At 35.3% G+C, this 72,089-nt stretch overlaps 3 protein-coding genes across 3 annotated transcripts; all 3 read left to right on the forward strand.

Moving 5' to 3' along the window:
* Window positions 1–31,575: 31,575 nt before the first annotated feature.
* Window positions 31,576–42,591, forward strand: LOC136219256 (NAD-dependent protein deacetylase SRT1). The gene is made up of 14 exons (XM_066006581.1): window positions 31,576–31,838; window positions 32,993–33,022; window positions 33,107–33,199; window positions 34,811–34,930; window positions 35,376–35,476; window positions 35,554–35,662; window positions 36,438–36,517; window positions 37,238–37,316; window positions 39,673–39,726; window positions 40,028–40,124; window positions 40,630–40,712; window positions 40,799–40,866; window positions 41,198–41,300; window positions 42,059–42,591. Exons 1-14 carry the CDS (start codon window positions 31,740–31,742, stop codon window positions 42,338–42,340), a joined length of 1,398 nt encoding a protein of 465 aa, XP_065862653.1. The 5' UTR covers window positions 31,576–31,739; the 3' UTR covers window positions 42,341–42,591.
* Window positions 42,592–45,473: 2,882 nt separating this feature from the next.
* Window positions 45,474–46,723, forward strand: LOC136220868 (acyl-CoA--sterol O-acyltransferase 1-like). Its single transcript, XM_066008696.1, has one exon. The coding sequence runs from the start codon at window positions 45,618–45,620 to the stop codon at window positions 46,419–46,421; it is 804 nt and encodes a 267-aa protein (XP_065864768.1). The 5' UTR covers window positions 45,474–45,617; the 3' UTR covers window positions 46,422–46,723.
* Window positions 46,724–53,467: 6,744 nt separating this feature from the next.
* LOC136220871 (nuclear transcription factor Y subunit B-4-like) lies at window positions 53,468–54,616 on the forward strand. The gene is made up of 2 exons (XM_066008699.1): window positions 53,468–53,720; window positions 53,808–54,616. The coding sequence occupies exons 1-2, from the start codon at window positions 53,642–53,644 to the stop codon at window positions 54,410–54,412; spliced, it is 684 nt and encodes a 227-aa protein (XP_065864771.1). The 5' UTR covers window positions 53,468–53,641; the 3' UTR covers window positions 54,413–54,616.
* Window positions 54,617–72,089: the final 17,473 nt, after the last annotated feature.

The raw sequence follows: 72,089 nt of genomic DNA on the forward strand, positions 1-72,089 counted from the left end.
TAGACTGGAATGTTTATAATAAAAGCTGTGAGAAAGGAAAATATAAATAGATGCATTCAGTATTCTAAAAATAGTATAAAAATAGTTAAATCTATCAAAAGTGTGACAATTGAAAATATTAAATACATGTAGTGCAATATAAAAAATAGCACTCATCTAATAGTTGAATGTATTTTTTTTTTTTTTGCATGATACATGAAAACTAACTTAAAGGGAAAGTATCCAGTAATAAGATGGAAAGAAAAAGAATTAAAATTAATATGGGTAGGTAAAGTTGTAGAAAAAAGAAATACCAAATAGTATGAGAGGAGCATCAATGTGAGCAATAAATTAAGTTGGATAGTGTATTTATAGTGTGTATATATATTATATAATATTTTTCTAACTATTGGGTCCCTTGAGTTGCAAAGTATAATATAATTTTCTAACTATTAGATCCATTGAGTTACAAAGTTATTGTATTTGACAGAGAAAGAAATAAAGGGTAATTTTCAACTTAATTTTGACAACCCCTAAAAAAATACAATTTCATCTTAACCTTAATAAAGTAGAAATTGAATGTTTCACTATAGTGGGAAGGAATGTTGACAATTGTTTTTTAAATTCATTAATAAAAAAATGTTTCATTACAAACACTATTATTAATTAATAACATTTTTAAGAAAATCAATTGTTATGTTGTTAAGTTAAATTATAAAATTATAAAAAAAAAACCTTACAATGATGAAATGTCATGACATATTAAGTTTGTTAAGTTAAATTATAAAATCAATTGTGGTTTGGGCCATTTTCAAACATATACTATGTGGTTTAAAAGTTTGTAAACTAGTACATTGTGGTTCATTCCGTTAGCAAAAACAGTCAAAATTGACTAACGGTGTTAAAAAAGCTGAGGTGGCAGTCAAAGTCAAAAAGTCATAAGGATATTTTTATCTTTTTATTATATATTTATTTTATAATTAAAATTTATCATTTTTACATCCAATGTCTATGTTCCACCTTACTTCTCTCTCCTCAATATCTCTTTCCCTCACTCACGTGGATAAGTTTTCTGCAACCCATTTTCTTCATCAATCTCTTCATCTTCTTCTCCACTCCATTCTCCATTTTTTTCATAATACCCTGCAATAACTCACCTTCTTAATCCTTTATCTTTTCCTCGTAAAAACGTTTTCCGGCATCCATTCTCATAATGGTGGGATTGTAATTGAGATGTTTTCCGGTAAAATAGAATAGAACCAGATGAACAACAAGAGCAGCCGCAGCCGCAGCGCAGGCATATTTTCTTCTCTCAGATGAAGATTATGTAAGTAAAAAAGAGAGAGAATAAAAGAAAACAATGAACAAAAGCTTATCAGAATGTGAGGGCTAAATGAGGTTGCTGGCGAAAGGGATGAAGTGGAGGAGAGGAACTTGGCGATTTGAAGTTGGCGAATCTCGTCCTCTTTAATGCGACAGATACTCTTTCATTCAACAGCTAATAAAGTCTGGTCCCGACCGGAGCTTCAAAAACCGTTGGCGAATTGCGCCGAATTGTATATTCCGGTTGTTTGGTACAATCTTCCTCAGGCCATCGGAGCTTTCACTAGAGGTAAATTTGGATTCACTAGCTATTTACTTTCCGATGCTCGGAAACAATCGCAGGATTGTGAGAAGTTTTTCATATTGGTCGTTGTTGAGAGAGGAACTTGACGATTTGCAGAAGAATTCAATTAAGTAAATTGAATTTGTACCTCTAGCCACAAAGAGAAGACTATCAGCATCAAATGGGTAGGAGCTATGAAAGTCTGAGATTAGCTTCTGGAATTGGCGCACGATAATCCTCTGTTTTTTTCACCATTGTTGAAGTAAAGCTTGAGAGAGAGACGTGCGGGAGGGAGGACACATGAGGTGTTAGTTAGGAATTGGGTAAGAGTTAGGTTTTAAAATTATAATAAATTTTAAAATATAAAATAAATTAATAGACAAAAATGTCCCTATGACTTTTTGACTTTGACTGCCACCTCAGATTTTTTAACACCGTTAGTCAATTTTGACTGTCTTTGCTAACGGAATGAACCACAATGTACTAGTTTGCAAACTTTTAAACCACATAGTATAGGTTTAAAAATGGCCCAAACCACAAGGTTTATTTTTGTACTTTTCCCGAGTATTAATTCTCTTTAGGGTAAATTACACCCATGGCCACTGAACTTTATCCATTTTCACATTATGGCCACTGAACTTCATTTCTTCCCGGTATGGCCATTGAACTTTACACTTTTTAACACCGGTGGCCACTTAACGTCTCAAAACGACCCATGACGGCTAAAAATAAAAAATCCAAAGCGTTAATGATATTCTAAGGAACTTTAATTCTTGAAAATTTTCGTTTTGAGGTCATTTGAGTGTTGTTTGGTTATGAGAGAGAAAGTGAATTTTTAGAGAGAGAAAGCTCCAAAAAATATGATTTTCGAAAATAAAAAATGTGGTTTCATGGTAAATGTCGTTCTGAACAACTTTAATTCTTGAATATTTTCATTTTGAGGCCGTTAATGATCGTTAACGGTCATTTTAAGAAATTAGTTAAAATTGAGTGGCCACTGGTGTTAAAGAGTGTAAAGTTGAGTGACCATACCGGGAAGAAATGAAGTTCAGTAGCCATAATGTGGAAATGGGTAAAGTTCAATGGCCATGGGTGTAATTTACCCATTCTCTTTATTATAAAAAAAGAGTATTAATTCTCTTTATTATTGAGAGCCTTATTGGTTAACCGTATACATCCATGGTCACTGAAGTTCATTCTTCTCGATATAGCCACTGAACTTTACACTTTTTAACACCGACGGCCACCTAACGCCTCACAACGACCATTGACGGCTAAAAATAAAAAACCAAAGCGTTAATGATAGTCTAAGGAATTTTAATTTTTGAAAATTTTTGTTTCGAGGTCATTGAGGTGTTGTTTGTTTAGGAAAGAGAAAGTGAATTTTTAGAGAAAGAAAGCTCGAAAAATGTGATTTTAGAAAATAAAAAATGTGGTTTCATGGTAAATATCGTTCCGAACAACTTTAATTTTTGAATATTTTCATTTTAAGGTCGTTAACGGTCATTTTAAGAAGTTAGTTAAAATAGAGTGGTCACCGGTGTTAAAAAGTGTAAAGTTCAGTAGCTATACCGGAAAGAAATAAAGTTGAGTGGCCATATATGTAATTTACCCAGCAGTTTGGATTCTATATGAATATAAATTTGTGTGCTTATTATCAGTATTATTATTTTCGTTTTTTACTTTTGGAAAAAAAAATTATTTTATTGTTTTTGAAATAATCTGTGTGCAATCATTAAATGCTCTGTTATTTTTGTCCGTAAAAAACAGAACATGATAATGAACGCTTTGGAATTTTGACCTCAAAATGGATTTTTTTAAAAATTAAAGTTGCTTAGAATATTATGAACGCTTTGGATTTTTTATTTTTAGCCGTCAATGGTCGTTTAAGGCGTTAAGTGACCACCGGTGTTAAAAAATATAAAGTTCAGTGGCCATACCGAGAAGAAATGAAGTTCAGTGGTCATAATATGAAAATGGGTAAAGTTCAGTGGCCATGGGTGTAAGTTACCCATTGTTTTTATATTTATTTACCTTATTAAATATATTATTATTTAATTAATTCTAATTTGTTCGTATTCTGATTCTGATTCTATTATTTGAACCCAATACTTCTAAAAGCAGTTCAATTCTGATTCCGAACTAAACCAAACAGAAGAAATAAATATGCATTCTGATTCTGATTCCGCAGCATTCCGATTCCGATTACAATTCCAAACGCCCTCTAATATCTTTCAAAGTATTAATCTAGGTTCCACATACAAAATAGCACCAAGATAGACTTAACGTTCTAAAAAGATATCAATTTAAGCCTGAAGAAATGATTGGGCACGTCATTCTTAAAAGATGGGGTTTGATTTTGGGGAGATGGGAGTGGCAAAAAAAAGAAGTGAGATAAACTATGAAAAGTGGCCAAATAAGAGAGAATGGGGCGGATTGAAATGTGGTCAAATAGCAATTGAATGTATCAATGTAGTGGGAAGGAATGTTGAAAATTGTTTCTTAAATTCATTAAAAAAATGTTTCATTAAAACATTGTTATTTTAATAGTGTTTATAAGAAAATTAATTTTTAGGTTAAAATTAATTTTAATAGATTTTTAGTCACTCCTCAAATTACTAATAGCGTCTCCAATGGAGTATAATAAACAACTCGTTCTACTTTTTCTTTAAACTTTCTTTCATTAGAGTAGGTTTAATATATTGAGCAATTATCAACCACTCAATAAATATTGAATATTCCATCAAAAAAATATTGAGTAATTTATTAAGCTTTTGACTATTTTTATAATATATTTTTAATTTTTAAATAATATGATAGAGTTTAATTACTTAGTGGATATCTTTTGTTTGGTGGATTTCTTATGATTGAGTGATTATAGAGTTTAACCATTGGAGTTGTTAGCGATATTTTGCGAATATGCTAATTTCAACCTTGTCACGTGTGGTTAGGGTGCGGGCGTGCCTGAGAAGATTACTTCTCAATTGAAATGGTTAAGTTTATGGAATTTGCGCGCCAAAACTTGAATTCTAAACGAAACGATTGACGAGGGACGCAAGGATTGAAAAAGTCCCTCTTGGGTCTCTAGCGCCGTTATAGAAACTTTGCTAGATAAATTGTTTTATTTAAGCTAATGCGGGTAAATTGAAGACGAGGAAATAAAGGAATTTAAAGTGCGAAATTGACATGAAATTTGGTGAAAAATCGGTATTTTATTGATGTAAATCAAGTTTTGAATACATGTGTTTGAGGTAAGCATAAAATTAAAAATGAATTACAATTGAAGAACTTCTATACTAAACATATAGCTAATTCAATTGAAATGGAAGAACAAATCAAATACAAGGAATTGGAATTCAACAACAAACTCGGAGCCACAATAGCTATCTCGGATTGATGTTGAATTTTGGTGTCAGCCGGAAGTTCTTGGAGAGCTGCAACCGGTCGGGCCCGTACGGTATATGATCTTGGCAATAGCAAACGTTGGTAGGCAAATGGGGCAGATTTAAACTTTGACTTTGGGGAGCTTGGTTGGAGTGCTTAAGAACACGGAATTGGGCAAGTAAATAGTGTAAATTGAACTTCGGGAAGTCAGGAACAACTTTCTATAAGGGATCGAAGGCTAAAACGAACTCTAAATGGACGAAATCTGGCCTTGAAAACAACTAGTCGAATCTGGGAAATTCTGGGCAGAATGTCTAAAATGATTTGAGGTGCAAAGATCAGCTTGTAGATAGAGTTTCTGGGCACGGAATTGGGAAAGTAAATACACTAGATCGAACTTCAGAACGTTAGGAACAACTTTGTCGAAGGGATCGAAAGCAAAAAATGACTTTAAATGGACAGAATTGAGCTTTAAAAAAGGATGGACGAATCTGGAAAATTACTTCAGAAAGGAAATTCTAATTGAAAACTTGAGCAGAGTAACGACTTAAAAACACTAATTTGAGTCGAGAAACTTGAAAAGAGGCTTTGGAACTTGAATTGAAGCTAAAGGAAGCTAAATGAGGGATTAAAACTAAGAAAAACGAAGAACGAAAAGAAGAACTTAGAAGAACTCGAAGAACTAGGAGCTAAGAGCTAAGAACTAAAAAGAGAGCATTGAGAGTAACCTTTAGAGAGGGGTTTTGTTGTGTGTTGAGTGTGTGTTTTAGTGTAGGGGAGGGGGTCTATTTATAGTTTTTTTGAGTGGCATTTTGGTAATTATTGAGTGGTATTTGGGTATTTTGGTCTTTTCATCATCAACTAACTCAACTAACTCCAACTAACTCTAACCAACTAATTTAACTTCCTCAACTGCCGTTGACTGCTTCCGGAAGAGACGATACGCCCCGCGTATGTCCTACTACGCCCTGCGTATTGTGGCTCCTGGGCCTTGTGCGTTTCATTGATGATTTTTACGCGTGGCGTCTCTGGTGTCACGTCTCGCGTAAAGGAGTACGCCCTGCGTATTGGCGGATACGCCCTGCGTATCCGTGCTTCTGATCTTGGAACACTCTGCGGATGCGTCTTACGCATGACGTATTGGCAAGTACGTCCCGTGTAATAAAGTACGCCCCGCGTAAAGTGAAGGACGCGCTGCGTATTTGAGTCTCTGACGTTTGATTTCTCCGGACGCCTTGTTTACGCGCTGCGTATGGAGGACACGCCCCGTGTGGTGCCGGACTTTCTCGTGGGTTGAAGGTTAGTTTACACGTGTATTATTTTCTAGAAAATATAAACTATATCCTAAAAACATGACCCAAGCATTTTATATACATAAAAATAATTATTTTATTTTTTGGCCCAACAATTGCCCCCCTCTTTTGTGCATAAATGAATTATTAACAATAAAATTTATGTACAAAAGAAGTTTTATTAAATACTTTTTTCTTTTTTAAAATAATAGAGAAAAGAATCCTGTAGGATTTTTAGAATTTGAATTCCTTGGAACTCTCTATCTTAATCAATCTACAACTCTTCTTTCTTTTTGATACTTTTGTTTCTGCCATTTTCTTTTCCCCAAGCTCAAGAACACTCAGAATCAAGCTCTCAGTCTCTCAAGCATGGGTATGCAAACTATTTTTCTTCTTTATTTTCTTTCTTTTTTATTTTTCTTTTGCTTTTGTGTGTGTAGAATCACATTTTATGAGAAAATAAATTGAATTGGAATAAAACATAAGAATTTTAGAGCTATTACGTGGGGATGGAATTGTATTGCTGAAATTTTGCATCTGTCTGTCACAGCTGCGGACTCATATTCTGACACCATTCGCGCTGATTCTCGCCTAGGCATAACCCTTGGCTTGCAGGAGGTAATTTTGCAATTTCATGATCATGTTTTTGAAGGTAGCATCCATAGGCTTTGATTGATTGTGTCCGTACTTTCAATTTCAGGATAGTGTCTTTACTATTAGCCCTGTTGCTATGATTAACTCGCCTTTGCCCCCTTATCCCATGAGTAGCGCTACCGAATTAGCCCTTCATAGGGAAACTTATCAATTCCCTGCAAATAAGAAAGGTCTGGTATTCCCTCGTTGTTACACCGGGTGGAATGACCTTGTAGATCGTTTAGAATTGAGGTATGCAAGTGTTTGGGACTAGGTTGGCATCAGGGATTTTGTTCGTTTGACTCGTCATGAAATTACTCCTTGTGTGAATGTGCTTGAAGGAGTTTTGAATTATTGGTCACCGATATGCAACTCATTGATTCTCCCGCTGGGTCCTATGTCAATCACTTTACATGACGTGGTTGCTTTGACGGGGTTGCCTATTATTGGAGAGGAAGCCCCAAGTTGTGTCGATACACACGCATTCCCTGGAGTGCAAGCCATCTTATCTAAAGAGGCTGGGACGTATTTCCAAATAATTAAGAAGAAATTGGATAAGGCGGAGTTGGATGATGAGGATCATGTGCATTTCCTGTGGATGATGCTTAGCAATTACATTTTTGAACCGTTGGGTCTTAGGCCTACCGCTGAAATATTGATTATTGCTAAGGCTTTGGCTTCAGGCCGTCGTTTAGCTCTTGGCACCATGTTGTTAGCTTCAACCTTCCACCGCCTAGCTCTTACGGTTGAGGGCAGACCATTTGTAAAACCTCGGGGTGGCTTGTGGTTGTTACAACTGTGGGTTTTTATCTACTTCCCTCATTTGGCTATTGTTTCATCAGTGGGGGTTTCAGATCATCTTGGTGTAGACCTTTGCTACAGCTCTTCGAGTTTGGCCGTTGGTGTGGTTGTGAGATTTCTTCGTACTTTAGTGACATCCACTCACAATGAGTTGTTTCTCTTTTGGAATAAGAGTAATTCATGTCTACCATCCTGGGCGCTTTCTTACTTCTCTGCTGCCCCCTATGAAGGTACTAAATGGTGGATGACGGTGTGTGCAACACGTCGGTTACACCACGGGGTGAACCGAACTAGAACCTCGAGATCATCAAATCCTGGTCTGACTTTATATGCACCTTGTCTTTGGGCACGTCAATTAGGATTTTTCCAAGCTATTCCAGGGCCACTCCCATTTCGTACCTCTTCTCAGCGGTATGGAGCTAGTGACGAAGATATAACCGTTGCGGTTCTGGACGCGGGATATGATCAGGGACCACTTCTGCTTGGATCGGATCGACCTTCGTTTGATGCTTGGTGGGATACCGTTTTTCAGCAGTGTATTCCACCCGTTGGTAAGCTCTTTTTATTTTGTTTTGTATGTACATTTTATATATATATGCATTTTTTTCATTTTTTTTTAGATTCGAGCGGTAGCTCGGGAAAGGATAACAATCTGACTCTTCTGGTCCCGAATACTCTTGAGATAAACGAAACGGGCAAATGCAAAGGCAAAGCACTCATGTTGGATGGGGGAGGGCAGGTACCTACTACGGCAGGCCCTTCTGTGAGACCAGGAGAGAGAATTGATTCTGACGAAGACCTATACTTTGGTTTTGAGGATGGAGCGCTGGATCAACTAGGGGCACGTTGGAACGTGACTTCTTCGATTAGAACCCTGTCTCTTGATGATGGCTCGACCGAGGTGGACATGACTCCATTGCAACTTCCAGCACGAACACATCTTCCTTTTGCATCTTCTTTAAACCGATTGATTGCCGCACCATTGTCTCAGGTTTGTATGATTTTGTGACTCTGTTATTTTATGAACTACGTTTGGGATGCTCGAGTCATATTGTTTGATTGAATTGTCATTTGTGAATATGGCAGGAATCAGCTCTAGTGCGTCCTCCATTAGTTCCTGTCGGTCTTAAGGCTGATAATCCTTTTGCTGGTTTGGATTTTTCGTTTTTGAAAGGACCGCCTAACGCCGTAGCGGACTCATCCTTGCCTAGTGATGATTCTTTGAGTGATGCTCGTGCCAATCTCAGTAAGCTTGTCGCATCTCCTCTTGACTCTTGGACTCCGACCCGTGTTGAAAGAGCTATGATTCATTTTGACCTTATGATGGGTGTGTGTGCTCATCCCTTCAAGACTGAGCCGTTGAAATCCGCCAAGAACCACGTATTATTTTGCTATCAGTCCTATGTTACTGAGAAAAACGTGGCAGCAGGTCTCGCAGCTCGAGTTAGATCAAATATGGCAGAGTTAGAGGCCTACAGCAAGAAGTTTAATGCTCTGGTTGATGCTGAAGAGGCGGATAGGCAACGATTAGCCAAAATTGCAGCTGTAGAGGAGCGGCTTGCGGCATTGGAGAAGGAGGTGGCTGAAGCTCGAGCGTTTAAGGAAGATATGGTTAGAGCTAGCTCCGGGTTTAGGGCTTGTTTCCCGCGGATGGAGGAAAAGTTGGGCCGTGAGAAAGATCGATTGGCCAATCATTATGATGAGATGTTGGCATGGCACCGACAGAGCGAGCAACACAAAGAGGCTGCCTCCAAACTTTGTGAATCTTGGGCAAAATACCCAAAGCCTGATTTTTGTTTGTTTCCGTGAGGTACGTTCACGGGTTGCCCGTACTTTTCGTCTTTGTTTTGAGTTTGTATGCTCATTCTTTCATTTATTTATTTGTGTAGCACAAATGGACATTGTTTTGTGAGTTGATTGTCGTTCGAACATTTGCTAAGTCATCTATTTTTGGCCATGGCACACTTATTCTTTTATTGATGAACATTTATAGCACTTGCAAAGACAATATATAAATGCCCAGAAAAATTGTAAATGCCTAGAAAAAGAGCGCATACGCCCTGCGTGTACCTGGTTACGCCCCGCGTATTTATGCTCCTGATCCTGAAGCGCTTGCTCGATGATGAATACGCGTGGCGTCTTTGATTTTACGCCCCGCATATTCTCGCTCCTGGAGTACATCTTCTATGCACGTCTAGTACACGTCCTGCGTCTTTGGGGCACGCCCCGCATATGAAAATGCACGCCCCGCGTGTTCGTGCTCCTGGAGCTGTCTTTTACACACGTCTGGTTTACGTCCCGCGTATTGTCAAACACGCCCTGCGTGTTGGTGCTCCTGAACCTGAAACGTCTTATTGATGCATTTTACGCGTGGCGTCTGTGGTGTGCGCCGCGTGTAGTTGAGCCTGTTCTACGTCTCGCGGGCTAGCTGCTACATTAATTATGTCCCACATACTTTGGAAATATTTCTTCAAGTATTTGTCGTTAATGTATCTCTTGTGTGGTTCTCCGCCCAAGCTCTTCAACCAATACGCGTTCTCGGGAAGCACCTTGTGGATTTGAAATGGTCCTTCCCAGTTGGGTGACCACTTCCCAAGCTCACGGTCCTTCGTCCCGATTGGTAGAATTAGCTTCCACACTAGCTCGCCTTCTCTGAAGTTTTTCTTTTTTACTTTCTTATTGTACACATCTTCGACTTTCTTTTTCTGGATCATCATGCAATCGAGCGCTTTTTGTCTTTCATAATCCAAGTCTTCGAGTTCCATAGTCATGGCTTGCATATAATTATCCGGCTCTAACTCATGTTGACGCATCACGCGTAGTGAAGGAACGATGACTTCCAATGGTATTACCGCATCATGGCCAAAGGTTAGGAAAAATGGACTTACTCCAGTCGCCCGCGTCTTAGATGTTCGCATAGCCCACAGTGTTTCTGAGAGAACTTTGTGCCATTCTCTAGGATTGTCTTCTAGCATCTTTTCCAAGATTTGAATTAGAATTTTGTTGGATGCTTCGGCTTGACCATTTGCTTGTGCGTAAAACGGAGTGGAATGTATCAATTTAATTCCGTACTCTTCTACGAACTCGCTCATATCTTCGCCTGTGAACATGGTCCCTTGATCCGTGGTGATGGATTCTGGGATTCCGAATCTATGAATCAAGTTCTCTTTGATGAATTGGATCACTTGCGTTTGGCCGACTTGCTTCATTGGTGCTGCTTCTACCCACTTGGAAAAGTAATCTGTGGCAACTATGATGAAACAATGACCTTTTGATGAAGCTGGGAATATTTTCCCTATTAGATCAATAGCCCATCCTCTAAAAGGCCACGGCTTCACCACTGAGTGTAATTCTTCTGAAGGGACTCGTTGGATTTGGCCATACAGTTGACACTTTTTGCAACCCTTCGCATATGTGATGCAATCGCGTAGGATCGTTGGCCAGAAGTATCCATGGCGATTGATAAGCCATCGCATTCTCCTTTCGGACTGGTGAGCTCCGCATATGCCTTCATGGACTTGCTTCATGACTTCCATTGCTTTTGGGAAGCCGAGACATTTGAGTAGCATTCCATCGTAGCTCTTACGGTACAAATCACCTGCCATCAACATGTAATTTCGAGATTGAATGCTTAGTGAATATTTTACTTTTTTGGAAGGATCATTGAGGTAATCGATGAATGGTTTCCTCCAATCTTGAGCTAAGTTAATATCGATGTCGAATGATTCAAACTGGATGCCTCTATCCGCCACGGAAGGATGGCCCTGTCTTCTGATGATAACGACTTTGTATGCTGTATCTTTGGAGATTTTCATTCCAGAAGCGATTTGGGCTAACTCGTCAGATTCCCAGTTGTCATTTCTTGGAATATGCTCCAAACTGACCTCATCAAACATTTCCAGAAGTTGAATTGCAAACTCGAAATAAGGTAGCAAAGATAAACTTGAGCATTTGTATTCTCCTGTTAGGTGTCGGATGACCAGTTGTGAATCACCGAAAATCTTGACCTCTTTAGCCCCTAGGTCGATTAAGATTTCCAAGCCAATGATCAAAGCTTCATACTCAGCTTGATTGTTCGTGCATTCGAAATCCAAGTTTACGGCTAGTATCGTCTTAGTCCCGGATGGGGCTGTGATGATCACTCCTGCTCCGTTGGAACTGTCTGTGCTCGAACCATCGAACTTTAACTGCCACGGCTCTTTATGTGTCAGATAGATTGGAAGTTCCGCCTCTTCGGGATATTGGAAACTGGTTGGGTGATCGGCTACAAAATCTGCAATTGCTTTCCCTTTTATCAAGGATTGCGGGAGATACACCAAAGTGAACTCGGCCAATGCTAGTGACCATTTTCCTATTCTTCCTGAGAGGATAGGCTGGTTTAGCATGTATTTGATCAATTCGGTGCTAGCAATCACATAAACTCTCACTTTGAGCAAGTAATGCCTCAACTTCGTGCAAGCAAAATAGAGGGCTAAGCACGTCTTCTCAACTGGGCTGTACCTCGTTTCTGCCGATAGCAATGTTCGACTTAGATAGTAGATGGCTTGTTCATGACAGTTTGCATTGTCTTGGGCAAGCAAGCATCCAATTGACTCGTCTGTTGCTGATATATAGAGCTTGAGTGGAGTACCCTCCCTTGGTGGCATCAACACAGGTGGGTTGCTCAAGTAAGTTTTGATCTCTTCGAACGCCGCTTGATGCTTGTCGCTCCACTTGAAGCTTTCTTCGTCTTTGAGTCTTAACAGATCTGAGAATGCTCTGGATTTTCCAGCCAAGTTTGATATGAATCGTCTCAGGTAGTTTGCTTGGCCCAAGAACCGCTGCAACTCCTTCTTGTTTTTCGGAGGTTGTGCTTCTTTGATTGCTTTTGCCTTATTTTCGTCAATCTCGATCCCTCTTTGATGGACCAAAAATCCGAGGAAGTTTCCTGCTTTGACCTCGAAGACGCACTTTAGAGGATTGAGTTTCAAATTGTACTTACGCATCCGCTCGAAGCTTTTCCTCAAATGGCCGACGTGTTCTGCCTCTCGCTTGGATTTGACAACGATGTCGTCTATATACTTCCATGGAGGTGCCGAGTAAATCGTGAAAAATGGCATTCATTGCTCTTTGGTATGTGGCGCCGGCATTTTTCAAACCGAATGGCATGACGACCCATTCGAACGTACCAATTGACCCCGGGCATCGAAATGCCATTTTTGCAATGTCTTCTTCGGCAATGGGGATTTGGTTATATCCCGCATAGCAATCGCAAAGAGATATTAATTCATTTTTAGACACGGCATCTACTAGCATATTGGCAATAGGCATCGCATAGATGTCTTTTGGTGTAGCTAGATTTAGATCGCGGAAATCTACGCATACGCGTAATTTACCGTTCTTTTTTACTACAGGCACGACGTTAGATAGTCATACCGCGTACTTTGCTGGTCTGATGAATTTAGCCTTGAACAGCTTTTCTATTTCTTCCTTCACCTTGCCTTCAACCTCTTTGCTCATCCTTCTTGTTGGTTGTTTGAAGGGTTTGAACTCCGGTTTGATTGGCAATCTATGTTCCACTACGCCTTTGCTCAACCCGGGCATTTCGTCGTAATTCCAAGCGAAACAGTCTTTGAACTCCCGAAGCAAAACGATGATGGCTTCCTTTAACGTTGGGCGTAGTAAGCTATTGACGAACGTAACCCGAGGTTCCTCTTCTATCCCTAGGTTCACTTCGTCTAGAGGGTCGACTGCCATGGAACCTTCATCTTCTAACTTCGGGTTCGCCCTTTTCAGATCTTGTAATTGGATTCCTTCTCCTTGAGGATCTAGTTCTGCTATTCCTTTGGGTGCTTCGATTTCTGAGACCCTCATGTCGTCCTCCTGGTATAGTTTCTCCGCTAGTTGTTGTGCATTCAGTTTTGATATAGCGGTTGAAGCCACCGCTTCTTTTTCGGATGTTGTCTTAATCATGGAATCTCTTCAATTATCGGTTCATCACGGAATGGCCTTCGACGGGGCACGATTGCCGTTGGCCTTAGGATATTCTTAATCTCTTCGCCACATGATTGCTCTTCGTAATTGGATCCCACTCGGATTGGGCCTACAGATTCCTCGTAGAGTCTAGCCTCGACCACATCTGAGTAGGTTTCGAATGGTTTCTCGTTTGCCCGAATGACTTCCACCTCGTCTCCCTTCCAGAACAGAAGAAGTTGGTGCAAAGACGAAGGGATGCATGAGTTGGAGTGAATCCAATCTCTCCCTAACAGTGCCTGATAGCTCGCGGTTGAATTTACCACGAAGAAAGCGGTCATGGCGGTGTGAGAGCCAACGGTGAGTTCCAATGGTAGGACGCCGTATGTCTTTGCAATTTCTCCCGTGAAGGCTGAAACTGACACTTCTGATGAGATTATATCTTCCTCTGATTTCCCTAAGGCTAGGACCATCTTCATAGGCATGATGTTAACGGCTGATCCATTATCGATGAGCACTCTGGAGATTGGTTTGCCATCTATATGAGCCTTAACGTATAGAGGTTTGATATGGCGAGTCATCCTTGGAGTGGGCTTGTAAAAGTAAACCCTCTTCATGCCCTCTTCACCCGGTGCCTTCGGTGTTGCGTCTTCTTGCTCCTTGTACTCAGGCTTGGGGAATTCTTTCTTGATGTCTTCGCTTCTAAAATCCGAAGGTAAGATTAAAGAGGTAGCTGCACAATCTACCCGTATGATGAAATCTCCAACCCGGATTCGGAGTTTCTTCTCTTGGTTTTTCCCTCCTCTTTTCGCATCGTTAGAGTTGACGCTCGATGACTCCCTTCGACTATTTCTCTTTTGTGCCTCTCTTTTCCTTAATCTTCTCTTCGCATTCTTGGAAAGAGGTCTTGGGAATTTCTTATGGCTATTCAATTGCCATTGATTGAGGGGCGACGTGCTCGAGGGTGTCACGAAACGTGGCCGTTATTGTTGCACGTCTCTTTTCTTTGCGTTTTGCGACTGCTTTGAGCTGTCCTCCAACTTAGATGGCATCGCTTTTGGTACCCATATCTGTCGGGTTCTTATGTCGCGATGTTGCTTTCTTTTGCCCCCCCACACTAGTGAAGTGGCATTGATCATATTAGCTACCGGGAATGGGTCCTCGTCGATCAGCATGCTTTCCTTATTTTCCGGGAATTGGAGTATCCCACGGTTAATCCTATCCTGCACGGCGTTTCTAAAACCAAAACATGCTTGAGTGTTGTGGCTCCAGTTGTCGTGATACTTACAGTAGTTTCGTTCGCGTATTTCTTCTTTGGATGGGATCACATGTCTAGGAGGCAATGTGATGAACTGCTCCTTTAGCAGGTAGTCGAAGATCTCTTCCGTCTTCGAGACGTCAAATGTATATTGGGTGGTTGGGATCCTTTTAACTACCTCTGGTGCTTTGGGATTTTTTACCAACACGGGACATGTTTGAGATCCGGTGTTCGTTAAGTCGGCAATGGCTACCTCATGCGTTTGTACCTCCCCTTGGTAGCTTCCCACAGAGTTCTTCTTACGTCGATGATCTTCCCTCATCAACTCCTCGTACTCTGAAACCTTGGCCACCAACTCGTAGTAGTCGCGGAAATCTATCCCCTGAAATTTCTTCCGGTTTTCGAATTCCAACCCACGTTGGGCAATCTTTACGAACTCGACCTCGGGGATGTTGATTCGACAACGATGTCGCATCTTTTTGAATCGGTTGATAAAATTTTCAACCGGTTCTCCATGTCGTTGCGTCATTCGGGACAGCTCCGCAACACAGATCTCGGGCTCCGTTCGATAGAACTGGTTGTGGAACAGTCTTTCCATTTGTTCCCATCCATGAATGGATCCGGATGGTAAGGTAGTGTACCAAGAGAAAGCTGGTCCCGTTAGTGAACCTGGGAATAGCCGCAAGCGTAACATGTCGAAGTTTGTGTCCATGCTCAAACCGCTGCACTGAAAGGTGAAGCGTGCCACGTGCTCCACAGTGGATTGCCCTTCTTCTCCTAAAAATAAAGCGAAATCGGGTACTCTAAAATTGTGGGGTAAAGGGTATAGCTGATCATAGTGCCGTGGATATGGTTTCTGGAACTCGGGTCAGTATACTTCCCTCACGGCTGGCCCATAGATCTCTTGGACGATGTTTCTTATGCGTTGGGCCTCTCCCAAGTTGTTGGTGGGCTCCATGCGTGTGTGCGTCGTCCGTTGTGGGTGAAAGTTGGTTTGTCTCACATTGCCCCCCACATTACGAGCATAGCTTTCCTCGTAATGTTCGGCATGGTTACTAGGTCCGGTATCAGATCTAAACTGTTGTTGAGGTGGCAGGACTTGAATGGGTTCTGGGCTGATCCTGTCACCGCGCTCATTGAACCTGAGATTCTCTTCTCGAGCTGGTGGCAGGGTATACCTTTCCCCAGCTCCTGATGTCGGTGTTTTCTTCCCACCGTCTACCGGTCCTTGAGATGTCGACCTTTGTGTGAACAGCTCGGTGCACTTTTCCGGGATTTTGCTGATCTCTCCGGTTAAATCAACGATCCTTTCCTCGAGAGCCGGTCCCTTGTTGGAATTGTTCACCGCCTCGTTGTTGGCTTGCATTGCCTTGCACATATCCTCATAACTTTCTCTCATGGATTGCGAAAATCCATGTAGAAATTGGTTGATCTGCTTCTCTAGTTTTGCTAAAAATGGTGCCATATCGAATATGGGTGGGCCTTGAGGTGGTTGTTGGTTTGCACCTCCGCTATTGTTCACGGTCTCAGCCGCACAACCTTCAAGCATGGCGGGTTCGTTGCTCTGATCCCGGTTCTGATTTTGACTCTCTTCGGAGTCCGATGGGATGGGATCTTTCCCCGTGTTCTTCCTAGGAGGCATTCTTCGTGAGTACTTATGGGTGAAAATTATGAAATTATGTTAGTAATCTAGTGCTGAAAAAGAAAGAACAAGGAAATAAATAAATGCTTATTAATGGAATAAAAGCAAGGCATGAAAAACAGGTGATAAAAAAAAAGAGCGTGAAGAACATATACGTGGTATGAAGAACAAGTCTTACAAATTTTTGGCTAAGCCAAAAAAAAATAAAATAAAAGGTCCCACTGGGCGTGCCAAAAATTGTTAGCGATAGCTAATAAATTTTGGTAAAGTGGAAGTGGGGCAAAAAAAAATATAAATGTGAATCGGGTTATAAAGAAAAGTTTTGAAATTTTTGGCAAAGCATAAAAATCAAAAGGTCCCATTGGGCGTGCCAAAAATTGTTAGCGTTAGCTAATAAATTTTGGTAAGGTAAAGTGGGGCGAGAAAAATATGATACGAGGTCTGAAAAATAATAAATTGTGTAAAAAAGAAAGTTTATATGCAATTTCTGGTAGCCTAAAAAAACAAAAAACGTCCCACTGGGCGTGCCAAAAATTGTTAGCGTTAGCTAATAAATTTTGGTAAAGCGGAAGTGGGGCAAAACAAGTAAATATGATATGAAAAAAGGTTATGGAAGAAAACAGGTACAAAAACGGGTTCTAAAATTTTTGGCAAAGCATAAAAATCAAAAGGTCCCACTGGGCGTGCCAAAAATTGTTAGCGATATTTTGCGAATATGCTAATTTCAACCTTGTCACGTGTGGTTAGGGTGCGGGCGTGCCAGAGAAGATTACTTCTCAATTGAAATGGTTAAGTTTATGGAATTTGCGCGCCAAAACTTGAATTCTAAACGAAACAATTGGCGAGGGACGCAAGGATTGAAAAAGTCCCTCTTGGGTCTCTAGCGCCGTTATAGAAACTTTGCTAGATAAATTGTTTTATTTAAGCTAATGCGGGTAAATTGAAGACGAGGAAATAAAGGAATTTAAAGTGCGAAATTGACACGAAATTTGGTGAAAAATCGGTATTTTATTGATGTAAATCAAGGTTTGAATACATGTGTTTGAGGTAAGCATAAAATTAAAAATGAATTACAATTGAAGAACTTCTATACTAAACATATAGCTAATTCAATTGAAATGGAAGAACAAATCAAATACAAGGAATTGAAATGCAATTAAAATAAATTGGAATTCAACAACAAACTCGGAGCCACAATAGCTATCTCGGATTGATGTTGAATTTTGGTATCAGCCGGAAGTTCTTGGAGAGCTGCAACCGGTCGGGCCCGTACGGTATATGATCTTGGCAATAGCAAACGTTGGTAGGCAAATGGGGCAGATTTAAACTTTGACTTTGGGGAGCTTGGTTGGAGTTCTTAAGAACACGGAATTGGGCAAGTAAATAGTGTAAATTGAACTTCGGGAAGTCAGGAACAACTTTCTATAAGGGATCGAAGGCTAAAACGAACTCTAAATGGACGAAATCTGGCCTTGAAAACAACTAGTCGAATCTGGGAAATTCTGGGCAGAATATCTAAAATGATTTGAGGTGCAAAGATCAGCTTGTAGATAGAGTTTCTGGGCACGGAATTGGGAAAGTAAATACACTAGATCGAACTTCAGAACGTTAGGAACAACTTTGTCGAAGGGATTGAAAGCAAAAAATGACTTTAAATGGACAGAATTGAGCTTTAAAAAAGGATGGACGAATCTGGAAAATTACTTCAGAAAGGAAATTCTAATTGAAAACTTGAGCAGAGTAACGACTTAAAAACACTAATTTGAGTCGAGAAACTTGAAAAGAGGCTTTGGAACTTGAATTGAAGATAAAGGAAGCTAAATGAGGGATTAAAACTAAGAAAAACGAAGAACGAAAAGAAGAACTTAGAAGAACTTGAAGAACTAGGAGCTAAGAGCTAAGAACTAAAAAGAGAGCATTGAGAGTAACCTTTAGAGAGGGGTTTTGTTGTGTGTTGAGTGTGTGTTTTAGTGTAGGGGAGGGGGTCTATTTATAGTTTTTTTGAGTGGCATTTTGGTAATTATTGAGTGGTATTTGGGTATTTTGGTCTTTTCATCATCAACTAACTCAACTAACTCCAACTAACTCTAACCAACTAATTTAACTTCCTCAACTGCCGTTGACTGCTTCCGGAAGAGACGATACGCCCCGCGTATGTCCTACTATGCCCTGCGTGTTGTGGCTCTGGGCCTTGTGCGTTTCATTGATGATTTTTACGCGTGGCGTCTCTGGTGTCACATCCCGCGTAAAGGAGTACGCCCTACGTATTGGCGGATACGCCTTGCGTATCCGTGCTTCTGATCTTGGAACACTCTGCGGATGCGTCTTACGCATGACGTATTGGCAAGTACGTCCCGCGTAAAGTGAAGGACGCGCTGCGTATTTGAGTCTCTGACGTTTGATTTCTCCGGACGCCTTGTTTACGCGCTGCGTATGGAGGACACGCCCCGCGTGGTGCCGGACTTTCTCGTGGGTTGAAGGTTAGTTTACACGTGTATTATTTTCTAGAAAATATAAACTATATCCTAAAAACATGACCCAAGCATTTTATATACATAAAAATAATTATTTTATTTTTTGGGCCAACAGGAGTTAATAATTTAATAAAATGAAGTTGATAAAAAAAATCTTACAATGAGGAAGTGTCATATATATTGAGTGATTGTGTGTATGAACCATTGAAGATGCTACAGTCTCTGTTCTCTCTTTTATTGAGGAGCCTCTTCAATGGTTCATACACACAATCACTCAATATATATGACAATTAGTGGATATAATTAATACAATTGTAATAAACTCTTTTAGTTAAAATTAATTGATTTTCTTAATTTTTGTATTTTAATCTTAAAAGACATGTATTATGAAATAAATGGAGTATTTTATTATAAATATATTATATTTTTCATAACCTAACTACTCATGATATTCTTTTTTATTATTATTAGCTTCTTATTGTTCTTTTTTTTTAAATTATTTTTTCTTTTTAAAATAAGAATATCATATCAATAAATACTATGTCATGTTTTGTCCATGAAAAATAAAACATGATAGTTAAATTAGGTTGTAGTCAAATTTTTTAAAAAATATTATTTTATTAAAACATTTACACTCAACTCTTATCTATATCTGCAAACAAAGCTATCTCTAGAAAAAATATAATCATATTTTTACATGACCCGTTTTTATGCACACAAAAAAAATTCTTTAATCTAAACAAAATTTTAACAACAAAAATTGATAATTTGAAAAAATTTAAAAACAAATATTTATTTCTCTCCTCAATAACTAATTCATAAATGGGTTAAAAAAAGTAATTAATTCATAAATAAAATTCATAATAAAATAACAAAATTAAAAGAACTATTTTTTATTAATAAATAAAATAACTAATAGAAAAGAAGAATTACAACAATTTGAGACTTTTTCAACCTTTCCATACAACTTCCTATAGTCTTCTGCACATCAAAATCATCATCAACAACAATGGATTCAGACACAGATGAAACCAAATGGCATCTTCTTTCTTTCTTTCTTTCTTCTTTAGTTTTTTTTTTGTTTACATCTTTGGCAACGAAAAGGTCATCTCCCATGACTGCTATGTGAAGTGTGGGAAAAAGGGTTAGGTAAAATTCTAGAAAAATACATTTTCCATGTGTGAATGCCTTCAATATCAGAGGAGATCTGAAAAAATCAGAATAAATCTAAATATGAAGATGAAACAAACATATGAACAAACCAGAAACACGATTGGGGATCAGAAAACTAACAGTGAAGTAATATCTTCGAAGGACCGCATCAGGAAAAACATCGGGCATGTCTAAATTTTGATTCTGCAAGAGTAAAAGTAACCCTGAAAGCAACCAAAAGAAGGGAAGAAACAGTCTATTAGAATGCATGGAATGAGAAACACACGGATAATAAATTACCTCCATAGATCTTCCATAGAAACCGAAACAAACACAGCACCGGCGATGACAATCGGAGGTCGGTTCCTTAAAATCACCGGACACATCTAATTAGGGGTTCACTGCATCAAAATAGAAATCAAGAGAGGGAGAGATGAGGATAAGAGATGGGAAAAGATCGCAAATAGTTTTGCAGCAGCGGCTGAATGCAAAGAGAATGAAGGTTTCCAATGTAGAAGAGATGAGGAAGAAAAAAGGGGCAGATTAAAAAGAAGATGATGTGAGGAGGCAAAAGAAGACTAAATGTGCCTCACTCTCAACAGGATAAACGGCGTCGTTTTGTTGTAAGTAGTGGGAACTTAAAAAGACTAAAAAGCACCTATAAGATAAAGACAATGAAAGGATTTCAGGGACTTAATTGGAATTATTTGGCAAAAATGTTGAATTGTAAAAAGACTAAAAAGCACCTATAAGATAAAGGCAATGAAAGGATTTCAGGGACTTAATTGGAATTATTTGGCAAAAATGTTGAATTGTACTGTTGAGTGCATTCACTTTTATAGTATATATATAATTGTTTTGGACAAAGTAACCATCACTTTATTTTTTCCACCATTGGATGATGAGGTAGAAAATTAATTCAATAGTGAAGAAAAACAAAGTAATAAATCTAATGGTGAAAATAAAATAAAATAATGGTTACATATTAATATTATAAGTTTATTAAAACCAAGTCATTTTCTATTCAATTTAGTAAAATTTCTGTAAGGTTAAGAAGAAAGAAATTTAAAGGTTAAAAAGAAAGAAATTTAAAGCAGCGAAGTTCTAATATTTCAAACAATATAATCAATGGAGAAAAATGTCCACGAATCAGCTTGGCCATTTCACATATTTTTATAATTCAACAGAAAAGTAATAGCTTAAAATTATCATGATTTACAACACTCATTGATATAAATATACACTTGCTTGATGCTCCTCGTTGTGGGAATTTTTTATATATATTCCATCCAAAAGATTCAAAACCCAATCAGCACAAACCCATCATCAACCAAACACGACAATAATCACCAAATCACCCACATATTAATCAACCCTCAATTAAAATAAATAAATAAAGCAACATAAGGTCCATGTGATTGTGTAACCCTATGGGTGGTTTTCAATAAGAGATGACATAAACATAAGGTAAATGAATAAACTGAACGGGTGAGATATAATTTTCGCTATATTAGACATTTAAAAAAAGGTGCCTTCTATGGTTACTTTGTTTTTGATAAAATACCATTACTTGGTATGTTTTCACCATTGGATGATGGAGTATAAAATTAATCCAATGGTGAAAACACACAAAGTAAGGCTTACTTTCTCAAAAATAAAGTAAGCATAGCCTTTACCTTAAAAAAAATATATATGAATAGGATAATTATTATACTAACCCTATGTGTGGTTTTCAATAACTGTTAGTACATATATATTTTCGCTAATTATCTCTTAATATACAATAGGATAATTACACTCCTAATTATCTTTTAGTTAGAGTTTATCTTTCCCTGTAATTCTTTCTTCTAGGGTTATCTCTATATTAGAATTAGAGAGGACTTAGAACACTTCAAGTATATATAGATGAACTCTTGTATCTCTTAATAATATAAATTTACATTACATATTCCTACAATAACTAGTTGAATCTAATCAGCTTCTATGGATTATCTTAAATTATGATGGAAAATGGGAAGATAATAAATAATAACAATAATCTAAATTACCATCTTGAGAAGAACGCTAAGAAGATGCAATTAGAAGAAAAAGAACAAAAGAAAATTAGAGAATCTAATTGTAGCTCCTCAAAAAAAGAAGTGATTAAAACTTGAGCTCCTATACACATTACAAATATAGAAAATGTAAATCAAAATCTGAAAGAACCAAAAACCTAAAACATAAAAACAAAAACTGCTCATTAAAAAAAGGTTGAAGAAGAAATGTGAAATCTCTGGTACAAAAGTAAGGTCTGCAAAAAGAACATTAACAAAAACCCCAAATAAAAATGAAATCCATCTAATAAAAGAAAAGATAATGAAAACCTGAATATTACCTTGCAGGAAAAAAAATTGGATGTTGTGAAAAGAAAATTCATTAGCCAAGTTCTGAGAAGTAAATATCATGGAAAAACCAAATCGTAAAGGAATTAGATAACAAAAGAAGAAATTGAGATGAAAGATGCATTTCGAAACTGCCAAATACCATTTCAGAAAAATAGTTGTAGAAGAAAACCCCGTGTTCCTGTAAAAAAAAAATGTCTAGCTAATTACATATATGATTCATCAATATGATAAAGAGGGAAGGTAAGGAAAAACCAAAATTTAGAAGCAAGTAAATAAGAAAAGAGAAAGAGAATATACAAATGGAAAAAAAAAAGAATATACAAATGGAAAAAAAAAAAGAATTTTAAAGCTAAAAAGTAATAACCAAAATTTTACCTGATATTCAAAGTACAATAAAATGTATGCTTCAACATCTGAAAGAGAAGGTACTCAAATACTTGGTTGATTTTGAATATTCAAGTAGGATACCAAATTTAAATTCTAATTCTTGGAAGCTGTACAAACATACAGTTAAAAGAGAAGGTACTTTAAGATAATGGGTCAATTACATGAATATCATAATTAAATATAAAATTACAACTAGGTCATATCATCAAATTTAAGTCTTAATATGTCATTATTTTCTATATATTATGATTTTACATCATAATTTAAAATTTCTATACTCCAATTCATATATTATAAATCCTAGAAAATATATCCTAGACTTCTAATTTATCAATTCTAATCCTTAAAATATATTAAAAGTACTAATTTTACTAGTTTGATATAATCCAAAATTATGACTTGACATAGTTGTAAATAGTTTTTAAAATATGAACTTCTGTGTAATTTTCCCTAAGATAATTCACAGCAAGAGCGTGACTACATTATAACAGCATTATAGGTTCCGATTTCATGGAATTCAAACATAGTCCTTTCCAATAACTATACGGTCAAAATTAGAATAATCACGTTAAAAAGCCTATATACATTATATGTGTCTACTGAGATTGGTAGGGATCTGATTGTGGATATGAGTGATCAACATCTAACAAAGTTGAATGTAAATTAGAGAAGGAATGATATGACGAAGAGATAGAGATGAATCCGTGCTCTGTAGAAATAGAGTACAGATAGAAGACCTGTAACAAATCAGATACAAAATTGGAGCCATATTTACCTGAAAGAATAAAACACAAAATTAACAATGCAAAATAACAGTCACATCGATTCGAGCAAACCGTTCATACTTACAATGAATGAGATATTTCATGAGAGAGATGTTGAAAGAAAAGCTAGAGTTTACCTCAAAGAGAGGTTGAGCCACAATGTGCAAATTGTTTTCGGAAAATTAGAAAAGAAACTAATTTAAAAGAGGAAGAGTTAGGGTTCTCATTGAAGAAGAAATTGTGAAGTTGAAAAATATAATTTGTTATCAGCTTAATTACAACTTCTTATTCAGGGTTTATAGGATAAGCAGAAGGAGAGAAAGTATTAAAAAATATAACTTGGTATTAAAAAATATTTGTATCTTCATAAAAAAAAAAATTATTTGTATCACATTTTATCAAGCAGTTCGGCTAGAGTGGATAATTGAACATTAAATTAGAATTATCACATTAGCTTAGATTTTATGGAGTAGAAAAGGTATTGGATTGGAGTTATCACATTAAATTAGATTTATAATGGACTTATGGATAATTATGACATTAAATTAGATTCACGTATTCATTGGATTGGATATTTTTATTTATCACATTAAATTAAAAAATCGAAGAAAAAGATAATTTATCAATATTATTTTTAATCAACAAAAAAATCGAGGAGTCGACACCTTAGCTATATCGTTACTGTTTTATATTATATAATATAGAATATTGATTTATTATTTTCATCAAATATTATTTTCGTTGGATTAAGATAATTAGGAAAGCTTTTTTTTAGGATTAGAACAATATTTGTCACTCTCTTTTACTTAGTTCATAAAATATTATTAGATTATAGTAATATGTAAATATTATTAGATTATGATAACAATAAAACTTAAAGCTTTTGGTTTTGGTTTTCTTAGGATTGGAAGTAGGTTTATAATTGTAATTTATTTCTTAATTCCAATAGGTTGGATACTCTCTAAAATGGTTTTTAAAAATATTTAATATGTAATATTTAATTAATTACGGGATAATGGGTAATTTAGGAATAAAATTAATTCATTAGAGATAGGTAGATATATATCACGGTTTTAATTACCATGTCGACGTGCTAGAATCGTAGGATTTATTTGAGTCCTATTTTATCGAGTCCGACGTCGTAGTGTAATTTCAAAGACAGGTCTCAATGTCTCGCGGCTAACGTTTATTTATTTTGCAGGTTTAATAGATTTGTTTAAGGCTAGATAAAATGTATAGGATTTGAATATTAAATTGAGATGTAATTTTATAATTCCGAATTTATTTATTGCTTTCCGTAATCTGTGTGGTGAATGTGTATAAACTGAAAATGACTTAGAAATATTTGGTATTTTAATGGAAGACAAGTCTATGATTTTATTAACTAAACCCTTAATGTTTATTTCATGAACCTAACTTTGAAGAGATATATATCATTTAATTTTTATGTTCATGGACATTAATCCCGGGTGGCGACTCTCGCATATCGAATTAGCTTAAAAACATGATAAAAAAAAGGCTAATAAAATAAATAACGCATGCACCGAAAGGGACCCACCAAGCGACGTCCTTAAAAACGTTAAGTGATGGTGTATTGCAAAAACGGGTCTTTCCAGGCTAAAGGACCGGACGCTCATAGCTGTCCAACTTCTAAGCGTACCTTGCATTTTAATGCTTTTCTGTTAAACATATTTCCTCAGACCAGTAGGAATGAGATATATCATTAAGCTTTCCTGCTTCTCTAAGCATCCTGCTCAATACGAAACTCCTTCTTATATTCCATAACCAATGAAGATGCTCGGGAGTCTAACTCAAAATTATTCTCACTTTTCGAGTTATTAAAATATACCAATCTTTTTAGTTTGGACTTGATAATTTCTTATTATCAAGCTTCCTACGTACCCCATCAATTATTTTGGGAATCAAAACCACGCTGTCATTCTTGGTATTCACCACTCTAGACTTTGTTCACCATTTTAAGCTTTATTCGCCCTTTTAGGGTTTTGGCATTCTAGGCTCTTTCCTTTATAGTTTTTACTCATTTTCCAAAGTGTCTTGAGCTTGTTTTTGTGAAAATTTGATTTTCCATTCACCATTCAATTTTGTATGTTTTAAGTTTTCATTCAAGGATAGAGATAGGTAGTCATCCCTATATCCATATCTACTACTTTTAGCATACATTTTGTATTCCCCATTCTAGGCTACATTCATTTTTCAAAATATATCTATTTTGTGAAAATTTCACTTTTAATTTGGCAATCTTGGCATTTGCATTGTTCATTCGCCATTCTAGGCTTCATTCATTTTTCAAAGTATCTCTACTTTATGAAAATTTCACTTTTCATTTGGCATTCTTGGCGTTCGCCATTCTTGGCATTCAATACATCAGACTTTATTTTTCTCATTTTCCATTCTTGGCATTACCCACATCAGACTTTTTCTTCATTTGCCATACTTGGCATTAGCCACATTGGGCTTTTTCTTCATTCTCCATACTTGGCATTTGCTACATTGGGCTTTTTCTTCATTCGTCACACTTGGCATTCGTCATTCAATAAGCTTTATCTAGGCGCTTTTTTCGCCATTCATTCTCCATTCAATAGGCTTTATTTAGGCGCTATTTTCTCCATTCAAGGTATTCACCATTCAATAGGTCTAATCTAGTTGCTCTTTCACCATTTCTATGTGTTCTTTGCGCCGTTTTTAGGCGTTTTTTCACCGTTTCTAAGCATTCGCCTCATAGGGCTTATTAACATGGTCCTCTTGGGTCCTTTGTTGTCACTCCACTTCTAGAGGGATTCGACAGTGTTTAGGGCTGGTTGCAGTATTAGCAGTTCCCTTATATTTGTGTTATGTATTGAAACAACTCCGAAAAGGGGGCCATACTATGTCCATCATTAAAAGATTATGGTAAGGCATAAAAACTATGCTCACTTACCTTGAGGATTAATGACTTGATCCATGGAACATATTTCATGGTGAAAGACTCTGTTTGCATCAGCCACGTTGCCAAATAAACCGGCGGTGCCACTAGAACACTTGTGTTTGCCATAGTGATTTTTTTATAGAATTATTAGTTCATCTTGAAATCAACTTAGCAATTCCTTCATATCGGTTTCCAACTCTAGAATGACTTTAGTTAAAGGATAAAACCGAGTAAATATTATATGTCAAAATAATCCATAATAGAACTTAATTGTGTTTATTTCAATAATACCACATATAACCTTCATAGCCATACAGATTACTATTGCACATAAATATCATTTTTATAATAAATTTTTAATAATGAATAACCATAATGATAAAAACAATGCTTTTTTACATTTTAATTCACATTATTACCCAAAATAATATATATATTTTAAACATCATACAAATTATAACATTCAATATTAGGTAAGATATTTTATATAGTTATTATTTACTTGTAGTCAATATTGTGTATCTATGTACTGATAGCATTCATAGATTATTAAGAAGCTCTATGTACATCCTAAAAACTTTGTATGACATGTAGACTTGCATAAATTCATGTTCCTATTCGAAACCGACACTTGCACTCTTCTTATAGTTAGCTCAGAACTTGAAATTTTATTTATCAAATTTGGTGATTCATTTATAATGGCCTTGATAATTATATGCATGTTTATTAAAAAAAATAATCACACCTAGATCATCTGTAACTACCCGAACCCTTTTGTGTCACTTTGATATCATATGAGATGATAGCCTTGAATGAATAGATTTTTTTATAAAGTTCCAAACTTATGTGCCTTATACATGTATTTTGTTATAATTCAATGACAAAGGCATATTACACTTGTCATGCATAAAAATGTGATGCATATCGAGCATGCAAGGACTGATTTATCTTTCACAACTTGTTAGATATATCATTATAACATATATAACATTCATAACACTTGACAAATGTAGCGAATTTCATATTTCTTTGATTTAAAATGGAATAAGAAAAGAGAAAAAATTTAGGGTATTGCTATATACCGCAATTTTTTTTCCACCCACCGCACTCTTTTGACATTTATGCCCTTGTCATAATTTTTTATCAAAAACCAAAACTTTTTTTTTTCTCTCTTTTTGATTTTTTTTTTAAATGGATTTGGCCTAAACGGGCAACGCGCACCGTTCCACCGTACGGTGGAACGAACGGCATGCCCGTTCCACCCGTGGTGGAAACGGCACGTCCCGTCCGTTTAGGCTAAATTCATACGGATTCCGACTCCGATTCGGAGGCGGAACCCATGATTTCGGAGTAATTTTTAAAAAAAAAACCGTACGGGAGCATTCATGAAGCCTTTACCCGCTCATGCCTTTGGCGGCATGTCGTTTTAGGTCGGGTTTTTTGAAAATCCAAAAAGCTAGAGAGAATTTGAGAGTTTTGAGTTTTTGAGTTTAAATTATGAGGAGGGCAAAATTGTCAAAAAGTGCGGTGGTTGGAAAAAATATTGCGGTAAATAGCAGCCCACAAAATTTATCTTGTTTGTCATAATCAATTTCAGATTTATGTAGCTAATTTTTTTCCCACCAATCTATAAAGAACCTTATCTTTGGATATATTTTTTTGTACTGTGTTTGACTCCGTTGTTTTGTTCATTGAGAAACTCTATACAATCAAGATTTTGTGATCTTCTATTTGTTAGAGTCCACGCTCACCGCACCAATTTGATAACTACTCTTTTTCTCCTTTGGTGGTTCTACTAGCGGCTCCACTGTGAGACGTCGTTGTGTTCAGTCGTGGACACTCCCATGATAAAGTCATTAATATCATAGGAGAATGATTAAAAAAAAAAATATCATAGGAGAATAATTGGTATTGAAAAGAGGAGAAAATTGTTAACTTGTAGCATACCCTTGTTGGGATATACATACTCTTTTTTGCAACTCTATTGCTTTAATTGAGTTTAATTGTCATCAATCCCCCATTAATTGTCATTAATCCTCCATTAATCATGCATTTAATTGTCATTGACCCTGCATTAATCATGCATTCAATTGTCATTAATCTTGTATTAATCCTACATTAATTACTACTTATCGCTATTAATCCTTCTTCTAGAAGGAATCACGTTTTGTTATTATTTCTATTAATTGCCAGTATTCCTCATTCTAGAAGGAATAATGATTGATGATATCATTTGTAAATCAGGATGTTACCAAAACTCATTTTTTTATTATCAATCCATGACCTTATTTTAGAGGACTGTAAATCTTTACTTTACAGTAAAACCTCGATAAATGCATATCATTGGGACCGGAAAAAAATATCCATCAAGCAAGATTATTTATTTATCGATAAATGAATAACTTATTCATTTATCGATAAATCAATATTTATTATTTTATAGATAATTTTTCATTATAAAATACATACATTGTATGTGGTAAAAAAATAATAAATTGGAGTTATGGAATCGCCTACGGACGAAGAAATTATCAAGTCAATAATGAACAATGATGATGGAAATGATCCAGAGCCAGATGATAGTCGAGTTGTCGCAATGTATCGTTAAAAGAGGTCTTTCAAGCAATGGTCACCTTAAACAACTACTTGCTACAACATGAACAAAATATATCAGAAGTTGTGGTTGTAGTACAAAAAGTTAAGGATGATGTTCGGCCTAAGTCGGGACCGAAAAAATTTATTATATAAACGAGGTTATTACTTTATCGAACATTCATTTATCGAGGTTTAACTGTATTATTTTAATGACGGTAACGTCAAGTTCGTTGATCATTCTGCGAATGATATACCTCATGAATTAGCTAGAACTACTTATTCTAGTCAAGACTTATAAAATGATCGGATACACCATCCGATTTTATTTATCGAAATTTGTACTTTCCTATACAGAGATTCCATAATTTGGACAAAGAGAGTTTTTCATTATAATGTTGAGATAAGTTATAGAATCTGAAAAAATCAAATGGATTTTCCTTATTTTAGATATTTCTTTTAAAAAATATCCACAAAGAATCTCCCAAGATATCTTTGGATCATTAACCCAATTTAAATATTGGAGTAGCAGTCCCTTTGAAATCTAAAGTCCTATAAGGAAAAAAAAAAGATTTGAATATTTTAAAGATGAATATGTTCTAATAATTTTTCAATTTGACATAATATAATATTAAATTATTTTCTTGTTGTCATCTCTGTTTTCTTTAGAAACATTCTTCGCATCCTTCTCTAAAGTATCTATAATAAAGATTAGACAGTCAGTTAGAGAGAATAGAGTCTGATGAACCCATTCCGATACTTTTAGATTTATCATACATGTTTATTTATAGTGTTTCTACCGAATTATTCTTTCTTTAAGAATCCCACCGTTGAATCCAAAGGCCCATACCGTTCCACATATATAGACACTGGATTCGAAGTGTCAACGTTTTATTTCCCAGAGTGACTTGTATAATGTTTTTTTTTTCAATATAACAAGCATATCATAGTATTTTCTTGAACTTAGAGAAGACATTCTCTATTAATGGGACAATTGTTTTAGAAAGTATAAAATTTGATAATAAGAAATTGACAATTTGTTATTTTTTAACTTAAACTTTAATCATGTCAAATTCCATTCTTAAATTTGGTATAATTTTGATTTTTAAACTCCCATTTTAGTAAATTCCAACCAGATCTTAATTTGGAATGATTTATAACAATTTACATCCAGATTCAAGGTATTTAACTGCATTCATAAAAAGTTTTGGATGCATCCAAAACTAGGCAGTTTATAAATGTCATATTTATCAATATAAGCGTGTAATTTATTAATATAAAGCATTAGAGTAAATTACACTTATGACCACTGAACTTTATCCATTTTAATATTATGAGCATTAAACTTTTATTAACGATATAACCATTGAATTTTACACATTTTTAACACCGATAACCACTCAATTTTTAACCAACTCCTCAAAATAACCATTAACGACTTCAAAATGAAAATATTCAAGAATTAAAGTCGTTCATAACAATATTTACCGTGAAACCACATTTTTTATTTTCCAAAATCATTTTTTTTAGTTTTCACTTTCTAAAAATCCACACTCTCTCGTAACCAAACAATATCTAAATGATCTCAAAATAAAAATTTTCAAGAATTGAAGTTTCTTAGAATATTATTAACTCTTCGATTTTTTTATTTTGAGGCCTTCAACGCTCGTTTTGAGGTGTTGAGTGACCACCGTTATTAAAAAAATGTAAAGTTCAGTGACTATACCGTTAAGAATTGAAGTTCAGTAGCCACAATATTAAAATAGGTAAAGTTCAGCGGCCATAGGTGTAATTTACCCTAAGTCTTTGTTTAGGAGTTTGGAGGTTAATGGATGTGAGAATTAAAGGAGGTTATGGAAATGGAAGGGAAGTGATGGAAATGAAAGTTAAAAATTAACATTGTTTGAGAGTTTATAAGATGTAAATAAGATTAAATGTTTTGTTTGAGAGTTTAAATATAAAGGAGAATGAATGTTAAATTTACTTTGCAGAGACAAGGAATTTTAAAAAACTTTACGTTACTCCCGTTAACCCCCAATTTAGAGGTTAGAGGAAGTAAACATTTAACCCAATTAACATCCATTTACTCTAAAAAAATAACTCCCAAATAAAATTAACTTAATACTTAATCTTCTATTACTTCCATTTACTTCAATTAACCTCGTCTCAAAAAAAAAAAAAGTGCTAAAGCATTAAGTAAATTAATGTCCATGTATCTACATGAACAAATTTTGCATTTATTCGAATTGTTTCTCTTCCAAGAAATCACAAAACCGTAAGGGGCATTGATGTAATTTGGAGGTGAATTGGGAAATTTTTGGCAGACAGAACGGCAAGCAATCTCGTATTTGGGCTTTACGGGGTCTCCTTGTAAGAAGCAAATACTTGTAATGCTCATTAGAAGAAGGAAAGAAAAAGAAAGACAAAGGCTTTTCATTCTCCGTTTCTTCTTCTGATCAACTTTCTAGTGAGAGAGACATAGGGTTTTACTCTGAGAAACTAATTTCCTAGCTATGTCACTGGGTTATGCAGAAAAGCTCTCCTTCATTGAAGATGTTGGTACTGTTGGAATGTCAGAATTCTTCGACTCTTCCCATGTTTTGCAGGAGAAAGTAAGCCTTTTCTTTAAATGGGTTTTGGTTTTCTTCATTATCTTGATACACTTGTAATTACTTTAAATTTCTTATTCCGGAGTGTAGTAGTAGTTTGCTCCTGAAATTTATATGGGATAATACTTCATACTTTGTTTCTTAAGATCCAAATGCTGGGTTCTTGCATTTGCTGTCTTTAGGATTTGGTTGATTTTTTTTCTTTTTTGATATGTATTTTTCTGTTTGGGTTGAGCAGGATTATTGGGGCTGCTAGCGATTCCATGATTTATTGAATTTATAAAAGGAAACGGTTTCCCAGAATATGGTTGATATTGAATTTTTACTGAAATAGGCAATGCAATGACTTCTGATATGTTCTCAATATACTTGAGGCATATTTTGTTAGTTTTTGTAAGATATTTGAGGCAGCATTTTTATGTGATGTATGGTTTCTGCATTGGTGAACAGTTTGCTACAGTTATGATGCAGTTAGATCAGAAAAAGAGTTTCCCAATTGGCAAATGTTCCTATTTTTCAGGCCTTAGAGAGGCTTAGCCTTTCTCTTACATTTCAGGGAGGCTGGCCAATGGTTTGGATGTGTAATGTCCAAGTCACAATGGACTACTCTTACCCTAATACAGTGGCTTTATATCTTACATTTGAATCACGGAAAGATTAAATAAATGTTATTTTATAGGCGCAAAGAGTGAAGGTAGAGGTAGAAAAACCTGAAGAACACTAATGGTGGATAGACATATTGTTGGATAATGAATTTGGATTTATGTACTAAGAGTGCTGTTCATTTACTTTGCCCTCCTGGAATTGAGAAAAGGGAAAATACAGAGTTGTTGGGTTTTGTGATGCAACCTTCTCTTATCATTATTTGGTTTTGTTGTTTTATAGCAGTCAATGTATTTTATGGTGCCATAAGCACAATCCAATCATAGTGGATTTTTTCCTCGCAATTATTACTTATCTTTTTATTTTCTGAACTTATTTTTTAATGAACTGAGTTAAATGAAGTCATGTCCTTATTTCATATGATATCATGCTAAAATATGCTAGTATTAATATTAAGCAACTGATTCTTGTATGCGTGGCATGTTCCGTGTGAAAACGCGGATTCTCTTATGTTTTGATTGCTAATTTCGATGTGGTTTCATTTGAATTGACAGATTGAGCGACTTGCCAAGATGATACAAAAGGTTTAAACCTCTAAAATTTACTCATATTATTTATGGTTATATAATGTTATTTCATGTAATCATGTTGTTTCTTATTACTTGCAGAGTAAGCATCTAGTAGTGTTTACAGGTGCAGGAATATCAACATCCTGTGGCATTCCTGATTTTCGAGGCCCCAAGGGAATCTGGACACTGCAGGTGTGAATTTAGAATCATATTATGTGGTCTGTAATGTACTTTTACGTTTCACCTACTTGAATGTCAGGAATTATTCCTGAGTTAGTACTGGGAATTGAATTCAGAATTAGATAGAATAGAAGAAGGTAGAGAGGTCAGAAAGAGAGAAAAAGAGGAAAGAAATTCGTTGATAATTCATTAGTTAGATTCTGAGGTACAAGACAGGTCCTCATATAGCAGGTCGTACTGCTGAGTCTTTTACGTTTCACCTACTTCAATGTCAGGAGTTATTCCTGAGTTAGTACTGAGAATGGAATTTAGAATTAGATAGAATAGAAGAAGGTAGGGAGGTCAGGAAGAGGAAAGGAATTCGTTGATAATTCTTTAGTTGGATTCTGAGGTACAAGACAGGTCCTGATATAGCAGGTCATGCTGCTGAGGTGTCCTGGCAGTACAATAACAGCTTTGATAACAGCTGGAATTCCTAATAAATCACTAACTGCCAAATTGGACTAACGGTATACAAAGGAATATAAAAGACGGATACTGCTAAAATAAGAAACAGACATAATAACTAATAATAAAGGAAAGAAACTAATAACTAAAATTAACTAACTTGAAGCAGAATTCTTCCTGTAATGCTTTCTGTGATATGTGACATTGAACTACCTTGGATAAACTTATATGGACTGTTAAGTTTAAAAGAGTAAGTAGCAGGCCTGTTTAACCATTGAGATTTATATGGAATTTTGAAACTTTATTTAAGTTGTCTGTATAATTTATATTTCCTGCACTGGAATTGATGACTATTTATAACAAGGGCAAGTTTTGATCTTGCAAAGTTAATTATGCTTGTTATGGAATTAATTTATTGTGCTTTAATAAAAGCTGAAATAACTGCTCCAGAGGACATGTTATATGTTAAATCAAAAGGCACCAAAAATTTCCCCCTTTAAATGGTGCGTGGATTTGTTAAGAGGAGCCTGAGTACCCAAGTTCCACACATTAGGCTTCACTCCCTGCTATTAGGTGTCTTGCTTATCACCATCGCTTTATGTTGTCAACGGGGCAGAGGTGAGAATTTTTTTTATCACTGAAGTTGGGGAGGGGACAGGGATGGGGATGGAGAATGCCTTGGGGATCCCCGAAATTATTAATTAAATTATATATGTATTCTAGAAATATTAATATTAATTTTTTTACTTAATAATTCTAATTTTAATACTGATTAAAAAATTTATACATATTACTTGTATTTAATTTAAATTTTGAATTGTTATTATTGTTTTTTATTCTTTTTGAAAGAGTTATTATTGTTTTTTATTAATTTGATCTTTTATTTTATATAAATTAAATAAAAAATAAAATCCCCGGTCCATGTGGGGATTCCTGAGGGGCGGGGAATAGGGAGTGATTTGTTCCCAATTCATAATTCTAGGATGGGGAAAGGGATTCTCTGAAATATTTGTGGACAGCGAAACCATTCCCCGTTCCATTCCTGCCCCACACTCCTGTACAGTTCCGTTAAATTGCTGTCATTTGTCTGCTTAATATATTCCTCTTGCTTAGTGTTTCTTATGTTGGTATGCATTAGATGTAATCAGTTCTTAAATGCTCAATTCTTGAATGCAGCGTGAGGGCAAACCTTTACCTGAAGCATCTTTGCCATTTCATCGAGCAATGCCAAGTATAACACATATGGCTTTGGTTGAACTTGAGAAGGCTGGCATTTTAAAGTTTATTATTAGTCAGGTAGGGCTTGCTTCTCTCATTCTGCTAAATTGCTTAACAAGTGGGTGAAGATGTATATGATTACATTACATGCATGTCTTATGTGAAAGGCTCAAATCTTAACATCATGCCCATATATATGTGCATCAATTGGGGAGATAGAGAGAGATTTGGCTTCAAGTAATTTTGTGTGCTGTGTTGCACGGTTTAAGAGTTAGGCATTGGCCATCATTCTCCACCTTTCGTTGATTCTTGGATTCTGTGAGACATTTCAAATATATTTGTATATGTTGCTATTACCATTTTGCTTTCTAGTTTTCTCCGATCTACAGTGGCACCTGTTATTCCTTGCATAATTTTGCTGTCCTAACTAATTGGTGAAAGAGTCAACATTTATACTTATTCAAAAGCTAATGACTTTGCCTTATTGATTATCGCTTTTCGGTTTATTGCCTCTTTATGCCAGAATGTTGATGGCCTACATCTTCGATCTGGAATTCCAAGGGAGAAACTAGCTGAATTGCATGGAAATTCCTTTATGGAAAGTTGCCCTTCATGTGGAGCCGAGTAAGAAATAATTTCCATTCTCTTTTCTTGGCTGTGTGTCTTGTACAGCATTAATGCTGTTGTTATTACCTATGAAGGTATCTACGAGATTTCGAGGTGGAAACTATTGGATTAAAGGAGACATCACGCCGCTGCTCTGATGTGAAATGTGGAGCAAAACTAAGGGATACAGTTCTTGACTGGGAGGTATTACTATCTTGATTTTGCTGGCTTGAATAAGCTGGGGAGGCTTGCATATTAATGACATATTAGCTCTCAAAAAGTCTAAACTTGTTATAGTAGCATCCCAAACTTGTTTATGTTAATGCAGTACCGCTATATATTTTAGAATGCATTACTTCAGTACCTAATAGAAACAAAGGTTATGGAGGAAGAAGCAAGAGGTATTTCTTCCTAGGTAGAAAAGTCAGGCATACTACAACTCGTACTACTACTAATAAGGTAGAAAGGCATAAAGCAAATAGGTTGCTATCATAAATATTGAATCTTTTGTTGGAGAAGTGGCTTATTTCTAATAATATAATAAATATTTCCAAATCATGTTTCATTTCTTTATTCTTTCTCAATACATTTAGTTCCTTGTAAAAAAAGATCACTGAATCCAAATTGTGATTTATTCTTTATTCTTTCCAATTTACACATTCCATGTCATGTCACTAGGTTTGTGATGAAAATTAAAAAGTAGGTGGTAATACAGAGGTAATATGATTCCAAGCATTTGTTGATTTATGATCAACTCCTGGAAGGACAGATACCATTTGGTTGAAAGGAATTTAGAGTATGGTGATTTAAATAAACACCAAAGGACTAATTTGGTTCTCATTGCTTTGTTTTCTCCCCCTTTTGCTTTCTGGAGTTCAATTAAAAGGACATCTTTCAACTTAAATAAACCAAGCCTAAATGTTAAACTAGTTGAAGTGATCAGGAGATATTTACTTAGAAATTGTCTCCTTATCTGCAGGATGCATTGCCGCCAAAAGAGATGCTTCCTGCTGAGAAGCACTGCAAGATGGCGGATGTTGTATTATGCTTAGGAACAAGGTAACTTGGGCTTGCCAGTTACCCATAACATCTCTAAGTTGTTTTTAAAATCTGCTAATTATTTTAGTTTGGATTCTGGATGGTGTAAATTTTCATCAATTTAGTGAACCATCTCAATCAACTCATGCCTGCCCCACAACATGGGAAATACTCCTTTTGAGTTTTATATTCTGTTAAGAAAGAAGTTGCTCACATGTCATTTCAAAATTTAAACTAGCATGATTGCAAGTGCTTTGATTGATAAAACGTGAGGTCCTTTTTGTTTTAACAGAACTGAGTTTGGTTTCTCAAAACTATCAACTAGATTATTTCTGCCCCTTTCATTTAAAGGCACAATAGGTTGCTGTTTAGCTTTCTTGATGAGGCTAAAAAAATGTGTGAGTAGTGGCTTCTCAGCCACCAATATTAGTTCTGCAGTGCCGCAACCTAACGTGCTTATCTCTCTCCTGTTATAAGTATGAAATATGAAAACAATAAAGAGAAGTAACCAAGTGAGTATAACGCATACTAATGCCTTTGGGAGGATTTCTTGATCGTAAAATAAGTTTCTGAAACTACCATGACTCTTGTATGATGCTCAATCAGGATAATGTGAAAGCTTAAGCTGCTACCAATAAATATGCTTTTGTTCAGTTTGTGGATTATGTTTGTGTTTATCTTGTACCTTCTTCTCTGATGCATATTTTGCTCTGAGTATGATTACATGACTACTATCTGCAGTTTGCAGATCACACCTGCATGCAACCTGCCCCTGAAATGTCTCCGTGGTGGAGGGAAGATTGTAATCGTAAATCTTCAGGTAATTCCTTTGCATATTAGTGTTTTGTTTGCTGATGGTTCTGAGAAATGCATTTACAGCTCTATTTAGTTTTTGTTATAGTTAGTCTTTAATGAATAAAAAGACTTGATTTAAATTTCTTTGTAGATCACTTTTCAAATAAGTTGATTGAGAACTTGTGGCTATTGACTACATATTCTCTTTAACCCTTTTCTTTGAATAATGACAATATATTATATATGCCACTCTCGAAATTCTGGACTAGGCATTGTTTGTTTGTTATTCTAGTATGAATTCCTTGTTTCTCGTAACGGTTAATAGCCTGATTCTTTCTTAGTGGAAGTTTTTTTCTCAATATAAATTATTGGAGTTTTTTTTGTCAATATATTATATATGCCACTCCCCAAGTATATGACAAGGAACGCTTCTTTGGCTAGAAACAAAACGGGGGAACATTCAACCCTAACAGATAAATGAAAGTTAGGGTGAGATTGTATTTTCCTTCTGAGCTCAGGTTAAAATAACTATTTCAAATCAATTTAAAGGTAATCACATCATGTTTCTATTAATAAATTACTCCTATACAAAAAAGACCATTCCAACTTTTTAATTAATAGTATACAGCAGTACTATCCTCGAAGCCTCCCCTCTTCACTACCCAATCTCTCTTGGTAGATAAATTTAAATTTTATCTTATCATCATTAATTTCTTTAATAACATCAAGTACAAGCAAATCTCAGACCCTAACCCTTGCTCAAAGCATGGTCCAGCTAACCCATATTGTATTAAGAGCATAAAGAAACTGATTGCGAAGCATATGGTTGTGAAAGTTGATCTTTAATTTATTGAAAGTAAAATTTTGTACTTTGGCATTTTTTTTTATTATTTTTCATGCAATAAAGTGCAAGAAGAATCCTTCTTACCCATTGCACTATGAGAAGAGAAGGAATTGTTAAAATAATTAATCCCTCTCTGGTACCAAATAATTGTCACATTTGACTAAATCACGCATATTAAGGAAATGATTGATTTGCATTAAATTTATACAAAATAGACTAAAATGCCTTCTATCTCTTTATGTCAATGAATCTCTTTTTCTCTAACCTTCATTAAATTAAAGGGTTCTTCACCTCCACTTGGGCATTGTAGAGTAAAAAGAGTAATTAATGCTCAACTCACTAATAAAGGTAAAATAGGACAAAATTACCCTGAAAACTTAAAATGACAAACATTATGGAGCAAGAGAGGGCGAGCCTTGGCACAATGGTAAATGTTGTTGTCGTGTGACCGAGAGGTCATAGGTTTGAGTCTTAGGAGCGGCCTCTTGCCAAAAAACTTGGCAGGGGAAGGCTTGCTCCCAATGCACCCTTGTGGTGGGACCCCTCCCCGAACCCTCGCTTAGCCGGGACGTGTAGTACACCGGGCCGCCCTTTATTATGGAGCAAGAATTTTTTTCACTATGGGACAATTATTTGGGACTGGAGGGAGTATAAGTTTCTTTCTTTTGGTTTTTCCTTATTTTATAATGAAGAGATTTTTTGGGTACTTTTTATAAGTTCCATCCATCCTTTGACTAACAGAAAAGAAAACTTATTGGAGTCGTGAAATTGTTTAATGAACAGAGAGCTTTTAACATTAAGGACAAGTAGTATTATGACCAAACTTAAGGGGTGAACAGTTGCACTCTAAAACTATTGGCAGAAAAAGACTTATGTCCTATCCAAAATTTCAACTCGTTGTTGAAAATTTGTTATTGAACTGATTTAATCAGCCTTTGCTTGGTTTATAGAGGTGGTACCAAGAATGAGATCCTCCCTCGCCAATGTACCTTAGTTGCCAAAGCTTAGTGATGAACCATATATCCTACTATAGGATTATATTTTGTGCTTGGATTAAGCTAAGCATCTTTGATAATGTCTCCTCAGATGAAACTTTGATGGATTCAGCACATAACTGCAACCAAATTATTGATTCAGGGTAGAATATCCTAAATGACACTTTTTCCACTGCAAAATGTGATCAAGACCTGATTCATAGAAGCATGTTACTGGTTCATTGACATTCTTTCCTCGTGGTATTATTTTCCCGCTTCAGCTTATGTTTGTCCCGTTTCCATTAGTCATGGTTCATTTGCTCTTACTTGTGAAATCATACGTGAGATCCCTTCAACTTCCAAGATTTTTACATAAACTTCTCTGTAGGCTACAACAGCCAAGGCAAAGAAGAATACTTGGGGAAATATGCCTCAGCTAACCTTTATAATAGATTAACTGAATATTTGAATATAGTGAAGAACATTTGTATTGTCTATATATATATATGTGTGTATAATCTTATATTTATTATCCCTACTCTTTGTTCTACTCAATTTTACAGAAAACTCCAAAAGACAAGAAAGCAAGTTTGGTGATTCATGGGTTTGCAGATAAGGTACTTCAATTTTTAAGTTCATCATGATAGCTTACTGTTTCTTTTCCTGATTGGTCCTCATTTTTTCTTAATCTTTCTCTTATTTTCTGAGACTAAGTTTGACTCTTAAGTGTACCTGTCAACAAAATGAAATTTCTTAAATTAGCTTTAGCAAAATTTTGTTTTATTATTTCTTTGGCTTGTCAGCCTGCACTCCACATACGTCAAGGACATGTAGATCCTTTTCTCACTAGTGAAATATTAAATTAAACTATGGAAGATCTTTTTTATTCACTTCGTATATTAATTTGAACAACAATAGGTTATTGCTGGAGCAATGGATTTACTCAGCATGCGAATCCCTCCTTATGTCAGGATTGATCTTCTCCAGATCATCATAACTCAATCCCTGAGTGCAGGTACATTCAGTTGATTAGTTACTATCTTATCACTTTGGCCCTGTGTCTAGTTTGAACACCTTCTGATTTGTGAGAAATATAGATGAAAAACAGAGATTGTGAGAAGAAAATTAGAGAGAGGAGATTAGAGCAATAGAAACAGAGACAGATGTTGAGAGAATATAGAGTAAAATAATGGTATTTTATACACAACACATCGATTATTTCTTTTATAATTCACTTCTGTGATTAATAATCAAAATTACAAGTTGGCTATGCTATTGCAAACTACTCCAACTACTAATTAAGCTCATTGCTCACTCAGACTCTTATTTATTTGTTGATGCTGAGTTGAAATGTTGTGCATCACTAGCTTCTGCTCTTCACATATAATCACTTGCTTATGCTTATGATACATCACTAAGCATATGACCAGCTACTAACACTTGTTCTTTTTCATGATCTGACGTCCTAATGGTGATGTTTTTTTTTTGTGATTTTTTTATTATTATTATCCACTCAACAGATACAAAATATGTTAACTGGAGCCTCCTGGTAGGAAGTGTACATTCAACAAAAGCACTACTTCCCTTCATAAAGTCCATTGAGGTAGATTTAAACATTAGTCGGTTTTACATTTGGAGCAGACTCTGATTTGATGTAGTGCCTGGCCTTTTCCCCTGCTTTGTTCCCAGATTTCTTTCGCCGATGAACTGAGGTTTAAAGAAGCAATTCTACACGAGCAACCTTTTAAGCTTAAAAGGTTTGTGTGCAAGTCATATGTTCCAAATAAAGTCAATAGTAATCACTGAAACTTGACATCTTGAGAAGTATCCAGTTTTATGAGCCAGAGTCTGATTGATTGCCTTAAGGTGGGGCATTTGGTGTCTTTTGGCACTTCTTTTAGTCCTCAGTTTAAAAGTTGAATTTTAAATGGGTTTATGAAGCATTTACAATTAAGTTCTGAGTTAGTTCATTGAGCCCTCAAGATTATGTAATCCAATCTGGAATTCTACATTTGAATTTCCTTTTTCTTAGCTGTTCTTCTGTTGCAGGTAATCTCGTCCTCATATTCCTTTATTTGTTTGCATCAGGAGAACTGCACCATCAGAAAAATTTGAAATCGTGTTGAAACTCAACTTCAGTGATGGCTGTGGTTGTCTCTGCACTCAAATTAATATTCCTTTTGGTTTCAAGGTATGAAGAGAAGAAATTACAGTTGTTTTTTCATTCATGTTTAGGTATTTAGTTTGATTATAATTGGTTTCAATGTTTTCTGTGCCCATTTGGTTCTCAGACTGATAAGAAATCCCATTTCATTAGTGGAAATTGTTAATAGAAAATGCTGTTCGTTTGTGCAAATCTAACTTCTGCTCTTGGTCTGAGACAGAAAATGCTATAAACAGGAAAAAAATAAATTAATATGGATGATTTTACTCTTTTTTTTTTTTTGGTTTTACTTGTCATGTTCTCTATTAAATTATCTTTGAAAGAGAACATTTGAGTCTTTCTTTTAACTTCATCCATGTTATTAGTCAATGGAAACAGATGCTGGTGGTTTAACTTCTTAAAGTTTCCATCATGGTCAAATGTAAAAGAGTTTAACTTCGTGAAGTTATCGTAAATATTTTAAACGGACTAGGGTTCATGTTAGACTATGAAAGGATGCTCGCATTTTGACATTGACCAATTATTCCTTTTTTACTTTTCGTTTCAGTTTCTTAATACTGATTAGTCTACAGTATGCTGTCATTGAACACTCCGTATTCATCAAAATTTATTCCAAGATATTCAGTATCATTTTATATGGCAGAAATCGATTTTCCGTTGAGACTGGCTTTTATACATCTTTGACATGGTTTTCATCTTTATTTCTTTTGTCGATATAAGCTTATGTCAAGGGTGCATTGCTGTTTAATCGTGGCCTAAGGAAATCATACCATATTGCTGTGCAGGTCTCGACTGACTCGTTGAACCTCGATAAGGACACTGTAATGAAGAATCTGAGAGAGGAGGCGATTCAAGATTTTAGTTGTGGTCAGAATGCAGTGATTGAAAGAAAGACAAAGGTTTCCCCAAAAACTGAGGTCACTGTCCATGCCATTGTAACCAACATCAAAGCATTTGAATCTGATTCTGTAAGTAATGGTGATGTGAAAAATCTAAGAGGAAATATAAATGGTTTTGAGACATCTCGGAAGCGGTCGAATGGTCGAAAGCGTAAATCTAGATTTTAGGTGATGGGTTGTATTTTGGTTGTATATAGACATATACGGTTATATATCATAGAAGGTGTGATGTGTAGTGATAGTGACTGAGTGAATTTTGGTAGCTTGTACACTCAGTCTCCCCAGCTTACTTTAGGCAAGTCGGAAGCTGGTCGGATAGACTCAGTTATGTGAGAACTTTTTTGAGATTTTACTGTCCTAAAAAGAATTTCCAAATTTCTCTTAAAGTACAATCAAACCTTCATAAATTAATACTCGATAAATTAATAACTTCTTTAAAATAATAATTTCTTCTGGTCCCGACTTGGACCAGATCACTAATTTTATACTCGATAAATTAATAACCTCTATAAATTAATAAAATTTCATGTTATAGAGGTTTTACTGTATGTGCATTGGGAAATAAATGGTTTGCACCACTTAAAGTTATGGATAAATTCTCATCTCTATTTCAGATAACGTTAATTGCACCCTTTTAAATGTTGTGGGTAAATTGATAATAAGAGTGACTTTTAAAGAAGTATAAAGAACTACTATCAGTCTTGGATCCAACAAACCAAATTACACCAATTTAGACATTAATGTTTCATGCCACATGTACGGGATTGTTTTAAACTATAGAGTTATTTGTGAACAAGATTATGAGAACCTCAAATAGAATACCAGTAGATTGCTTTTGAATTAAGGACTAAGGTGAATAATATATAAAGTTCTAATTTAAGGATTAAAATGAAAAGTTTTAAATTAATGACTAAAATGAATGAAAAAAAAATATTAAATTAAAGATTAAAAGGAATAAAAGTTTGAATTAAGGATTAAAATGGAGAAAAATAAAATTATTAAATTAAGGATTAAAGTGAATAAAAATAAAATTGATCAGGTTAGATATAAAAATGAATAAAAAAATAAAATTTTTAGATAATTATTAGTATTGGTGAGATAAAATTTATCTCGAATTAGTTCGTTTATACCAAATAATTGTTATGAAAAAAATGAACTAATTAGTTTTTTTTAGTTCTATTTTATTTATTTATTATAATACAATTAATTATTATTCTTGCCCTTTAAGACTTTATATTTATTTTTCACCAATGATTCCATGACTCCTAAATTCCATGGGCTCATATACTATATGCAAACTAAAAGTAATTGAATATCCACAAAATTAACACTAGTTGATAGACTTAACGGATGACGTGTCACGTTCTGTTAGTAATTCCTAAATTGATGCTATGTTGTAAACGTTAAGCCTGAGTTGATGTTATGTTGTAAACGCTAAGCCTATATTAGTGCTATTTTGAACGTGTAAAAGATAAGGAACACATGTTAGGCTAGTTATAAGAGAGAGATTTTGTTAATATAGAGGGGTAGAGTGAGAAAGAGGGATTATTGAGTATTTTATTATCTTTTCGTTTGGCTGCCACGAGCAGAGCATTGTTTTCGAAACTTTACCAAACACTATTCTATCCATTGTGTCAAGTGTTGTAGAATAAGTTAATAAACATATAGTATGCTTAGGCTGGTATTAGATCATATTTAGGCTGCTCGTTGCTAGTAGGGTCACTATGTTTTCTTAATGTAGGAAAAGCCTTATATGAATATGTGTATTCATCTCAAGTTTAATATATTCATGTAGGTCTTAATCTACATGGTATCTCATAGATTTCTCTATTTCCATGGTCCATAACATGGTATTAGAGTCTTATTTGGGCTTCTGTTTTGGGTTTTTGGATTGAGATTCCGGAATTTCTTTTCTACCTTATGAGCAGAATTTCTGGATTGCTGGATTTGTATTTCTGGACTGTTTCTTTCAACATTGTTGTTCTTCCACCACCACCGCCGCCACCTCTACGTTCCCATCATGTCTGTTCGGTTAGTTTTCCGGTGAATTTCCTTTTTGTTGACATTGTTGGCAGCCTCTTGCGCGAGATGTTTATATTGGCATATCTGCTTCTCCATTCCCGATGAGGATTGTTGTTTTTCTGTCATATTGTCATTTCCGACTGTCCGATTTGTTTTTCTGGGTTGCGTCTCCTTGTCATACTATCATCTACTCCCGCCTGTCCGATTTGTTTTTCTGGGCTGCGTCTTCCGCATTATGTTTTATATCCTGAAATATTTTGAGTTTCTTATATGTTTTATTTGTTTTGAGTGGTATTGTTTTAATACTGTTATAGCAAGTTGAACATGATTAAAATTCATGATTCAACTTGAAGGAGAGTGTTATAGAATAAGTCAATGTAAAAATTGTATAGCATGCTTAGGCTGCTATGACAGCCGTAGGGCTGCTAGTAGGACTACTCTATGTTTTCTTAGAGCATCTCCAATGAATAATACTACCAACCACTCAATAGTTGGAACACATCATCAATGTGTGACCAATTTAATAAACTCTCATACCACTAAAATATCCCTTTCAATAAATAATACTACAACCACTCAATAATATGGAACCTACATATAATATATTATAACTTTTTTAATAAAAAAAATAATATAAAACTCAAAAACTGCCAAGGCAGCTGCCTTTGGCAGCTTTTGAGGTGATCATACCGCTTGGTACACACCAAGCGGTATGATCATGGGGAGAGTTTAAACTCTCCCCAATGTTCATACTACTTTTGGGGGTTAATAAGTTTTTCATTAACCCTCATTGTAGATGCTCTTAATGTAAGAAAAACCTTATATGAATATGTGTATTCGTCTTAGATTTAATATTCATGTAAGTTTTGACTACATGGTATCCTATAGATTTTTCGATTTCCATGATCTATAACATAAGACAAAAAAAAAATGGAAAAAAATACTCTCTGAATCTAACAATTTGAAACTGCAATTCAAAAATTCATTTCTAGTTTTGGCTACCAAGTGTCACATGAGTAATTGCCATTAAGTAAATCATTATTTGTGATGTTGGTGTCATTTGATTGTCACATTACTTTTTCTGTTTGAAAAGAAAGATAAGCATATCTAGAAAAAATTGAATTGGATGAATTTTTTTAGAAATAGGTATGGTACACCATGAATCATGATAGACAAAACAATAAATTCCAATTCATTGTAAAATGGACTGATTAACAATATTGTACTATAAAAACCTACCACCCATCACTTCCTAACCATAGCTTCATTAATTAAGTACTCCATTCTTAAAGATTAGGTAGGCCTCAAAATTTAGCTGAAACCATTTATAATCCTTCACATTTTAATTATGATCACAAAAAGAAACCATCTTGGCAATCCATATCAGCAAAACCAAAGCCAAAACTCTCAAAATTGAAGAAAAATGGAGCATGAAATCACCCAAAACTCAATCATCCCAATCTCTCTACTCTTAACTTCACTAGCCTATTCTTACTTCTTAGCTCCCTATATCCCAAAAGGGCCATTAAGAGTCCTATCTTACACACCCATTTTCTACATCTTCTTCCTCATCCCCTGGTATTCATCCTCCAGTTTCCTCAGAGGAATCCTCTCCTTTTTCATCACATGGATCACTTCTTTCAAGCTTCTCCTCTTCTGCTTCAACAGAGGTTTCCTCTTTTCCTGCAAAACTTACATAGACTTTGTCTTGGTAGCCATTTTCCCCATCAAAATGAAAGAAATCAATGGAAGATATGAGTTGCTTCAGCTATTTGACAAGCCATACTTGGCCAAATCCTTGCAAGAGTTTTGGGGAAGAAGGTGGAATAGATTAGCTTCATATGTTTTGAGGCAGACGATATATGTTCCAACCCAGAATAGCTTGAAAGGTGTGGTTGGAAATGGAGCAGCAAAGATGGGTGCTTTGGTGATTACACTAGTGGTTTCAGGTGTAATGCATGAGCTTATGTTTTACTATATAACTTGTGGGAAGAGGCCTACTTGGGAATGTGCACACTTCTTTGTTTTGCAAGGGGTTTGTATGGTTTTAGAGGCTGGTTTTAGGTATTTTTGGAGATGGAAACCATTTCATCCATTATTGCCTAATTTTTTTACATTAGGGTTTGTTGTTACCACTTTTTATTGGTTGCTTGTGGTGCCTGTATGGAGAAGTGGCCAAAGTAAATGTAACTTCAAACCTAAAGGGTTTTTTTTGAAAGATTTATAGAGCATCTCATCTGGTTAATTCCCATTTTAGCAATGTTATCAAATGGGAAAAGACCAGCTAATAATGCATACATATTATCTCTTTGGCTTGGGTGTTTGGTAGGGTGAGTACGGTTCGATACAATCCCAACTATTTTGTGTGTACGATGTCAAATTGAGTTAATTATAAGAGTGTAATAGGTTTTTAAATCCAACTATAGGTGTGATAGATTTTGAAAAACAACTATAAATGATATGTTATTTTAAAAGTTCAAGGTGCCAATAATCAAAATTTGCCAAGTTTAAGAGTATAAATATGTATTAAGTTATATATAACATTTTCGTTAGGTGGAAAAGCTTTGGCCAATATGGTATCCAAAATTTTGTTATTTGTTATTATTTGGTAATATTTTCCCCATCTGGTACACTTAACCCATATTTTTTTGGATGAAAAATTTATCCGATTTGTTAATTCTTACATGATACCTTTTTAACACGTGACGTGTACAAATGACAATTATTTTAATTATTTTTTATGTGGAAAAATATGATTTTTTTTTCTTATTTATCAAGATATTAAATCTATATAGAAAGAAAAATTAAAACAATTGGCTGGCACGTGTACATGTCACGCGTTAAAAATTGTGTCATGCGAAAAATTTAACAAACCCGATAATTTTCATCTAAAATGGATTAAATGTCCAAAAACAGTGGTAGTATCTACAACAGGAGCTGAATATTCAACAACATTTATGGGAATACATCAGTGCGCAAATGTTACCAAATAATAGCACATAAAGAAAATGATAATTTTTTTTGGATACTACAACGATCAAATAAGAGAAAATTAGAGTGATCAATGTTGAGTGACTTTTACTGAATAATTGTCACTTGTATTTCACAAACATACACATATTTATGCTAAGCTTAGCCTCCCCACTGCAATACAATTCCTAATGAGAATGTACAAGCTAAAGGCATGGTAGACATTGCACCTAGACTAACAATACAATTACTTATTATGCAAGACACTTATCCTTATCACTTACCCTCATCAAGTTTTACGGGTTGGGAACGAACTATAAGCTTGTCCCCTAATAACTAAAACTGCTCTCATGGAACAGCTTACCGAAAACACGAACTGTTTGATCAACTTTAGAAACGATCGTACAACAAATGCCTTAGATCGAACTTTATCCCCAAAGCAATAAAAATCAGTTTCCAAATATTTACTATGATTATGAAAACCTGAATTTGGTGTCAAATATACCACACTCAAATTGTCACACCAAAAAATTAGAGTCCACCGAACATGAAAGCCAATCTCACTCATTAGCATCTGGTTCCATATTTCTGAAAGGTGCAAAAACAATGGATTGATACTCGACCTCAGCAGAGGATCAAGAAATAATCTATTACTTTCAAGATTACCAAGAAAGAAGACATTAATTTACCAAGAAAAACGACATAACAACGACTCGTTAACGTTCTATCTGTTAGAGTAGAATGACTAAAACTAAAAATTATCGAGGACTGGATATATAATTTTGAGGGACTAATTAGTTTATGGAATATAAAGAGTCAAGGTATAAAACACATGGGATATAAAAACTAAGGACTTGGACTTGTATCTTTATTTTGAGATCTATTTAAATAATGTAAAAGCCCAATATTGCAAATTGAAACTAAAATTCGGGCCCAGTCTAGTCGAACGTTGCGCGAACGAGCAAGCAGATGTATGGTATATTTGTCAAAACCCACTAAACACCATTATATACCCTTGGAAACTTTGATAAGTTTCACATGTGAGATAGGAAAAGAGCCCCTAAAAGCAAAGTCACAAATAACAAATATACCCACACTAATCAAAGCTATTTTCTCATAATCTTCCACAATGAACACAATCACCCAATCACCGTTTGCATAAGAGAGAATTCACAATCACCCAATCACCGTTTGCATAAGAGAGAATAATTGAATTGTACCAAATTTAAAGATGTATAAAGAATTATCTGTCATGGATCCAACAAACCAATTGACACCAATTTAGACGTTAATGTTTCATGCCACATGCACGAGATTGTGTTAAACTGTAGAGTTATTTGTTGAGAACCTCAAATAGAATACCAGTAGATTGCTTTTGAATTAAGGACTAAGGTGGATAATATATAAAGTTCTAATTTAAGGATTAAACTGAAAAGTTTTAAATTAGTGATTAAAATGAATGAAAATATATTAAATTAAAGATTAAAAGGAATAAAAGAAAGTTTTGAATTAAGGATTAAAATGGAGAAAAATAAAATTATTAAATTAAGGATTAAAATGAATAAAAATAAAATTGATCAGTTAGATATAAAAATGAATAAAAAAATAAAGTTTTTAGATAATTATTAGTATTTGTGAGATAAAATTTATTTCGAATTGGTTTGTTTATACCAAATAATCGTTATGAAAAAAATGAACCGATGAAATCAATAATATTAGGGGGCGTTTGGTTTGGGGGTTTCAGGAAAGGGTAAGGGAAATGGGAGGCTTCATTCCCTTTGTTGGTGTTTGTTTTGCTAATTAAATGATTCTTTTTGCCCTTTTTTAGTTTTGGGTTTACCCCTAACTCCTCTAACCCATTCCCTACTTCTCCCTAAGGTTTTCTATTCCCTTTCCCCTCTCTTTCTAACCTACACTCCTTATAAAATTCTACTTTACTCCCTATTTTATTTTTTATTTTTATTTTGATCTCTATATTTTTTTATTTTTACATTTCTTTATCTTTAGATTAATTTCATTTTTGTTATATATTTTTACTTTTTTTACTTTTGTTTAATCCTTATATTTTTTTATTTATATTTTTTTTATCACTAGATTAATTTCACTTTTGATCCTTATAATTATTTATTTTTACCTTTTTACCCTAAAAAATAATTTTGACCAAATTTTTTTCTTTTATCATATTATTCAGTTTTAATATTTATTTTTAATTATTTTCTTTTTAAATATAATATTTATACATTTTCTTTGATTAATTTTAACTTTTATGAACTTTATATTATTATCAATAAGGGTAGCAAGTGAGTGACGTTTTGGATTGTTTGAGATTATATATGAAGTTATTTCACGTTTTATGGAAACTATAGTAAAAGAGTTGAATTTTTTTTATTATATATGAAATTAAAAAAAAATAGTTTTGATTCCCTATTTGAACCAAACATCCACAAAGGGAATGGGGTGGAATTGCATTCCCTTTCCTAAACATATCCAAACACATGGATCCGCTGATGAGCGTGAAAAAACAAGTGAAGGAGGCAGGGAAGTAAGTCTTCTAAGAACGTAATAAGGGCTGCACCCAGAGCGTAGTCCCTTACCGTGGAAACAGAAGTAAATAAACCTTTTCGACAGTCCCATGATTTAAACTGGTGGGTTCCTAAAGAGTCTGATGAAGAGATATTGTATATGGATAATCCACAAAACAGGATACCTGACAAGAATGGCAAGCTCAACACCAAAGGGTTAGGCTTTACAGGTAAGGAAGAGGTCGACCTAGACACTAAGTTAAGTATCTTAAGCCTAGCACTCGCCGAATACATTTGTCATTATGGCTTCAGGTATGAATAGGGGAATGGATCAAAGAAAGAAGTATCATCGACGAGAGGGGCTCCCGATGTGAGGCAAGGTCTTTCCCTATTATTCCAATAAGGGATGATGATGGACACCAAAACAAATTGCATTCCACCCCTCGAGAGGCATTAAGATAGGATGGGTTCAATCCTCGACGGAGACTTTCTTCCTCGGTAAGAAGAGGGGGAATATAGTAGTGCCTTTCTTTCCGGCTCATTCATTTCCTTTCATTTAGTTTCCCTTTCTTGATTCCTTTTCCCTTACCCCTTGTGAACCAAACGCCCCCTTAACTTGTACTATTACTAATTTCGGTTTCGAATATAAAAGTAGGATAGGATGTAAAAATGCCACTGACGTTTACATCCATGAACAATTTTATTCCTAACGTCTAAAATGGTCCAATTTTACCCCTCTAACGTTGGCAGCCAAGAGCAAGCAAGTTATTATTAGAAAACATAGATATTTTGTTTGTTATTTTGTACTAATTGTATATCAGTTCGTTTAAAAAAAGATTTCATATTTTCTGTGATGTAATAATAAAAATTGAAGATCAATGTTTATAAATTCGGCAAATATTTTGAAATTTTTTTATCCAATTCGTACAATTGATAGAATATTCTTTATTTAATTTTTAATTTTTTTCACGTCTAATAATTTGTTTATGATTCGCTACTAATGAAATAAAAATGACTCAAATGTAAAATATAGATGACAAGATTTATGACCGAGAAAGCAGTTTGATAAATTATTTCTCAAATTGATCCAATTTGACAATGTTAGTGTAAAATTGCTATTTACTGCTAATATTAAAGATAAAATTCCATAATTTTAGACATTAAAAGTAAAATTATTACTGACTATAAAAACTGAGGTATTTTTGAACCTTACCCTTAATTTTTAAGCCAATTTTGACAAGAAATTAAAACAATGCATGTGAATTTACCAAAAAAAATAATGCATGTGAAGTTCACTTTTTTTTACCTTCTTACTTTCTTTTAAACCGTAAGGCTGTTTTGCAGCTTCAAATTTTTGTTGTTTTATTATTTATTCAGGACTTGAAAAAGAAAAAAGTTAAGTTGTTCATAAATGATGACGTGGCAGGCATGCATGCAATAGTTGCTGCTGGCTCACTCAGTCAGTCCATCAGTGGAGTCTTTCTCTTGTTTTCTCTTTTTAACTCAAACGAGACCATACAATTTTTTTTAGAGAAAATAATAATTGAAAATCAAAGTCCAAATATTTGTTCATATGTAGAATTGTTTTTCAGCCTCAGATGTATTTTCAAAACTTGTAATTGGTTAAATATTTTTAAGGGTAAAGTTGACATAAAACCCATGTGGTTTCACTAATTTTCAGATAAAGGACTATGGTTTTTTAGCCGATAACAACCTCAAAATGAAAATTTTCAAGAATTAAACTTGTTTGGTACCATATTTATTATAGAACCATATTCTTAATTTTTCAAAATCAGTATTTTTAGAGTTTTCTCTCTCTAAACATTATATTTCTCTCTCATAAAAAACAACACCTAAATGACCTCAACCCAAAAAAGTTGAAGAATTAAAGTTGTTTAAAATATAATTTAACTCTTGAAAATTTTCATTTCGAAGTCGTTATCGATCAAATTCTGACAAAGTGAACTCAAATGCAAAATTTTACAAACCACATGGTTGCGTTTGCAAAAAAAAAAAAAAAAAAAATACCACAGGTACCACATCGTAAATCGGCCCAACCATAGAGTACTTTTTATAATTAACCCATATAATTACCAACACTGTTAATTCCCTTAACAACTCAGATTAAAAAAAATAAATTTACCAATGTTATATATAGTAGGTTGCAGTAGTGCAGTTAGGAGTTTCTTCCTTTATATATATATAAAAAAAAAGTTAGGAGTTTCTTTTTTATTTCCTGTTTTGCTCAACTGTTTCTTACACCTTCCTTTGATGAAAATTTTCTTTTTTTCTATAGCATGTTCATGCTATCTCATCAGTTACAGATGTAGATGAACTATTTTATATAAACTATTTTATAGGGAGGAGATCTGAATGAGCTAACTATAAATACGTGATAAGTTTTTAAAACCAATACTTAATACATTATTTGTCCCCTGACGTTAACTTTCAAAGTATCTCAATAGCCATCTTAACTTATATAAAATGTTAAGTTAGTCATCTGAACTTGCGCAAAATGTAATCAATTAATCACTCAGTTGTAAAAATAGTGAGTTAAATGCAGAAGATGTATTGCACGCGTCTTTAAAAAAAGGTAATTAATTTATTAGTCCCTATATTTTGACAAAACACACTGTTTAGTCCCTGTATTTTCAAAAACACATGATAAAGTCCCTAACCTTTTTCACGATGAACTGTTTAGTCCCTAACGTTTTTCTTGGTGAACTGTTTAGTCCCTGTCGTTAGACTCTCATGAAGATTTTGTTAGTCAATTTGGATTTGCGTTCTTCTTTTTCTTTCCTTTAAACTCTAATGCATCTGAAATCAACTTTGAGTGTTCTTCTTGATTTTCTTCTTAATCGTTCAAATTCGTAAGCATTGGGTCTTTTTCTTGTTCTCCATACAAATAGCTTCTTCTTTTAAATTGGATTTCTTTGAAGGTAAATAGTAAAGGGTAATTTAGTCATTTCGGAAGTCATAAACGGTAAAAAAAATCTAACAACCAGACGGAAGGATTAAACAGTTCATTGAGAAAAAGGTTAGGGACCTTACCATGTGTTTTTGAAAATACAGGGACTAAACAGTGTGTTTTGTCAAAATATAGGGACTAATAAATTAATTACCCTAAAAAAAATAAAACGACCAAGATCGGGATATGCGGTTCTAATATTAGAGAACACAAGTTTTATAGTTGAACAAATATTAACTTCATTTTTAATCTATTTTTGAATTATGTAATAACATGTCTGATATACGTGGAATACATCTTCCGTATTTAACTTACTTTTTTATAACAGAGTGATTATATTTTACGCAAATTCAGGGAACTAACTGAACATTTTATGTAAGTGGAGAGAATTATTGGGACATTTTGAAAATGCATAGACTATAAATGTGTTATGTGATTTTAAAAAAGTTAAGGATATAACTGCCAAATTTAAGAGTGTAATTCAAATTATTATTTTTTTATATAATTTAAGAAATAAAAGTAGAAAAACGTTGGTGATGTATTTCTTTTACGAGGTTCTAACTAATAAAGGGTGCACCGCAATCTATACATAAAAGAAAGTGAAAGAGGAAAGGTGCTTGACTTTACGGCCAAAGACATAACTGAACCAATCATAGATTTACACGTGGCCCACTCAAACAAATAGTAGTTGTGGGACCCTACGTACTATCCTATGGAAGCACACGGAGGTCATGTGAGGTGGCAAATATTCCTCTTCTTTTTCCTTTTTTGGCTTTCTCAGAAAAAAAATATCTTGTCCTTTTTTGGGCTTCCATGGTGGCATGGCATGGCATTTCCATACATGGATAAAAGATGCTTCCTCTTTACGGATTCTCTCTTATAAATTTATCAGATTCTACTCCTTACTCCCCTAAAATAAACATCCAAACAAGTCTTTTCTAGATCTCCCCCCTTTCTTCTCCAATCATTTTCTCTTGTTTGGCTGCTATGGGCGGAGGAAGCGCAGGCGATCTCCCTTACCAAGGATTTTCCGGCGGAACCTCCTCCCTCACCCTCCCTATCTACGGTCTGTATAAAATGATTTTGAATTAGATTTCGATGGAGACGAATGCATGCAGTTTAAATCTCTTTCTCATTTTGTATTTGATTACAGGCACCAGCTCGCAGCAGGGAAGCAACGGCGGAGCTCCGGAAGCAGAAGCAGGCAACTCAGGTCCGGTGGTGCGTGAGCAAGACAGATTTATGCCGATAGCAAATGTTATCCGCATCATGCGGCGGATTCTCCCACCGCATGCGAAGATATCCGACGACGCAAAGGAGACAATCCAGGAATGCGTGTCGGAGTACATAAGCTTCATCACCGGCGAGGCCAATGACCGGTGCCAGAAGGAGCAGAGAAAGACAATCACCGCAGAAGATGTACTGTGGGCGATGGGAAAGCTTGGATTTGATGACTATGTGGAGCCTCTAACTGTCTTCCTCAACCGCTATCGTGACAATGAGAATGATCGTAGCTCTTACCGTGACCCTATCCTGAAACGTAGCAGCGCCGGAGTTTTGAATCATGGTATGCCGCTGCCGCCGCAATTTGGACCGGGTTATCCTATGCCGCCGCCGCCTCCTGTGTTTGGTGGTGGGTATTACAGGGATCCTGCTGGAAATGTTGGTGGTAGTAACCCTAATCCTAATCCTAATCAGCATCCTAATTCTAATCCTAATCAGCATCTTCAGTATGATCCTTTTGGTCAGTTTAAGTGAGGTTTTAGATTAATGAGAGAGAGAGAGACAGAAAAGAAAAGGGATAGTTTAATTTTATAGACTATATAGTTAACAAATTGAATGAAGTGAATAGCATAAATGGGGATGCTCTTCTTTTGTTTGCTGATTTTGGAGACTATAGTTTGGTTTAAGATTTTTATGTTATTATTTATGTTAATGATAATCATCAATCGTTTTTGCTTGAGCAAATTTTGTGGAAGAGAGATTAGATCGTGTCCGGTTTCGGAGAGTTGGTTAATAATGTTTTCGAAAGTTTCGTTACACACTGCTAATTTTCCTTATGAGACCAACTTTCCATCATTCTTCATTCATGTCGTTCATCTCAAGTTTCCTCTTGCCTTCATGTGTTTCAATTTGAAAATTGCTTGTTGAAAGAGCGAGTTTTGTTGATAAAATGTGGGATTGTTCGAATGACGAATATGATTTCACCGGTCCGTACTATTTTATAAAACCCAAGCTCGCCCTATAAATATGTGGGCTTTAACATACTTAGGTTTAAAGTTATTTTTCCTTTTCTAAAACCCGAACCGTAGATAAGATTAGTGTCCGGTTTCGCAGAGTTGTTTAATAATGTTTTGGGAAGCTTCGTCACACACTGCTAATTTCTCCTCATCAGACTATCTTCCTATCATTCTTCATTCAAGTCGTTCATCTCAAGTTTTCTCTCACCCTTATGTGTTTTAATTTGAAAATCGCTGGTTTAAAGAGCAGAGTTTTATTGATAAAATATGAGATTGTTCGAATGGCAAACATGACTTAGCTAGTCTGTACTACTTTATAAAACTCAAGCTCGCCATATAAATATGTGTGCTTCAATAAACTTAAGTTTAAAGTTATTTTTCTTTTTCTAAAACCCGAACCATTGGACACGAGCCTAGACGAGCTGTGCAAGTACCCAAACTGTGAAAAAAGTCTAGTAACAATCATGTGATCATGATGTCTAGTCATTGCCCCTTTTCTAGCAATAAATTTCTAGATCATTAATTTATTAGTTATTGAATTTGTAATCTATTTGTTTTCAAAAACACATTTTAAAAGTTTCTAAGTTTTGACAAATTAACTATTTAGTTCCTCTATCCATAAATTTTATATAAATGACAAGTTTACCTTCTATCATTTACTAAGTTATACAAATGTTCTTTAGTTAAGTTTTATATAAATTTTTATTTTTATAGTTTGATATTGATGTTTGTGATATAAAGATATGTCATATGTAGTCTTATACTAATTTTAGAATCAAATTATAGTCATTCGTTCTAATTTTTCATTCATGGATTTGATACTTCTCTCACTAAAAATCATAAATTTTTGTTTATTTAATTTTGGGCTTTACAAGAATGTGATTGCATTCTTGCTTAGTTGATATATCGTCAATTCAATCATATTAACATTATGAAAATTCTGTTCATAGTAATATCCGTTTGTATTAATAAACGTAATCTGTTGATTCTATAAAGATTTTACATATAAAATATAAGTATTTTATTGTTGTTTTATTATTATAAATGTATTTATTTTATTACATATTTTTTTTTTGTGTACTTTTTATTTTTTATATATTATATTAAAAATAATATCAAAACATAATAACATTTTTTATAATAATCCAGACATTATTATTAAAAATAATAAAAAAATACAATTATAATATGCTAATATATAACAAATCATCAAAATAATTAAATATGTTATATGATCTGCGTAACTCGCGGGTCTTCGACTAGAATAATATAAAACAATAACGATTAAATTGATGTGTCACTTCCTCATTTTTTACTAATAAAAATATAATAAATTAATTTTAATTTTATTATTATATTTATCTATAAAAAATTATTTTATTCGTATTATATCTAAGAGTTCTACATAATTTACATTAATCCATAAATTCTCTACTAAAATCCTTCTAATTCTTTGCACATATCCATTGAAAATTGATCTCCTGAACACTTAGTGCTAGAGTGATAATGAAACCCGCCCTCCCCGAATTACCATCGTTTCCACGCCCATCCCCCATAACCGCCGACCCAAAGTACTAGATCTCCTGCCGTCCTCGCTGCCGCCGTTTCAGCGCCGCCGCGAGCCCGGCCGTCCCTCCTCCGCCGTCGGCGCCGTGAGAGTTTGCTCCTGCTGGTCTGTGCTCTTCCGGTTTCGCTCTTCGTTTGTGGTGCTGTGCCGTCGACGGTCCGTCTGATTCTCAATAAGGTTCGCGCTGCTCTTCCTTTTCTACCGTGGGTCTGTCCGCATTCCTGTCCGGCCGGCACCGTTTGTGGTGCATCGGGTTAGTTCTCTGTTTTCTTGGTTCCTTGCTTGCGCTGTGTTTGGAATTGAGATTGGTTGGGAGATTGTATTGAGATTGGTTGTCTGTTTGAATTGAATTTGGATTTGTGTCTGGGCTGTGATTTGGGATTTTCGCTGAATTGTGTTGGTGATTAGTTTTGGCTGTAGTCTTAAGGATTAGCATTCAGGGGGCAGTTTTGATATTTTCTTTTCGAGTTGGGTTCTTGAAGCTCTGGTCTAGTTTGGTTATTGACAGTTGGTCCTTGTGGCTCTTTTGAATTTCCCTTTGCTGTGTGGTGTTGGTTTCCATTTGCTGTTGCCCTATCTTATCTTGATCTGTTGTTTTGATATGGCGGGTGTGGAGAAAGCTATAAACAACCTGTCTCTTTCTGACGGGGAGGAGGAGGCCCTCGACCTTAGTGGGCCTTCTTCTAATCCTATCGCCAAAAATGGTGGATTAACCCTGGTTGGTCGCTTCCTATCGGAACGAACAATAAATACTGTTGCTATGAAAGCCAGAATGGCATCTATTTGGAGACCTGGGAAGGGTGTAACAATTTCTGAATTGTCAGTAAATAAGTATGTCTTTGAATTCTATCACCAAGTAGATATGTCTCGTGTTGTGGCTGGGGGTCCATGGTCTTTTGACAATCATTTACTTGTGCTTGCTGTGTGGAAGGACGAGCCTTCCCCTGAGTTGGTTGAATTGAACATTGCTGATTTTTGGGTTCAAATTTACGACTTGCCTATTGGTTCTATGTCTGAAGGAGTTGGTAGACAGATTGGGGATTTCATTGGAAAATATATTGAGTATGATCCTAATAACAATGTTGCTTTGAGAAGGCAGTTTATGCGTCTTAGAGTCTCTATTGACGTGAGAAAACCTCTGAAAAGGATGAAGAAGATTAGGAAGGGCAAGGAGGAGTGGGCTTATATTTCTTTCAAGTATGAGAGGTTGGCTACTTTTTGTTACATCTGTGGGCTATTGGGGCACACTGATAGATACTGTGAGAAAATTTTCACATTAAAGCCGGAGGAGATTACACGGGAATGGGGAGACTGGTTGAAGGCTCCGACCCGAAGGGTGGGGGAAGCCCTAAATGTGAAGTGGCTGAGAGAGCCGGGGAGCCAGACTATGATTTCAACTCCGGGAAGCGGAAGTATTAAAGAGAATATAGGTACTAAATCCCTGACAACAGGAAAATCGACTGTGGAGAAGGGGGTAGGGAAGGAGAATATTCCTGAGGGACAGTTAAGTGAGAAACAGAAAGGCAAGATGGTAGTGGGGAGTGGGGGTGCGAGTTTGCAGAATACTCCGGAAGGTGTAGTTGATAACATGGCAGTTGATAGTGATGAGGAGGGACTAGAGCTGGCAGAGGATCGTAAACGCAGACGTGTGGGTCCGGATTCGATTTCAGTGCAGGCAATAGTGAGCAAGTTGCAAGGTAACGGATCAGAAATGAGTTTGAACATTCCGAAGGTGACAGTTTCTACGTCTCTGGTAGATTTTTCCCCTTCTCTTGGTACAGAAACGGCGCGACCTGGGGAGGTCCGCCGAGGATTATGAATTGCCTGAGCTGGAACTGCCGGGGGTTAGGGAACTCTTGGGCAGTTCGGTCTTTCGGGGAGCTCGTTAAAACAAGCAAACCGGATATGATTTTTTTGATTGAAACACTGGTAACTAGTTCTGTTATTGATGGCTTGAAAAGAAAGTTTGGTTTTGAAAGCTCTTTCACTGTTGATTGTAGAGGTAGAAGTGGGGGCCTTGCCCTACTTTGGAGGAAGCAGTACATGGCTTCGGTTGTTTCGTTCTCGGATCATCACATTGAAGTTCAGATGCATGATAATGAGAGGGGTGATTGGAGGTTTGTGGGTTTCTATGGTCATGCTAATCGGGCCAATCATGGCGGCTCATGGAGTTTACTGGCTCAGCTGTGCTCCAGCTCGATCCTCCCCCTCCTGGTTATGGGGGACTTTAATTATATTCTTTCAGATGCAGAGAAAGTGGGGGGACTTCCATACCCTCAGGGCTTGATGAGAAAGTTTCAGGAATCTGTTGAGGAGAATATGCTGATTGATATACCAACTTAGGGTAGTCAATTCACATGGGAAAGAAGCCGTGGCACTAGACTGTGGGTTAGAGAAAGATTGGATAGGGCTTTGGCCACTACCACTTGGGCGGATAGATTCCTTAATCACAGATTGCGCATATTGGTCTCATCCTATTCGGATCATGCTCCGATTCTCTTAAACTTTGCAACCCCGGTGAGGGAAGGGGTTCAGAGACATTTCAGATTCGAACAAGAGTGGCTCCAAGACCCGGAGTTTAGAGAATTTGTTCGTGCAGGCTGGAGGAGTAATAATTATGGTAGTCTTGAAGAAAAGTTGTCAGCTTGTGCTAGTAGTATGGAACAATGGGGTAACAAATATCGCCTGCGGTTTAGAAAGCAAATCGAGTTTTGTAAGAGGAGGCTAGATCGCCTTGTTGACAGCAATGTACCTGCAGACGTCGATAGTTTTCTCGAGGCTCGCAAGAAATTAAACACGCTTCTTGAAGTTGAGGCTACCCATTGGCAACAAAGGGCTAAGAGCTTTTGGCTAAAAGAGGGTGACCAGAATACTAAATTTTTCCATGCTTGTGTCAAGGCTAGAAAACAGAGAAACACCATTAAGCGCCTCAAGGACAACAATGGTCTATGGGTGCAGGGTATGCAGGATCTTGGCTCCCTGACTAGCATGTACTTCTCTGATCTGTTTGCCAGCCCAGCAAACCCATGCTATGAAGTAGTTGATGTTTTGGACCCATTAATCACGAATGACATGCAGAGGGAGCTGTGTTCCCAATTCACTCATGAAGAATTTAAGGTAGCAATGTTCCAAATGCATCCAGATAAATCTCCAGGTCCTGATGGGTTAAACCCAGGTTTCTTCCAGCACTTTTGGGACATTATTGGTGTGGAGGTTGTTCGTGCTTGTATCGGGTATCTGGATAGGAAGGAATTCCCGTCACAACTAAATGATACAATTATCGTTTTGATCCCCAAAATTGATAGCCCTGAAGGGGTGAAGGATTTTCGCCCTATCTCCCTGTGTAATGTTCTCTACAAATTGATTGCCAAAGTTCTGGCTAATAGGCTTAAGAGAGTATTACCAGCTTTGATATCTGAAAATCAGTCGGCTTTTATCCCTGGGAGGTCTATCTCTGACAGCATCATGGTGGCTTTCGAGTCATTACACTTTATGAAAAGGAAGAATAGGGGTAGTGTGGGAGGAGTTGCACTGAAGCTTGATATTAGCAAGGCCTATGATAGAGTTGATTGGACCTTTCTGAAGCTGGTTATGTTGAAATTGGGTTTCCCTGGGAAATGGGTTGAGTGGATTATGTTGTGTATCTCCTCTGTTGAGTATTCTGTTGCTCTCAATGGTCAGTTTGTGGGCCCAATTAAGCCCAATAGGGGTTTGAGGCAGGGTGACCCTCTATCCCCATACCTTTTTATACTATGTGCTGAAGTCTTATCTAAACTAATTACAAAAGCGTCTGTTGAGGGTTCCATCCATGGTTGCCAAATTGCCAGGGGAGCCCCCATCATCACTCATTTGTTCTTTGCGGATGATAGCTTTCTATTTTTCAGGGCATCTATGGAGGAGTGCACAAAGATTGGAGCAATCTTATCACAATATGAGGTTGCCTCGGGTCAGGCTGTTAACCTGCAGAAATCTGGGATTTTCTTTAGTCCTAATGTGGACCCTGGGTTGCGCAATGATGTTTGTACTTCCCTACAGGTTTCTAATCCACTAGATACGGGTCGTTATTTGGGGTTGCCTTCGTTAATTGGGAAGTCTAAAGTGGCAATTTTCAGTTTTCTCAAAGATAGGTTGCGGAAAAGGTTGAGCAATTGGACATTCAGGTTCCTCTCAGCTGCAGGTAAGGAGGTTCTGATTAAATCTGTAGCTCAGGCTTTACCTACATTTTGCATGAGTATTTTTAAACTGCCTAAGTCCCTGTGTTTGGACCTTGAGAAAATAATGAATTCCTTTTGGTGGGGTATGAAACCGGAAGGTAGGAGATCGATCCACTGGCAGAGTTAGGATCGCCTTTGTAGGAATAAGAGTGAGGGTGGCTTGGGTTTTAGAAGCCTCTAGAAATTCAATCTAGCTTTGCTAGGTAAACAGGCTTGGAAGTTGTTGGTAACTCCAAACTCCTTGGTAGGGAAGTTGTTTAAAGCTAAATATTTTCCTAGAGATCCCTTCCTATCCTCTAAATTGGGCAATAATCCTAGTTTTGTTTGGGGGAGTGTTTGGAGAGCTATTGATGTCTTGAAGAGTGGTGTAAGATGGAGGATAGGTGATGGGAAATCAATCTCTGTGTGGAAGGACCCATGGTTGAATACTGTAGCGCCATTTATGGTTCAGGGGACTGCTGGGGTTCATCAGAGTGAAGTTAAGGTAGCTGACCTCTTTGTCCAGGGTAGGAAAATCTGGGATAGAGGTAAGATTGAGGGTTTGTTAACTGCTGCGGACGCTTGTACTGTCAACAGAATGATTCTGCCTATTAGAGATGTTGAGGATGGTTTTATGTGGAATTTCACTAAGGATGGGTTTTATTCGAGTAAATCTGGTTACAGAGCGCAATGTGGTGAATATAGTGGAGCCGTCCCTGATGGGGGATGGAGTAGAATATGGAAGTTACATATCCCGCCGAAAGTTAAAATGTTTGTATGGAAGATGGCATCGGGATGTTTAGCCACAAGGCATAGGTTGGCAGAACGGGGAATGACCATACATACCCATTGTCCGTTCTGTCATACCGATGTCGAGCATGACTATCACCTCTTTGTGGGTTGCCTCTATGCCCAGGAATGTTGGAACCTATCCGGGATCAATACGGATGTATTCCAACCTGATTATCTAACGTGCTCTATTTTGCAGGTTTTGAAATCCAATGATGATGAATTTCTGACCAAGGTGGCAATGACTCTATGGGTGATTTGGAATCAAAGAAACCAACTAGTTTGGGAAAGCAAGCTTCAGCTCCCGGAGATGGCAATCCCGCTCTCGATTACCTACCTTGCTGCTTGGCGACAATCCCAAGCAAAGGCACCTGCCAATAACAGCAACCATTCCCCCTCCGGCAATGTGGCCACGGTGTCAGCCCAAGGCTTAGTGGATACACCTCCTTCTGCTCCAGGATCGGGTCAGATGCTTCCCACAGATACGGCCCCAGTCCGCCCTCCCTCCGGTAGATCGAGTCGCCCTCGGTGGACTGCTGAGCACGGCATCGGCGGGCACCAAATCACCGCCACGGACGACGCAAGCAGCAGCAGTTCGGCTCGTCTTCAACCCCTCGCGGCTCCTGATCAACCCGCCGCCAGATCTAGCACGGCTGCTCAATCGCACGAGAGGTGGACTCGTCCTCCGTCAGGTGCAGTTAAATGTAATTGTGATGCATCCCTTTTTCTTTTCGAGTCGCGTAGTGGGGTTGGAGCGTTGCTCCGATCCTCTGACGGTTCATTCATGGCATGCCGAAGCCGTCTCTTCCCTCTAATCGAAGGTATCAGGGAAACTGAGGCGCTTGCCCTTCGCGAAGCTATATTGTGGTGTGCTTATCTGAACTGTGTTAATGTCTGCTTTGAAAGTGATTCTTTGATCGTGGTGAATAGCATTAGGTCCGATGTTTTAGACTTTCTGTTTTTGGTTCAATTATTCAGGATTGTAAGTTTCTCTTAAGTAGCCGACACGATTACACAGTGTCTTTTTCTCCGCGCCTAGCGAACAAGGGAGCCCATGCCGTTGCACGGCATGCCCTGTCCAATGCTAGCGAGTTTGTGTCGTTTTCTGCTCCAGTCTGGTTGCAGGGGATTATCTCTTCTGATTTGATTTATTGAATGAGTTTCGTTTTTCTTCAAAAAAAAAAAAATTCTTTGCACATATATATTTATATATAATATAAAAATAGTAACGATGGAGCTAAGGTGTCACTTTCTCATTTTTTACTATCATATATAATATTAATTTTAATTACATTATTATATTTATTTATAAAGATATTATTTTATTCGTATTATATCTAATAGTTCTATAAAATTTGCATTAATCCCTAAAATCTCTAATCCTCTGCATATCTATATATAATATAAAACAGTAACGATGAAACTGATGTGTCACTTCCTCATTTTTTATTGATAATAATATAATATAATATATAATATATTAATTTTAATTATATTATTATACTTATTTATAAAAGAATATTATTTTATTCATATTATATCTAAGAATTCTAGAGAATTTAGATTAGTCCTTAAATTATCTCCTAAAATCTCTCTAATTCTATGCATGTATATCTATATATAATATAAAACAGTAACGATGAAGTTGATGTGTCATTTTCTTCTTTTTTTACTGATAAAAAATATAATATAATATATTAATTTTAATTATATTATTATATTCGTATTATATCTAAGAGTTCTATAGAATTTAAATTAATATTTAAACTCTCTCATAAAATCTTTCTAATTCTTTGCATATCTACATATGATATAAAACAGTAACGATGGGGCTGGAGTGTCACTTCCTCCTTTTTTACTGATAAAAAATATAATATAATATGATATCTTTCTTTTTGTAATCCGCAACTTAACAGTTTCTGATCACCTGAAACAGCAACAGTCGTCAGGAAAGAGGCCGGAGGTCCGGTGAACCCTCTTCGATGCTTAAGTTAGAAGAAATACTTGATGAAGTATTAAGTACATTGAAAGCAACTAAGTGAGAAAGAGTTTATGTGATTACGTACCTTAGCTCTGATTCTCAAGCTATTTATAGACAACAAAGTGTGTACCCGGACACGTGGCAACATTTGATTCTGTGTTAAATATGAGTTGGGGAGCGTGCCTTTGGGATCTAGGGTAACAATTGGTCCACGTGTCCCTTGAAGCAGCTCCCAACCGAAGCTTTGCTCGTTTGTTCCATAACCGAATGTATTCTTCCATGGGCTTGGACCCAAATGTTAGATTCGATTCTTGACCAAAGTCCAAACGTTTGGCCCATTCAACTCAAGCGTTTGGTCCATTCAACTCAAGCATTTTAGTCCATTCAACTTATACTGTATCTTAATATTGTGGTAAATTACACCCATGGCTACTGAACTTTACCCATTTTAATATTGTGGTCACTGAACTTCAATTCTTAACAGTATAACCACTAAATTTTACACTTTTAACATCGGTGGCCACTCAACGCCTCAAAATGACCGTTGACGGTCTCAAAATAATTTTTTTTGAAGAGTTAATGATATTTTAAGGAATTTTAATTCTTGAAAATTTTCGTTTTGAGATCATTTAGGTGTTGTATGATCAGGAGAGAGAGAGAGAGAGCTCCAAAAAAGATAATTTTGGAAAGTAAAAAAATTGGTTTCATGGTAAATATCATTCTGAACAATTTTAGTTCTTAAATATTTTCATTTTTGTAGTGGTTAACGATCATTTTGAGGAGTTAGTTATTTTTTGGATGGCTACTAGTGTTAAAATATGTAAAGTTCAGTGGCTATTCTGTTAAGAATTAAAATTCAGTGACCAAAATGTTTAAATAGGTAAAGTTTAGTGACCACAATATTATATTTTTTTTATCAGTAATTATAATTTATGGCTATGTTTAAAATTAATTTGTTCAAGCTTTGCTCCTCCTCTCCTCCTCCTCCTGAAAAAAAAAATTAAAAAATCGAATTTTCCAAAATGCCCTTATACCACGTCAGCTATTTAACAGAATTTCGGCCGTTTTCTTGATTTGTCGAACGGTGACAACCTCGAGGTTGTGTTTGCAAAAAAAAAACCACAGATACTACATCGCAAATCGGCTAGGGAGACAACTATCGTTCCCACTTTTAAGGACGACTATCATCCCCGTTGAGAGAGACGATTGTCATCCTTGATCTTAGGGACGACATGTCATCCCAGTTGAGAGGGACTACATTTTGTGCATGTTCCTAGGGACGACATATCATCCCCGTTGGTAGAGACAAATGTCGTCCCCGTTCATAGGGATGACATGTCGTCCCGATTCCTAGGGACAACTGTCGTCCTGGTCTTAGGGACAACATTTCATATCTGTTGATAAGGATGACTGCCATCCACGTTATTAGGGACATCATTTTGTCCTCGTTCTTTGAAATGATTGTCGTCTTCGGTCATAGGGACAACTGTCATCCCTAAACATTTTCGTCTTTGTTCATAAGGACAATTGTCATCCTCGTTACTGGGGATATAATTTTGTCCCTGTTTTTTAGGACGACTTCCGTCCTTGTTTAGAAGGAAAAATGTCCCCTAAGAGTGATATATATCATTATAAGACGAGAACATGTGGTAAAAGATATCCTTTTAATGTGAATAACCTTACGAGAAAAAAGTGAAGAAAGAAAATGTAAGATTCAGATCCTATATAGTCTATCAACATCAATAAAATGCTTGAGGGTACTGATCTTATATATGACAGTGCAACAAATATTAAAATCACGTCGAACACCAATTGTTTGATATATAACACTAGAAAAAATACTTACAAAAAAGTAACATATGTAAATAAATTGATGAATAATGTTCTTTTAATTGAATTAGACGCTAAAAACTAACGTATTTGGTACGAAAATGCTTACTCTGTAATTATAATTGATCGAAAGCTCAATGTGTCAAATTGAAAGATCAAAGGTTTAATTAACAAAAAAAAAAGGCTGGGGACTTAAAGATAATTTTGACCTATTAATTACATATATATATATATATATAACCATCATAGACTTAACGATTTGTTTCATGTTTAAATTTGGTTAATATATCAGTTTGGAACAATTAATATTAAAGCACCCACCATGGTCCTAATCCAAAGATTAAATATTACAAATAAAATCTAAGGTTTTTATTTGATGATGTGCCTCTTTATACAACACATACAAAGAAAATATATAACCCTAACTAACTACATATTAATTAATGATGTAGTATATATTGTGAACATGTATTCTCTAGACAAATAAGTGCAAATTAACCCAGGATACTACTTGAGCTTAAACACGTCAGTCGTAAAGTGCAGAGCTTCAAATCTAAAACAGTACAACCTCCAAAAAATTCTTGTTAACTTGAAGAAAGCGTGACAATATTGTCTAATTCACTGGTCTAACATATAATAATGAAATATAACATGAATATTACAGATATATTCTAATTCAAACATCATATAAGACATAAATTAACCATGTCAAAAGCCTTCAGCATCAAAAGATTAAAAAATGCATAAACTTGCATTTACATCTCTAGTTTAATATCACATGATATGTTCTGTAGTTAGACAATGACATTAATTTATATACACAAAAACTAACCTACAACACCAGCTCATCGTAGATAAATCCTCTCAGTAGTAGTTCCTTTCTTACTTCTTAGACTGCTAACCTTTTCCTGCTCAAAATAATTTCATGCAAGTTAGCTAATTACACTTTCCATTACCATATGAAATTCCAATTTCAAGATAAATTCAAAATATTCTTGCATTCAAATTATAGTAAAAAAAGTCTAGGCGTACAAATTCTAATCTCATGCATATGAAATCTAAAAACAAAAGACTCTTCTATAACAAGAATCTGAATCAAATTTCTAATAATCAAAACACTTGTTTAAAATTCAAATTCTCTATTTATGCAACATCTAATTGAGGACTAAAAGAGCCAACCTACTCTAAACATTAGTTTCTTTTAATTTATAGTTAAATATGCAACACTATGATCTAAAATAGAAAATGATAATTGAACTTCATCAGTAATTAATCAAAACTTCAGGTTGTGCAGCAAATCAAGAATAAAAAATTAATACCTTCGGACCAGTTAGTCATGTTCTATTCCCCTTAAAAATAATGTCATGTTTTGTCCCTTTCAATCATTATCATCGTCATCATTGATCACATTAACATCTTCATCACCACTAACTTCTTCGTCGGTTTCAAGTTGATCGTAATCATCATCATCATCATCATTACAATCATCAATATCAATTGGAATTGTTTCTTCTGCTTGATTAACAATGAGAAGAGGTATTTCGTCAAAATTAAAAACAACTTCATTCTCCATGGCTTCATCATCATCTGTGAGTCTTGTTGCATGAAAATCAACGGTAATCTCCTCTTCTTGAAAAACATCACCATCTCCATTTTTCTCAAAAATATCCTCTAGTGATTGAAAAGGCAATTTATATATGTCCCTATGATGATTTTTCACCACAATAAGCCAAATTTTTTTTTGGGATCTTGAACATAAAAGACTTGTTCAGCTTGAGAAGCTAAAATAAATGGCTCATCCGTTTTTAATCGACCATTGGCCTTGACACTTGTGATTGAGAAATCATCTACTATATATCCACTTCCTTTATGGCTCAACAAACCATTCACATTTGAATAAGTAAACACAATGCATTCCTGAGTACCGGATCTCCCAAACATCTATCAAATTCCTATAATACTCTTTATCACAAGAACTATCATCACCCCTAGATAAGACTCCTGAATTTTGACTCTTGCGATTCATTTGGCGATTTACAGTATGAACCTGATAACCATTCATAATATGACCCGAGTAACTCTTGTAGTGTCGGTATAGACCAAAAGCAAGATTCATAAGATCCTTAGAAACAACATTATGTTCATTTAATTCATAAACCTTTAAGTTCATCAATAATATAAATGTAATTTATTAAAAAAAATGGACTAATACTGAGATATAACCTCAAGCAAATTATAATAATCCATGCATATATTCACATACATGATCATAGAACCATTTTGGAAATTTTGCATTATAACGTTTTGTGAACGCTCTAGTACTCTTATTTGGCAATGAATTCTTGTACTTTCTGTACCAATTGCAAATTATGAAGAATAAATTGATAAAAAAAGTAAAAAAAATATAATAATTTATTAGAATAAAATATATGGTACTTCCTCGGCATATGGCCACACTTCTTCACAGTTTTTTAGGATGTAAAGATGTGCCTTGTGTTTCCAATCATCAGTTAGCAATTTGAAATCATCTTTACCTAATGGTCCTCCAGCTTTCCTAAATATTGCCAACTCAATACCATCTGCATTTTGATCGATTCCGTCAAAATTCCTAGGATTCTGATTGAAGATTGTGTCAATTCTTACCAAATATCTTAAACAGAAAGTCAAGCATTCACAGGCAATATGTGCTTCTCCTATTGATCCTTCAGGTTTTGCCTCATTCCGGATATTTAGATTTTTCGTATGCAAGTCTCTCTCAACAAAATACATCCACCAATATTGGACAGGACCTGCAATTTTTGCCTCAGATGCTAAGTGGACAGCTAAATACACCATGACATCGAAAAATGAAGCTGGAAGATTTTTCTCCAATTTACATAAAATTAATGGAATCTGCCAAGACGATCCAATTCAGACATTTCCAAGCTCTTACTGCATAAATCACGGAAGAATACACTCAACTCAATAAGTGGCTTAACGACATCTTTCGGTAGGAACCCTCTAATGGCTATAGGAAGAAGCTTCTGTAGGAACACATGACAGTCGTAACTTTTCATGCTAGAAATTTTACGTTCCTTGATGTTAATACACGTAGATATTTGTTTGCAAGTTTTTAAACCACAAGACTATGTTTGAAAAATAAAAAAAAAAAGGCAAACCACATGTATTTTTTATACTTTATCCTAATAATAATATAACTGCTAAACGTTTCGTTTTTCTACAAATTATCTCAAAAATTTGACTTTTATTTTTTTTTATTATGTACAAATTTAATTAAATTTTAATTTATAAAAAATTAAAGTACAAAAATTAGAGGTCAGTACTTCTAAAATGCTAGAACCACCTGTATTATAGAGGTGTTAAAATGGGTCATAACGCATTTAATGACCCACTTAACCCATATAATAGATGGATTGGTTGACCGATTTATAAATTGGATCATGAATGGATCAACTCATTTAACCCATATAATAAATGGGTTGGATTGTGAGTTAGTTGGGTTGACCCACTAACCCATTTAATAATTTGTAAAACGTAAACAAAAAAAGAAAAAAACATGAAAAATGAGAAAATGGGAAAACATGAAAATGTCAAAAATCAAAACGTGAATTTATATAAAACTTTAAGCTAATAAAATCAAGTGTTAATTTAAAAAAACTCTATGGTTTCATGTTTTCGTAGATCGTACATGTGGTTTTTTTTTTATTCTAAGATATCGATGTGATTTCTGTCGTCAGCAAATTCGCGACAAATCTCTTAACACCATTAAAATACATGAGTATTTTTCTCCTACTTTTCTTTTTTTTTTTGTTCCGGAATCTAGAATTCTAGTATTTTCTAAAATTTTAGAATTCAAGAATCTAGAATTCTAATATTTACTAGAATTCCAGGATTCCAATATTTTCTGAACTTTTAGAATTCTGAAATTCTAGAATTTTCTAAAATTCTAGAATCTAGGATTCCAGATTTCTAGAATTTCATAATTATGGACTTCCAAAATCTAGAATTACAGAATCTAGAATTTCAGAATTCAGAGTTCTTATATTTTCTGAAATTTTAGAATTTTGAAATTCTAGAGTTCTAGAATTCTAGTATTTTCTGAAATTTTAGAATTTTAGAATTCCAAAATCTAGAATTCTACTATTTTATGGAATTCCAAAAATATAATGAAATTTCAATATTTTTTGAATTCCAGAATTTTGGAATTCTAATATTTTTTGAAATTCTAGTATTTTATGGAATTCCATAATTTTAGAATATAGAATTACAGATTTTGAAATTCCAGAATCTAGAATTGCAGATTTCTAAAATTCCAAAATTTTGAAATTCCACTATAATTACAAAGTTTTTTTTCGCAACTTTTACATATTCTTTAATTTTTTCTAATTTTTAAATTAGATTTTGTTAATTGGGTTAAATGAGTCAATTCATTATAGCAATTAGGGACATCATTTTACCCTATAGAGTCTATGAGGATGAGTGGGTTTGGCAATGGATGAAGGATGAGATTTATACTGTGAAATCTGGGTACCATGCGAGTTACTATGGTGTGGGGGATAGTTCCTAATAGTGATGGCTGGCGGAAATTGTGGAGCGTGGAAATCCCACCTAAACTCAAATTATTTCTTTGGAGAGTTTATTCGGGTTGTCACTCCACACGGAGTAATTTAATCCAAATGAGAGTCCCTATCCCTGATATATGTCCGGTGTGTGTGGATGGGAATGAGACAGAAACATTTATTCACTGTTTTCTCTTTCGTAGGGAATCTTTAGCAGATTGCGGGTTGCTCGCTCCTCCTCTCAACGGGCTGCGACTTGGTGATTGGCTGCTAAGGGAATGTACTATTGCTAGTTTTGGTTTGCTGACCCGCACGTGCTGTGTATTACGGGCTATTTGGGAGCATCAGAACGGAGTTCTCTGGCAGGAGGAGTGGTGGCTGACGGACAGGACTTGGCGCTGGTCCATCGATGCATACCGCGACTGGCTAGCCGCACAAACACTGAAATCCAAACCCGGTCAGAATCGTGCTGCTGTTCGGACTTGGTCACCTTCGGCTCACGGCTTCATCAAATGCAATACCGATACGGCCGTGTTTGTTATTTCGGATACGAGTGGCTTGGACGCAGTGGTTCGAGACGAATGGGGATCATGCCTGTTTTGCAGCTGCAGCATCATTCATGGGATCAAATACTACAAAATTCTCGAGGCCCTTGCGGTACGTAACAGTTTCCTTTGGTTGACTAGTTAGAACTTTTCCCGCGTTGAATTTGAAACAGACGCAAAACTGGTAGTGGATGGTATTAATTCATCTTCCTTAAATCTGTCTGAATTTGGAACTTTGCTTCAGGATTATCGGGCTATCCTAGCCCAAAATCCCACTTTTAAAATTTCTTTTGTCTCGTGTAGCGAATGAGGCTGCCCACTTAGTTGCTAGGCAAGCCTTCCAATGCTAGCGATTTCTTTACAACAGTTACGCCTGATTGGCTTTTTGATGTTATTTCTGTGGATGCAAATCCACCTATTTAATATATTGCCGGTCTTTTCATTGAAAAAAAAAACGCATTTAATAAATGAGTTGGATCATGTTAATCCATATATAAATGGGTTGTCTCAACCTGTCTATTAAATGGGTTGGATTGGATTAACCCATTTATTAAATAGGTTAGATCAACTCATTTATACATTTTGACACCTCTATCATATCGGTTTGAAAACCAACCCGAACTAAAAAGAACTGAACTGAAATTTATTTTTTTTTTAACCGTTTCGGTTCAGTTGAAGTAGGAACCGAATTGCAATTCAAAATTATTTCTATTTTTTACAAACCCACCACTGCAACTACAAATGCGAATTGTTAAAAAAACTCTGATTACCTGTAATACTTACATCTATTAATTCAATTACTGTACTGTTTTCAAAAAAATAAATAAATTAATAAATCAATTGTTATTAATACAATTAAATAATATTTAATTAAACAAAAACTAATAAGATACAAATTAACAAACATAAGCTAATAGATCCCTTAGAATCAAACAGAAAAAAAAAAAAAAACTAGAAACAGCAAATCAAAACCTTTGAGAAAAACAAATAAAAGTACAAACAAGCTTTTAGTTTTTCACTAGTAGATCATGTAATGAATAATTTCCATTACACACACAAAAAAAAATTATAAGTATCTTAGCCCAAAAAATTACAGCCAAATGGGATTATCCATTACATAAATAATACCAATTAATTTTAATGACATATGTGGAGGGCTGTAAAAGAGCGGGATGCTCATGAGCAGCTCATGTTCGGCTCGATAAAAATATAATCGTGTTTAACTCGATTTATAAAAGAGTCGAACTTAAGTACGATTTTAAGGCTAGATCATAAACGAATGAAACTTGAACACGACAAAATTTGGGTCAATCGAGCATGCTCGGTTATAAGTTCGTGAGCAAGTTTATGAACAAACTCGATTATAATGAACAAGCTAATGAGTAAGTTCGGTTCGATTGTTTTTTAATAATATATTTCTTGACTGATGGATGACAAACTTAAAATTTTATCGAAGTTTATGATTTTAAGATCATTGATGAATTAAAACATTTATGTTTTTTTCATGTATTAAACATCTAAACTTGATATTACCTCATTTAACCTTAATATTATTTCACTTACTAAATTTGATATTATTTCATTTGCTATTAGATAAATTCATTCACGAACACAATAGCACGCAATTTATTTGTTCACAAACAAAGCTCGTGAACTTTTTTACAAACATAATAATAATGAATTGTTGGTGAATAAATTCACCAGAAAGATTATTGGCAAATATTATTAGGG

Source organism: Euphorbia lathyris, chromosome 2, assembly GCF_963576675.1.
Source record: "Euphorbia lathyris chromosome 2, ddEupLath1.1, whole genome shotgun sequence".
NCBI classification, from domain to species: Eukaryota; Viridiplantae; Streptophyta; class Magnoliopsida; order Malpighiales; family Euphorbiaceae; genus Euphorbia; species Euphorbia lathyris.

Coding starts and splice junctions, on each gene's coding strand:
- LOC136219256 (XM_066006581.1), top strand. CDS start 31,740: ATGTCACTGGGTTATGCAGAAAAGCTCTCCTTCATTGAAGATGTTGGT. Junction 35,663..36,437: donor ATACAGTTCTTGACTGGGAG/GTATTACTATCT, acceptor CCTTATCTGCAG/GATGCATTGCCGCCAAAAGA. Junction 39,727..40,027: donor TTCATGGGTTTGCAGATAAG/GTACTTCAATTT, acceptor GAACAACAATAG/GTTATTGCTGGAGCAATGGA.
- LOC136220868 (XM_066008696.1), top strand. CDS start 45,618: ATGGAGCATGAAATCACCCAAAACTCAATCATCCCAATCTCTCTACTC.
- LOC136220871 (XM_066008699.1), top strand. CDS start 53,642: ATGGGCGGAGGAAGCGCAGGCGATCTCCCTTACCAAGGATTTTCCGGC. Junction 53,721..53,807: donor CCTCACCCTCCCTATCTACG/GTCTGTATAAAA, acceptor ATTTGATTACAG/GCACCAGCTCGCAGCAGGGA.